Source organism: Papio anubis, chromosome 20 (assembly GCF_008728515.1).
Source record: "Papio anubis isolate 15944 chromosome 20, Panubis1.0, whole genome shotgun sequence".
In the NCBI taxonomy this organism is placed as follows: Eukaryota; Metazoa; Chordata; class Mammalia; order Primates; family Cercopithecidae; genus Papio; species Papio anubis.
Genome location: NC_044995.1, coordinates 34320347 through 34389668, shown reverse-complemented (window position 1 = coordinate 34389668; position 69322 = coordinate 34320347). Strand labels below are relative to the sequence as shown.

Below are 69322 nucleotides of genomic sequence, written 5' to 3'. Positions count from 1 at the left end.
GGCAGTGGCGCCATCTCGCTCACTGCAAGCTCTGTCTCCCCGGTTCACTTCATTCTCCTGCCGGCAGAGCGTCCGGACTAGCTGGGACTACAGGTGCCCGCACCTGGCTAATTTTTGTATGTTTTAGTAGACGGGTTTCACCGTGGTCTCGATCTCCTGACCTTGTGATCCGCCCGCCTTGGCCTCCCAAAGTGCTGGGATTACAGGCGCCTGCCACCACGCCCAGCTAATTTTTGTAGTTTTAGTAAGAGACAGGGTTTCACCATGTTGGCCAGGCTGGTCTGGAACTCCTGACCTCAAGTGATCTGCCTGCCTCAGCCTCCCAAAGTGCTGGGAGTACAGGCATGAGCCATGGCACCAGGCCTGATTTTTTACATTATTGTTCATAAAGGCTATTGTTCATAAAGGCTATTGAACTGGCATTTTCTTATAGAATTAAATATGTGTGCCTGGCTTTGGTATCAAGACAGTTCTGGTCTTACGAAATGAGTTAGGAAGTGTTCCTTCCTCTTTAGTTCCTTGGAAAAGTTTGAGAGAGGCTGATGTTAGTTCTCTAAATGTTTTCTCTAAAAACCCCAGGGCTTTTCTTTGTTGGGAGGTTGTAAGTTACTGATTCGTTCTCTTTGCTAGCTACAGGTATATGCTGATTTTCTATTTTTTTGTGATTGTGTCTTGGTAGTTTTTGCGTTTCTAGGAGTGTGTCCATTTCGTTTGAGGGTATGCATTTGTGGGTGTACAGACAGGGGTTAGTATTCTTACCCTCTGAGCTGGGCAGCAGCTGTGATTGTAAGATGCAGGGTCTGGCAGGCTTCTCGTGCCCAAGACCCGGCCGTATCCTTTGATTCTGTTGATCATTCACTTGCCCGGGGCTGGTGGCCTTGTTCCCTTTGGCCCTACGGTCAGGGTTTGGACAAGGCCCCCCGAGCTGTCTCATCCCCATCCAGCACCCGCACTGATCTTGGACCCGCCTTTCAAGGCTCTGTCCACCTACCCTGGCTCCCCATCACCCTTGGGGCGGGGATTCTGTCAGTCTGGGTCACAGCCCTGTTTCAGGGCCTGGTGCCCAGGAGGTTCTGTTAAATACCCCTTGAGCCAGTGAGCCAGACAGATGCTGCAGAAGCAGCAGAGTGGCCCAGGCACTGGCTGCTTTCAGGGCTCAAACTCTTAAACCCTCTTCCAGGAAGCTTCCCTGATTGCCACCCACTCGCCCCCTGACCCTGGGGATGTCTATGTCCAGGGACTGGCTGGGGATGAGTCAGGCTCTTGGCACAGAGGGGTGGCCGGTGGTGTTTGTAGAGTGAGTGAAGAGTCACTGGAGTCAAGGCGTGGTGACCTGCACCTGTAGTCCCAGTTACTTGGAAGGCTGAGGCAGGAGGATCACTTGAGCCCAGGAGTTTGAGACGAGCCTGGGCAGCATAGCAAGACCCCATTTCTTAAAATAAGATTCACTGGAGTCCGCGGTGGCTCAAGCCTGTAATCCCAGCACTTTGGGAGGCCGAGACGGGTGGATCACGAGGTCAGGAGATCGAGACCATCCTGGCTAACACGGTGAAACCCCGTCTCTACTAAGAAATACAAAAAACTAGCCGGGCGAGGTGGCCGGCGCCTGTAGTCCCAGCTACTCGGGAGGCTGAGGCCGGAGAATGGCGTGAACCCGGGAGGCGGAGCTTGCAGTGAGCTGAGATCCGGCCACTGCACTCCAGCCTGGGCGACACAGTGAGACTCCGTCTCAAAAAAAAAAAAAAAGATTCACTGGAGTCATGAGTGCACCAGGGCTCCCCAGAAAACTCTGAGATCAGGCCTCCTGCTGAGGAGGGAGCTGCTCTGAGTGGTGCAGGTCAAACTCGGAGCCTCGGCCCGTCTCCAACCCCAGGAACTCATCCCTTCTTCCCCATCCCCCTGCCCGCAGGGTCAGCCAGCAGCCGGACCGGGGCGTCGGCCACCCCACCCAAGTCCCCGGTCTACCTGGACCTGGCCTACCTGCCCAGTGGGAGCAGCGCCCACCTGGTGGATGAGGAGTTCTTCCAGCGCGTGCGCGCGCTCTGCTACGTCATCAGTGGCCAGGACCAACGCAAGGAGGAGGGCATGCGAGCCGTCCTGGACGCGCTGCTGGCCAGCAAGCAGCACTGGGACCGAGACCTGCAGGTGCGTGTCACCCCAGGGCCTCTAGTGGTGAGTGTAGTTAGCACAGGTGGGGAAAGCCACCCTCGACCCTCAGAGACTAAGCTGTGTCCCCCAGGCCACACGGGAATGGGGGCAAATATGGGAGTCTCACACATCTCAGCCCTTAGGGGTCTCTTTGGACTCTGATTCTGTCGTGTCACCGTCCTCATCGGCTGTGCTGGAAGCCTGGGGGAGGACGTAGGGCCTTGTGAAGCCTCGTGGTTCTATCCCTTCCCCAGACACCTTGTCACTTAACCATTGTTCCGCTGTGAGAATTAGTCAGGATGGAATAGGTGGGCTGGGTGGTATCTGTGCGGATGAGAACCCTCCCCCATGGCTGCATGAAGCTGAGAGACTGAAACCAAGCCCTGCAGGGCGAGGCGCGTGTGGGCAGAGGGAGGACCGCCTCACACCACGGCCCCTGCCCTCTCACAGCTGCTAGGCTGGCTTCAAAGGAGCATCCCTGTAGGGTGCATGACCCAGGCAAAGGCCCAGAGGTAGGAAAAAGGTTGGTGTGTTCAAGGAGCAGGGGGAGATCCAATGAGTAGAGGGGGTCTTAGGCCAAGGAAGGCCTTGCAGAGGAGGAGCTCCATCTCCTGTGTGCTGAGAAGGCTCTTTGGGTGCTGGTTGGGAGGAGCAGAGACCTCATAGACAGGCTGACCACCCATTGCAGACCTCAAGGTGGAGCACAGAAGATCAGGGAGAAGCCTGGAGGGGTCTCAAATGCCAGGAAAGGAAGGCGACTTGGGACCCAGGCCAGAAGGACAAGGGGCACCCCCCTTACTGGTAGTCCATCCTCCTCACACCCCCCCCCACCTGCAGGTGACCCTGATTCCCACCTTCGACTCAGTGGCCATGCATACGTGGTACGCAGAGACGCACGCCCGGCACCAGGCGCTGGGCATCACGGTGTTGGGCAGCAACAGCATGGTGTCCATGCAGGATGACGCCTTCCCGGCCTGTAAGGTGGAGTTCTAGCCTCATCGCCGACACGTTCCCCCACTCAGCCCAGCCCGCCCTTCCCTAGATTCAGCTGCGTCAGAAATAAACCATGACTGCACTTGGCTGTGGCCTCTCTTCTTTCTGTGATCGGAGACTTGGCATGTACCTCCTGGTCCTGCGGGTGGGGACAGCTTCCGTGGAATCCCCAGCGACCCTGCGGTCAGGCCCACTCTGACCTCCATGTCGCAGATGGAAGAAACACAGGCTTCGCAGGGCCTGGTTTGGGAAGGAAGTGCCTCTCAGAGTTAATGACCGCTGGCCGGTGGAGCTCCTGACTGCGGCCTCCACCCCGACCCAGCAACTGTGAGGGGCCCAAGCTATAGGCGCGAAGTAGCTACGTGACTACCTGTCACAAACCAGTTGGTGGCAGGGGGAGATTGAATACCCGTCTCTGCTCCGAGGCCATCAAACAAAAGCTATTCTGCTGTCCCTAGAGGAGATGGATGCTTGTTCCAGAAAGTTTTACTCTGCAGGAAGGATTTACAGAGGAATGTGAAACCCAGAGATGACAAAACATCCACTTCTGACTAATGCACTCTGACCCGTCTGCACAAATACAAGCACTTAGGTTTACTATTAGATACAATGTCATCTGTACTGGGTTGAATGGCAGCCAACCCCCAAAACACATTCAACTCCTGACCCCTGACACCTGTCAATGTGATGTTATTTTGAAAAAGGATCTTTGCAGATATAGTTTTTTTATTATTATTTTTTGAGATGGAGTCTTCCTCTGTTGCCCAGGCTGGAGTGCAGTGGGGTGATCTTGGCTCACTGCAACCCCTGCCTCCTGGATTCAAGCGATTCTTGTGCCTCAGACTCTCTAGTAGCTGGGATTACAGGTGCCCACCACCACACCCGGCTAATTTTTTTTTTTTTTTTTTGAGATGGAGTCTTGCTCTGTCCCTGAGGCTGGAGTGCAGTGGCGTGATCTCGGCTCACTGCAAGCTCCGCCTCCCAGGTTCACGCCATTCTCCTGCCTCAGCCTCCTGAGTAGCTGGGACTACAGGCGCCCGCCACCACACCCAGCTAATTTTTTTGTATTTTTAGTAGCGACGGGGTTTCACCATGTTAGCCAGGATGGTCTCGATCTCCTGACCTCGTGATCCTCCTGCCTCGGCCTCCCAAAGTGCTAGGATTATAGGCTTGAGCCACCGCACCTGGCCTAATTTTTGTATTTTTAGCAGAGGGTTTCACCATGTTGGCTAGGCTGGTCTTGAACTCCTGACCTCAAGCGATCCACGCACCTCGGCCTCCCAAAGTGCTGAAAATACAGGCATGAGCCACGGCACCCAGCCTTTGCTCAATGAAGAAGCTCAAGAGGTCACCCTGGATTGTCCAGACAGGCTCTGCATCCAGTGACATGGGATCCTCTAAGAGACAGAAGGTGCTGGGCACGGTGGCTCACACCTGGAATCCCAGCATTTTGGCAGGCCAAGGCAGGCAGATCACTTGAGCGCAGGAGTTCCAGACCAGCCTGGGAAACATAGCAAGACCCTATCTCTACTAAAAATTCAAAAATCACTGGGCATGGTGGCACACGCCTGTAGTCCCAGCTACTCCAGAGGCTGACGTGAGAAGATCACTTGAGCCTGGGAGACGGAGGTTGTAGTGAGCCAAGATCAAACCACTGCACTCCAGCCTGGGTAACAGTAATATGCTGTCTCAGAAAAAAACACAAGGCCATGTGAGGACAGAGGCAGAAATTGGAGTGATGTGGCCACAAGCCACTGTTAGAGACAAGCAAGCTTCCTCCCCTAAGCTACTGTGGAAGCATGGCTCTGCTGACCTGATTTTTGGACTTCGGACCCCCAGGGCAGTGAGGGAAGAAATTCCTGTTTGAAGGTTCTTGGCTGACTGCAACCTCCGCCTCCCGAGTTCAAGCAATTCTCCTGCCTCAGCCTCCCGAGTAGCTGGGATTACAGGCATGTGCCACCATGCCCGGCTAATTTTTGTATTTTTAGTAGAGACGGGGTTTCACCAGATTGGCCAGGCTGGGCTCAAACTCCTGACCTCAAATGATCCGCCCGCCTCGGCCTCCCAAAGTGCTGGAATTACAGGTGTGAGCCACTGCCCCTAGCCCTTCATGAGGTCTTATGGTCACAGGGTAGGGTGCCCCCTGGCTCACGAAATCCTGGTCACAGGGCAGGGTGCCCTGGCCCTTCACGAGGTCTTACGGTCACAGGGTAGGTGATCAGGAAGGCAGCTGGGAGAGGAGCCATGTCCCCGTGCCTCTTCGCCACCCTGTCCGGGATGCCTGCTGGCCGAGCAAGCACAGTCAAGGAGCGCTCAGCCAGCCACCTCCCACTCCCACCTACCCACCCTCCACACCTCCGCAGCGGAAGCTTACAGGGATGGCAATCCTCGGAGAAAGGCCCCAGCCAGGCAAGTTGACACAGCAGTGCAAAGCCAGCCCTGCCCAGTCCCCCATCAGCTAGGACTCAGGTTATGGCCTTTTCTCTGTTGCCAGGGTGAGGATGGACCTCTTCTGGGGTCACCATGTATACATGAGGATGACTCCCCCGGGTTTCTTGTTTTGGCCAAACTGTCTAGTGACCCCTGCTGCCTACTTGTTCTTACTTCAATTGTCCCATTACCAGGGAGGTTTCCTTCTATTTATGGGCTTTTTTTTTTTTTTTTTTTTAAAGACAGTTTCTCTCTCTTGCCCAGGCTGGAGTGCAATGGTGCAATCTCAGCTCACAGCAACCTCAGGCTCCCGGGTTCAAGCAATTCTCGGTGCCTCAGCCTCCCGAGTAGCTGGGATTATAGGCATGTTCCACCATGCCTGGCTAATTTTTGTATTTTTAGTAGAAATGGGTTTTTGCCATGTTGACTAAACTGGTCTCAAACTCCTGGCCTCAAATGATCCACCCACTTCGGCCTCCCACAGTACTGGGATTCCAGGCATGAGTCACCATGCCCAGCCCAGGCCTTTTTTCCTTCTTTCTTTTGAGACAGGGTCTTGCTCAGTCACCCAGACAACTGCAGTGGCTCAATGGTGGCTCACTGCAACCTCTGCCTCCTGGGGTTAAGCGTTCCTCCCACCTCAGCCTCCTGAGTAGCTGGGACTATAGGCGTGCACCATCAGGCCTGGCTAATTTTTTGTATTTTTGGTAGAGACAGGGTTTCTCCATATTGGCCAGGCTGGTCTCAAACTCCTAACCTCAGGTGATCCACCTGCCTTGGCCTCCCAAAGTGCTAGGATTACAGGCATGAACCACTGCGCCCAGCCCTTTTTTTTCTTTTCTTTTGAGACAGGGCCTCACTGCGTTGCCCAGGCTGGAGTGCAGTGGCATGATCATGGCTCACTGCAGCCTCGACCTCCCAGACTCAAGAGATCCTCCCACCTCGGCCTCCCCAGTAACTGGGACCACAGGTGTGTGTCACCACACCCAGCTAATTTCTTTTATTATTTGTAGAGATGAGATCTCTCTATGTTGCCCAGGCTGATCATGAACTCCTGGGCTCAAGCGATCGTCCTACCTTGGCCTCCCAAAGTGCTGGGATTTACAGGCATGAGCCACTGTGCCTGACTTATGGGCCTTTTTCTAATTAGCTGGTTTGATATTTTTCTCATTGGATATTTGTCTTTTTCTCATTCCTACACAATTTTCTTTTTTAAATTAGGGATAATAAACTTACGTGGTAAATGTTTTCCAAATGTACTTTTCCATTTTGTTTAGGCATGGTTTTGCTGTAAATATTTTTGTGTGGTGGGTTTTTTTTGTTTGTTTTTTTTTTTGTTTGTTTTGTTTTGTTTTTTGACAGTCTCTCTTTCCCAAGCTGGAGTGCAGTAGAGCAGTAGATGGGATCATAGTTGATTCACTGCAGCCTCGAACTTCTAGCCTCAAGTGATCCTCCCACCTCAACCTCCGAAAGTGCTGGGATTACAGGCATGAGCCACTGCACCTGGCCAAACTGCAATTTTTTTTTTTTCTGAGATGGAGTCTCGCTCTGTCAACCAGGCTGGAGTGCAGGGGCGCAATCTCAGCTCACTGCAAGCTCTGCCTCCCGGGTTCACTCCATTCTCCTGCCTCAGCCTCCTGAGTAGCTGGGACTACAGGCACCTGCCACCACGCCCAGCTAATTTTTTTTTTTCATATTTTTAGTAGAGACGGGGTTTCACTGTGTTAGCCAGGATCGTCTCCATCTCCTGACCTCGTGATCCGCCCGCCTTGGCCTCCCAAAGTGCTGGGATTATAGGCGTGAGCCACCACGCCCGGCCCAAACTGCAATTTTAAATGTCTCTCTTTTATGTTTGAGAGGTGTTTCCTGCTGTTGGTACAAATTCTCCTACATTTTTTTCTTTTTCATAATTTCAACTTTTATCCTAGGATTTACTTGGGATTGAAGAGAGGGATAGAAGTTGCTTCACCCCAAAGGCTCCTTGATTGTCCTATGCTGTATACGGATTTGAAATGCCTTGTCCTCCTTAAATAAGGTCCCCTGTGGGTCTGCACCTGTTTCCAAATCTGCTCTAATTCATCACCAACTTCTCTGGCCAAGTCCTTGTTGTTTTCCTTTTTTTTTTTTTTTGAGACAGAGTCTCGCTCTGTCGCCCGGGCTGGAGTGCAGTGGCACGATCTCGGCTCACTGCAGGCTCCGCCTCCCGGGTTTACGCCATTCTCCTGCCTCAGCCTCCCAAGTAGCTGAGACTACAGGTGCCCGCCACCACGCCCAGCTAATTTTTTTGTATTTTTAGTAGAGACGGGGTTTCACCGTGTTAGCCAGGATGGTCTCGACCTCTGGACCTCGTGATCCACCCGCCTCGGCCTCCCAGAGTGCTGGGATTACAGGCGTGAGCCACCGCGCCCGGCCTGTTTTCCTTTTTTCTTAGATGGAGTCTCACTCTGTCACCAGTCTGGAGTGCAGTGCAGTGGTATGATCTCGCCTCACTGCAGCCTCTGCCTTCCAGGTTCAAGTGATTCTTCTGCCTTAGTCTCCTCCTAAGTATGTAGGATTATAGGCATGCACCACCAAAATTGGCTAATTTTTGTATTTTTTTAGTAGAGTCAGAGTTTCACCATGTTAACCAGGCTGGTCTCGAACTCCTGACCTCAAGTGATCTGCCCACTTCGGCCTCCCAAAGTGCTGGGATTACAGGCATGAGCCACACTGTGTCCAGCCTAGCTTTGCGTATCTTTTTTTTTTGGGGGGGGGCGGGGGATGCAGTCTTGCTCTGTTGCCCAGGCTGGAGTGCAATGGCGCAATCTCAGCTCACTGCAACCTCCGCCTCCCGTGTTCAAGTGATTCTCCTGCCTCAGCCTCCCGAGTACCTGGGACTACAGGTGCGTGCCACCACACCTGGCTAATTTTTGTATTTTTAGTAGAGACGGGGTTTCACCACATTGGCCAGGGTGGTCTCAAACTCCCGACCTCGTGATCCGCCCCCCTCAGCCTCCCAAAGTGCTGGGATTACAGGCATGAGCCACCGGGCCCGGCTCTGTGTGTCTTAATATCTTGTCAGGCATGTCCTTTCTCTTTCCTTTTATTTATGAAAGAAGAACTTCATTTCCAGCTATTTCCACATCCCAGTTCCTCTTGGAGTTCTAGAATCTCCATGGAGAGGGCCCAAACCCACGGATGAAAAGTGCCATGAGCTTCAGCTTCTGACCACATGGTGGACCAGATTCTCAAGATGAAGAGTAACTAGAACTAAGAGAAACGAAGAACCTGGGCCAGGTGCTGTGACTCATGCCTGTAATCCCAGCACTTTGGGAGGCTGAGCCTGGCAGATCGCTTGAGCCCGGGAGCCATGATAGCACCACTGCACACTGCACTTCCGCCTGAGCAACAGACCAAGACTCTGTCTCAAAAAAAAAAAAAAAAAAAAAGAAGAAAAGAAAAAAGAGAATTGAAGTTAATGATTGAGATTTAAACCACTGGACAGATTTAATAGTAGATTTGAGAGAGTTGAAGAGAAAATTGGAGAACTGAAAGATGGGGCTGGATAAATTTCCCAAACATGGAACCAATTCAAACAACCAAAAATGCTGAGTTAAAACAAGTTAAACCTTTATTAATTTATCAGCAATGTAACCAGAAAATAAAGAACAATAAGGCCAAAATGTCATTGTAGCCCCAGGAGGGGACAGCTTAGGCATCAGACAGGGTAGGTTTGAGTCTGGTAAGGCCTCAAAGTGGTGCCCACTCAACATAAAAGTGAACTGGAAATCAAAATAAGTTCTTTAACACACATGTCCCAAGAACTGAAAGGAAACTTGTATCTCAGACTTTGCTGTTAGGAAGAGGGAGTGAAATCTTATCTGCGGATGCGTAACCTCACATGAATTTGCAACTCCAACCACATTATCTGGGTGTCTGAAAGTCCTCGAGTAGACAACATGGTTCAAAGCAGTCCAGGCTAGGCACAGTGGCTCGTCCCTGTAATCCCAACACTTTGGGAGGCTGAGGCAGGAGGATGGCTTGAAGTCGGGAATTCAAAACCAGCCTGGGCAACATTGCAAGACCTCCATCACCATGAAAATGAAAATAGGCCGGGCGCGGTGGCTCAAGCCTGTAATCCCAGCACTTTGGGAGGCCGAGACGGGCGGATCACAAGGTCAGGAGATCGAGACAATCCTGGCTAACACGGCGAAACCCCGTCTCTACTAAAAACACAAAAAATTAGCCGGGCGAGGTGGCGGCGCCTGTGGTCCCAGCTACTCGGGAGGCTGAGGCAGGAGAATAGCGGGAACCCTGGTGGCGGAGCTTGCAGTGAGCTGAGATCTGGCCACTGCACTCCAGCCTGGGCGACAGAGCAAGACTCCGTCTCAAAAAAAAAAAAAAAAAAAAAAGAAAATGAAAATAAATTTTATTTTTAAAAAATTTTATTTATTTATTTTTTTGAGACAGAGTTTCACTCTTGTCGTCCAGACTGGAGTGCAACGGCGCCATCTCGGCTCACTGCAACCTCTTCCTTGTGAGTTCAAGTGATTCTCCTGTCTCAGCCTCCAGAATAGCTGGGATTACAGGCATGCACCACCATACCCGGCTAATTTTGTATTTTTAGTAGAGAAGGGATTTCATCATGTTGGCCAGGCTAGCCTCAAACTCCTGGCCTCAGGTGATCTGCCTGCCTTGGCCTCCCAAAGTGCTGGGATTACAGGCGTGAGCCACTGCACCCAGCCAAAAATACATTTTTAAATTAGTCAAGTGTGGTGGCATGTACCTGTAGTCCCAGCTACACCGGAGGCTGATATGGGAGGATAGCTTGAACCCAGGAGTAGGAGGCTGTGGTGAGCTATGATCACACACCACTGTACTGCAGCCTGGGAAGCAAAGTGAGACCCTGTCTCTAAAATAAATAAATACATAAATTTGGAGGATGAGAATGAAATGAAGACAGCAGCTGAGAATTTATCTCCTGCAGATCCTCACTGAAGGAAATTCTGAGGAAGTTTTTCAGGCAGAAAGAAAGTGATCTAGGTACAGGGCTGACGTGCAGAAGGAATCGGCGAGCAGAAAAGTAGAAAATTTGTGGGTGTGCCGGGCGCGGTGGCTCAAGTTGGTAATCCCAGCACTTTGGGAGGCCGAGACGGGTGGATCACGAGGTCAGGAGATCGAGACCATCCTGGCTAACACGGTGAAACCCCGTCTCTAGTAAAAAAAATACAAAAAACTAGCCGGGCGAGGTGGTGAGTGACTGTAGTCCCAGCTACTTGGGAGGCTGAGGCAGGAGAATGGCGTAAACCCGGGAGGCGGAGCTTGCAGTGAGCTGAGATCCGGCCACTGCATTCCAGCCTGGGCGACAGAGCAAGACTCCGTCTCAACAAAAAAAAAAAAAAGAAAATTTGTGGGTGAATCAATAAAAAATAACCACCATTAAAAATAATTATAATGTCCAATGTGATAGGGTTAAAAACTAAACTTCAACAATGGCAAATAGGAAGATCTAAGTGGAGGAAGAAGGTCTTAAAATCTTTGTGGGGAGGTAACATATTACTTGGGTGAGCATAGGAGAAATAGTAAAGATTTTGCAGTAAATACTAGTAGAACAGAACTAGTCTATGACTTCCACATAGTAGAGGGGGTAAAATTAGAATGAAAAAGATATATTCCCACCTAAGGCTCATAGGGAAAGGGTACAAATAGAAAGCCCAAAATAAGATGAGGAAATTACATAAAACTTGCCAGTCATTTCAACAAATGTAAACGGACAAAAATCTCTAGTTAAAAGGCAAAAGGTGGCTGGGCACAGTGGCTCATGCCTGTAATCCCAGCACATTGGGAGGCTGAGGTGGGCAGATCACTTGAGGTTAGGAGTTCGAGACCCCTAACCTGGGCAATGTAGTGAAACCCCATCTCCACTAAAAACACAAAAGTTAGCCAGGCATGGTGGCACATGCCTGTAATCCCAGGTACTCGGGAGGAGGCTGAGGCAGGAGAATCACTTAAACCAGGGAGGAAGGACATTGCAGTGAAGCCATCGTGCCACTGCATTCCCGCCTGGGCAACAGAGCAAGACTCTGGAAAAAAAAAAAAAAAAGTCAAAGAGTAAACTTTGTTGGTATTTTAAGCCACATAGTCTGTCCAGACCACTGAATTCGCTGTTGTAGGCTGAACAGATTACAACAAATGGGTGTGGTATAAACATAGAACCAATCCAATCTGGTTCAGCTTTGTAAGTAACAAAATGTAACAAAATTATGAGTTGTTTTTCAGTGCAATGGACCCCCAGGGTGCAAGTCACATATGGCTGGAACATTAACAGATGAACAAAGCATGCCCAATGCATAACCCTTGAGTGGAATGAAAAACTCAACCACAGGTAGAACCCAAGTACTCAGATCAAGGAATGGGGACTATGCCGGGCATGGTGGCTCACACCTGTAATCCCAGCACTTTGGGAGGCCCAGGCAGACAGATCACCTGAGGTCAGGAGTTCGAGCCTGGCCAACGTGGTGAAACCCTGTCTCTACTAAAGATACAAAAGAAACTAACCGGGCCTGGTGGCACGCACCTGTAATCCAGCTACGTGGGAGGCTGAGGCAGGAGAATTGCTTGAACCCAGGAAGTGGAGATTGCAGTGAGCTGAGATGGCACCACCACACTCCAACCTGGGTGACAGAGTGAGACTTCATCTCAAAAAAAAAAAAAAAAAAAGGAATGGGGACAAAATTCAAAAGAGAAAGCTGGGTGTGCTGTCTCATGGCCAGGAGTTGGAGACTAGCCTGGGCAATATAGTGAGACCCTGTCTACAAAAAATACAAAAATTAGCTGGGTGTGGTGGCATATGCCTGTAGTCCTAGCTACTTGGGAGGCTGGGGTGGAAAGATCACTTAAATCCCCGGGGGTTGAGGCTACCGTTAGCTGTGATTTCGCCATTGCACTCCAGCCTGGGCAACAGAGCAAGACCCTGTCTCAAAAAATAAAAGGGGGAGGGCGGTGCCTTGTTTATTGCAGTGTGGACTTGAGCACCGAGAACGCATTATCACCCCTGCACATGATGCAATCATATCATCCCCATTGCATTTGCGTATCTCCCATGGTAATCCTCTGCCTATGAAACCTGCTCCCTTGGCTGGGCGCGGTGGCTCATGCCTTTAATCCCAGCACTTTGGGAGGCTGAGGTGGGCAGATCACTTCAGGTCAGGAGTTCGAGACCAATCTGGCTAACATGGTGAAACCCCATCTCTACCAAAAATACAAAAAATTAGCCGGGTGTGGTGGCAAGCACCTGTAATCCTAGTTACTCTGGAGGCTGAGGTGGGAGAATCGCTGGAACCCAGGAGGCGGAGGTTGCAGTGAGCTGAGATCGCGCCACTGTACTCCAGCCTGGGAAACAGAGACTCCATCTCAAAAAAAAAAAGAAACCTGCTCCCAAACTCCAGCTTGAAGAGACAGATTTGAAATTCGCCTACTGTCTCCTTGCCAGTTGACTCTCAAGAAAGGTTTTTAGGCCGGGTGCAGTGGCTCACACGTGTAATCCCAGCACTTTGGGAGGCCGAGGTGGGCACATCACTTGAGGTCAGGAGTTCAAGACCAGCCTGGCCAACATGGAGATACCCCATCTCTACTAAAAATACAAAAATTAGCCAGGTGTGCTGGTGCACATCTGTCATCCCAGCTACTCTGAGGCAGGAGAATTGCTTGAACCTGGGAGGCAGAGGTTGCAGTGAGCCGAGATCCAGCCTGGGCAACAGAGCAAGATTCCATCTCAAAACAAACAACATTAAAACAAAAACAAGAACCGTTGGAAGTTCCTCCCACGGGGCAAACAGTGTCAACTGGGCCAACGAAACACAAAGAAGTAACAGCCCATGGTGTGAGGTGTGGGGAGGTGGCACGCGCACCCCGAGGGCTCAGAGGAGGCCTGCAGCGCTGCTGCGTGGGGAGTTAAAGGAGGCTTCCCAAGGATGCAAAAGGGTGAGCCTTGCTAGGGAAGGGGAAGGGCGCTCCTGGAGGAGGCACCAGCAGAGGCAAAGGCCTGGTTTGCGGGAGGAACCGAGAGAAGGGTGACACTGAAGCCCCGGCAAAGGGGGAAGAGTGTGGGAGGCAGCTGCCTGGAGGCCTCACTGAGCAGCTGGGACCAAACCCCATGGGGCCTGGGGGAGGGGAGACGCAGGGGAAGCAGGCTTAAAGTGTGGACTTGGGAGAGGCCTGCCAGTGCGAGTGGGTGGAGGTGCCAGGTCCTGGTAGGGCGTGGCCAGAGCTAATTTCTGGGATGATGTCAGCTCTTCCCAGTGAGAGGCAGTGATGGAGCAGGGCGTAGTGGAGCCCTGCCTGCTATGGCACCTCCTCCAGGTAGCCCTCCTTGCTACCTCTTAGTCCACTGCCTGGACCCTTCCTGACCCCCTCTCTTAAAAGTGTCCTGGCCAGGCCTGGTGGCTCATGCCTGTCATCCCAGCACTTCGGGAAGCTGAGGCAGACGGATCACCTGAGGTCAGGAGTTCGAGAGCAGCCTGGCCAACATAGTGATACCCCATCTGTACTAAAAATACAAAAATTAGGGCCGGAAGCAGTGTCTCACGCCTGTCATCCTAGCACTTTGGAAGGTTGAGGCGGGTGGCTCACCTGAGGTCAGGAGTTTGAGACCAGCCTGGCCAACATGGTGAAACCCATCTCTACTAGAAATACAAAGAGAATTAGGCGAGTGGCTCAAGCCTGTAATCCCAGCGCTTTGGGAGGCGAGGCCCAGGCGAGGATCCACAAAGTCAGAGTCCAGAGACCACAGTGAAACCCGTCTCTACTAAAAATACAAAAAAAAAAGTGCTTGGTGGTGGTGGGCCTGTAGTCCCAGCTACTCAGGAGGCTGAGAGGCAGGAGAATGAAGCGTGAACCGGAGGCCAGACTTGCAGTGAGCAGTCCCAGCGCCACTGCACTCCAACCTGGGCGACAGCCCATGAGACTCGATCTCAAAAAAAAAAAAAAAAAAAAAAGAAAGTAAAAAATTAGCCAGGTGTGAGTAGCACATGCCTGTAATCAGCTACTCAGGAGACTGAGGCAGAAGAACCCAGGAGGCGGAGGTTGCAGTCACCTGAGATCACGTCACTGTGCTCCAGCCTGGGTGACAAAAGCAAAACTCCGTCTCAAAAAAAAAAAAAAAAAATTAGCCGGGCGTGGTGGTGGGTGCCTGTAATCCCAGTTACTCAGGAGGATAAGGCAGGAGAATTGCTGGAACCTGGGAGGCAAAGGTTGCAGTGAGTTGAGATGGCCTGGGCAACACAGTGAGACTGTCTCAAAATAAATAAATAAAGCCGGGCGTGGTGGCTCATCCCAGCACTTTGGGAGGCTAAGGTGGGTGGGTCACCTGAGGTCAGGAGTTTGAGACCAGCCTGGCCAACATGGTGAAATCCCATCTCTACTAAAAATACAAAAACTAGCCGGGCATGGTGGCGGGCACCTGTATTCCCACCTATTCGGGGGGCTGAGGCAGGAGAATCACTTGAACCCGGGAGGCAGAGGTTGCAGTGAGCCGAGATGGCGCCATTGTACTCCAGGCTGGGGTACAAGAGCAAGACTTCATCTCTAAATAAATAAATAAATAAAAATAAAAATTAAAAACTGTCATCCTGTCCACCAGCACATCTCCCTGTTGTATTTCTTTTTAGTCCGTAGCCCTAGCAGACTCTTACTTGTTTACATGTTTATATGTCAATGTGTCAATATGTTTCCATTGATTCCCCTCACTCTGAGCTGCACCCTCTCCATCTTGGTTGTTTCTGGGTCCCCGCTGCCCAGGACAGGACCCAGTACCTGCCCCCACACAGTAGGTTCTTGGGAAATGTTGGTTGTGCCCCAGCTTGGCAGCGCTGCTGGGTGACTTCGGGAATGTTATTTAACCTCTCTGGGCTTCTCCTCTTCCCCAATCTCAGAAATAAGAAAGTTGGCCTGAACCTCCAGGAGGAGTAGGGCTAGCCTTGGGCTGTTTTGGCAACTGGAACCCTGAGTTTTCTTCCCTGGTCTGTTCGGCCCCAGGCACCCCCAGACAGGCCTGCCCTATGTCATCCTGTCCTCCCCACCCCCTACAGCATCCTTTGGGATCTGGGCCCAGGGCAGGTGTGAGCTGTGGTACCAGCACACCCACGTCAAGTCCTGCCTCTGACGTGTGTTTGCTGTGTGACTTCCGAGAGTAGCTTGCTTTCTCTGAGCTCAGTTTCCCCTGGCCCAGGCTTGGGAGAGGAGTGTCTGGGGTAGCGTGGATGCAGTTCAGACCTCACCTGACAGGTGTGGATGGTACCAGGGCCCCTAAGAAGCTCCCAGGCTGGAGGGGGAGGGGGCAATGCCTAACTTAACATCCCAGTCCTGGGGGATCAGCACTGGCTTGGAAGGAAGGCCAGATGGGTTTTCAGGAGCCCGGGAAGCCAACTGGAGGGCTTTTTGAAGGAGGGGACCACATAGGAACTAAGAGCTAAAAGTGGGAAAGAAACCTGGGATGCCAGAAGGAGGACTTCCTGGAGGAGGGGACCACATAGGAACTAAGAGCTAAAGGTGGGACAGGAGCCTGGGAGGCCAGAAGGAGGGCTTCCTGGAGGAGGGGACCACAAGAGCTAAAGGTGGGAAAGGAGCCTGGGAGTCCAGATGGAGGGCCTCCTGGAGGAAGGGACCACAAGGGCTAAAGGTGGGAAAGGAGCCTGGGAGGCCAGATGGAGGGCTTCCTGGAGGAGGGGACCAAACGGGAACTAAGAGCTCAAGGTAGGAAAGTTACCAGTCAGATGGGCCCTGAGGTGGAACTGCTTTTGTGCCCCCTGCATTGAGGCGGGTAGAGAGAGATAAGGACAGGAACATAGGGAGGGCTGGACCCCATAAGCCTGATGGGCTGCTGAGATGGGTTTGCAGTTTTTACCAAGAGTGCGGGGGAGTCTGGGGAGTGTTTCAAGCTGGAGAAGAAGGTGATCAGTTTCTGTCTGAAACCCTGCTGTGGGTCCCGGTTCAACATTCTGGAATTGCTACACACGTGCACTGCAGTGGAACAGCTGAGCATGTGAAGGTGATGAGGAATGGCGAGCTTCAAAACTGGGGCTTAGCCTGGAAGGGTGCTTGGCTTCACCCAGGAAGGAATTCCAGGAAGTCAATTGTGTTAAATAGCAACTTTTCTTTTTCTTTTCTTCTCTTTTCTTTTCTTCTTTTTTTTCTTTCTTTTTTTTTTCTTTTTTTGATAGGGTCTCACTCTCATGCCCATGTTGGAATGCAGTGCCATGATCTTGGCTCATTGCAGCCTCCAGGAGTCCTCCCACCTCAGCCTCCTGAGAAGCTTGGACCTTGAGCACCGCCACCATGCCACCTGGTGGCTTTCTTTTTTTTTTTTTTTTTTTTTTTTTTTTTTTGAGACAGAGTCTGCGCTCTGTCGCCCAGGCTGGAGTGCAGTGGGCGGATCTCAGCTCACTGCAAGCTCCGCCTCGGGTTACACCATTCTCCTGCCTCAGCCTCGAGTAGCTGGGACTACAGAAGCGCCCGCCACCTGCAGCCCGGCTAGTTTTTTGTATTTTTAGTAGAGGCAGGGTTTCACGTGTTAGCCAGGATGGTCTCGATCTCCTGACCTCGTAATCCACCCGTCCTAGGCCTCCCAAAGTGCTGGGATTACTGGCTTGAGCCACCAGCGCCCAGCCAAATTATTTCTTTACTTATTTATTTTTTTGAGACGGAGTCTTGCTCTGTCACCCAGGCTGGAGTGCAGTGGCATGATCTCCGCTCACTGTTTCCTCCACCTCCTGGGCTCAAGGGATCCTCCCACCTCAGCCTCCCAAGTAGCTGGGTCTACAGGCAGGCACAAGCCATGGAGCCCAGCTAATTTTTTGTATTCTTGGCACAGGCAGGGTTTCACCATTTTGCCCAGGCTGGTCTCAAACTCCTGAGCGCATGTGATCCTCCCACCTGGGCCTCACAAAGTGCCGGGATTGCAGGTTTGAGCCACTGTGCCTGGAGTAATTTTCGTATTTTTTTTTTGTAGAGATGGGCTTCGGCAATGTTGCCCAGACTGGTAAACAGCAACTTTTTTTTTTCTTCTTCTTCTTCTTCTTTTTTTTTTTGAGATGGAGTTTAGCTCTTGGAGTGCAATGGTGTGATCTTGGCTCACTGCAACCTCTGCCTCAAGCGATTCTCCTGCCTCATTCTTCCAAGTAGCTGGGATTACAGGAGCCTGCCACCACACCCGGCTAATTTTTTTGTTTTTAGTAGAGACGGGGCTTCATCGTGTTAGCCAGGATGGTCTTGAACTCCTGACCTCAGGTGATCCACCCATCTCGACCTCCTAAAGTGCTGGGATTATAGGAGTGAGCCACCATGCCTGGTCTTTTTTCTCTCTCTCTCTCTTTTTTTTTTTTTTTTTGAGAGAGGTCTTGCTCTGTCACCCAGACTGAAGTGCAATGGCACCATCTCGGCTCATTATAACCTCCGCTTCCCAGTATCAAGTGAATCTCATGCCTCAGCCTCTCAAATAGCTGAGACTACAGGCGCCTGCCACTAGGCCTGGTTATTTTATTTTATTTTATTTTTTATTTTTTTTGAGACAGTCTCGCTGTTGCCCAGGCTAGAGTGCAGTGGTGTGATGATAGCTCACTGCAGCCTCCAGCTCTCTGGCTCAGGCAATCCTCCAGCCTCAGTCTCCCAAATGGCTGGGCTTATAGGCATGAGCCACCACGCCCGGCTATTTCTGTATTTTTAGTAGAGACAGGGTTTCGCCATGTTGGCCAGGCTGGTCTCGAACTCTTGACCTCAGGTGATCCACCCACCTCGGCCTCCCAAAGTGCTGGGATTACTGGCGTGAGCCACCGCGCCTGGCCCTAAACAGCAGCATTTGTTGACGTGGCTGTGTAGAGCAGCATCAGAGGTGCTGTTCCTTGCTGAGCAAGACTACTCTGCATAGACAGTGCACCCAGAATAGTAGTTCACAGGCACAGCTGCACTCATGTGTATACCCACTTTTAATTATACGCAAATGAAGGCCAGGCATGGTGGCTCACGCCTGTAATCCCAGCGCTTTGGGAGGCCAAAGTGGGCGGATCACCTGAGGTCAACAGTTCGAGACAAGCCTGGCCAACATGGTGAAACCCCGTCTCTACTAAAAATACAAACATTAGCCAGGCATGGTGGTGTGCACCTGTAATCCCAGCTACTCGGGAGGCTGAGACGGGAGAATCGCTTGAGTCCAGGAGGCAGAGGTTGCAGTGAACTGAGATTGCACCACTGCACTCCAGCCTGGGCAACAGAGCAAGATGCCATCTCAAAAAACCAAAATGTGTGTATATATATATATGCAAATTAAGGCAGTTTACGCAGAAACTTCCAGGAAAAGGGTGACAACTTCCGAGTCATCAGGGTTGTTGCTATGGAAAGGGGTGGTAACTTCTGCATGTTGCCATGGCAACGGTAAACTGACATGGCACACCGGCGGGCATATCTTAAAAAAAGCCCCTTCCCTGGGGGTCTGTTTTATAATAGCTAGTCCTCGATTTGGTCCAATGTCGCAGCCCCACCTCTGGAGTTGAGTCCTGCCTCCTACTTTGGAGGGCTGCGGTGGGAGCTAGGTTTCTCGGGGATAAAGTAGAAGATTACAGACAAGCAAGGGGAGGAGGCTGAGCTCATGTTCTACCCAATATAGATAGTTACAGCAAAATATGTATAGATATGTGTATATACATATATACACACATATGGCTCCCTGCTCTGTCTGCAGACAGGTCCTTCAAGACACAACACCCCAGTAACAACAAGTACACAGGCCGGGCGCGGTGGCTCAAGCCTGTAATCCTAGCACTTTGGGAGGCCAAGACGGGTGGATCACGAGGTCAGGAGATCGAGACCATCCTGGCTAACACGATGAAACCCCGTCTCTACTAAAAAATAGAAAAAACTAGCCGGGCGAGGTGGCGGGCGCCTGTAGTCCCAGCTACTCAGGAGGCTGAGGCAGAAGAATGGCGGGAACACGGGAGGCGGAGCTTGCAGTGAGCTGAGATCCGCCCACTGCACTCCAGCCTGGGCGACAGAGCGAGACTCTGTCTCAAAAAAAAAAAAAAACAACAACAACAAGTGCACATTAGCCAGGTGTGGTGGCTCATGCCTGTAATCCCAGCACACTGGGAGGCCCAGGCGGTGGATCATTTCAGGTCAGGAGTTCAAGACCAGCCTGGCCAACATGGTGAAACCCCGTCTGTACTAAAAATACAAAAACTAGCCGGGAATAGTGGCATGCTCCTGGAATCCCAGCACATTGGGAAGCACAGGCGGGTGGATCATTTGAGGTCAGGAGTTCAAGATCAGCCTTGCCAACATGGGGGAACCCCGTCTCTACTAAAAATACGAAAAAAGAAACCCCAAAAAAATTAGCTGGGCGTGGTGGTGCACATCTGTAGTCCCAGCTACTTGGGAGGTTGAGGCAGGAAAATCACTTGAACCTAGGAGACGGAGGTTGCAGTGAGCTGAGATCACACCACTGCACTCCAGCCTGGGCGACAGAGTGAGACTCCATCTCAAAAACAAGCAAACAAACAAACAAACAAAAAAGCACACCGACGACCCAGGTCTTGGTTTCTAACACCGTTCTCCACTCAAAGGTACCGGGGCTACTCCTTGGAGAAAAGGCTGATTCTAGAACCAGGACAGGAAATATACAAGAAGAGCCCAGAGCATCTTGCAGTGCCAGAAAATAAGGACATTCTGAAAGAAAAAACAGGCCAGGCACAGTGGCTCACGTCTGTAATCCCAGCACTTTGGGAGAGCAAGGCGGGAGGATAACCTGAGGTCATGAGTTCACGACCAGCCTGGTCAATATGGTGAAACCCTGTCTCTGCTAAAAATACAAAATGTAGCTGGGCATGGTCGCGGGCACCCGTAATCCCAGCTACTAAGGAGGCTGAGGCAGGAGAATCACTTGAATCTGGGAAGCGGATGTTGCAGTGAACCAAGATTGCGCCACTGCACTCCAGCCTGGGCAACAGAGCGAGACTCTGTCTCAAGAAAACAAAGAAGGCCGGGCGCGGTGGCTCAAGCCTGTAATCCCAGCACTTTGGGAGGCCGAGACGGGCGAATCACGAGGTCAGGAGATCGAGACCATCCTGGCTAACACGGTGAAACCCCGTCTCTACTAAAAAATACGAAAACTAGCCGGGCGAGGTGGCAGCGCCTGTAGTCCCAGCTACTCAGGAGGCTGAGGCCAGAGAATGGCGTAAACCCGGGAGGCGGAGCTTGCAGTGAGCTGAGATCCGGCCACTGCACTCCAGCCTGGATGACAGAGCCAGACTCCGTCTCAAAAAAAAAAAAAAAGAAGAAAACAAAGAAACAAAAACAAACAAACAAAACAAAAAACAATCCCCAAACCTGACAGATTCCATTACGGCCAGGAAATCAAGGTCAACACCAGCAGATTAAGGCATGTTGACAGTTTGTACCTTTGATATGATGTGATGAGATGGGCGCTTCACCTCTGTGGTCTTCCTTCCCCAAATCCATCACCCTCATTTAACGTGAGAAATACATCAGAAAAACCTCAGTGGAGGGACATTTTATAGAACACCTGACCGCCATGCCTCAAAACTGTCACCAAAAACAAGACAGTTTGACAAACCGTCACACCCCAGAACAGCCTAAGGAGACATGAGGAGTAAATGTCATGTAAGATTCTAGGACAGAAAAAAGACATTGCAACCAGTGGCCATACCAGTGGAAGGTGATAATCATGTGGGAGGCGGGCTGGGCACAGTGGCTCACTGTTGTAATCCCAGCACCTTGGAAGGCCGAGGCAGGCAGATCACCTGAGGTCAGGAGTTTGAGACCAGCCTGGCCAACATGACAAAACCCCATTTCTACTGAAAATACAAAAATGAGCTGGGTGTGGTGGTGGGTGCCTATAATCCCAGCTACTCGGGAGTCTGAGGCAGGAGAATCGCTTGAACCCGAGAGGCGGAGGTTTCAGTGAGCCGAGATGGCGCCACTGCACTCCAGCCTGGCCAAGAGAGTGAGACTCCGTCTCAAAAAAAAAGAAAAAGAAAAAGATAAAAGACATTGTAATAAATGGACATACCAATGGACGGTGTTAATCACGGGGGAAGCAGGCCAGGTACAGTGGCTCACGCCTACAATCCCAGCAGTTTGGGAGGATGAGGGGAGAGGATGGAGTGAGCTCAGGAGTTCAAGACCAGCCTAGGCAACATGGTGAAACTCCGTCTGTGCAAAAAAATACAAAAATTAGCTGGACGTGGTGGCGCGTGCCTTTAATCCCGGCTACTCAGGACTCTGAGGTGGGAGGATTGCTGGATCCTGGGAGGCAGAGGTTACAGTGAGCTGAGATGGCGCCACTGCACTTCAGCCTAGGCGACAAGAGCAAGACCCCGTCTCACCAAATGAATAAATTAATAATAATAATAATAATAATAATAGGCCGTGTGGGGTGTCATCCCAACACTTTGGGAAGCCAATGCGGGCAGATCACGAGGTCAGGAGATCGAGACCATCCTGGCTAACATGGTAAAACCCCGTCTCTACTAAAAACACAAAAAATTAGCCAGGTGTGGTGGCGGGCGCCTGTAGTCCTAGCTACTTGGGAGGCTGAGGCAGGAGAATGGCGTGTACCTGGGAGGCAGAGCTTGCACAGCGAGCTGAAATCCTGCCACTGCACTCCAGCCTGGGCGACAGAGAGAGACTCTGTCTCAAATAATAATGATAATAGGCCAGGCGCAGTGGCTTATGACTGTTAATCTCAGCACTTTGGGTGGCCGAGATGGGAGGATTGCTTTAGCCCAGGGGTTTGATACCAGCCTGGGCAACATGGGGACACCCTGTCTCTATTAAAAAAAAAAATTAAAGAAAAAAATAATAGGAGAAAGCTGAGTGTGGGGTATACAGGAACACTCTGTATTATCTTCACAATAATTCTATAAATCTAAAACTGCTCTAAAATAAAAGGTTTATTTGGAAATAAAATGAACTGGCCAGTTTCAGTGCTTCATGACTGTTGTCTCAGCATTTTGGAAGCTGAGGCAGGAGGATTACTTAAGCCTGAGAGTTTGAGGCTGCAGTGAGCTATGATCATGCCACTGCACTCCAGCCTGGGCAACTGAGCAAGACCTCGTCTCTAAACAACGAAAGAAAGAAAAGAAAGAACATCTGTAGCTGCCTTGGAGAACAGGGATTGTGTAGGGCTGGGATGGAGGGAACAAGAAACACAAATAGGAAACTGAGGCAGCATCCAGGCTGAAGATAATTGGGTCTTCGCCGGGACCACTGTGGGGTGTAGGAAAACGGACAATTTGGAACTGTTTCAGAGACACTGAATCCACAGGATGAAATGCTGGTGATGAAAGGAAGAGAAGATCCTTAGGGTCTCCCAAGCTTCTGGTCTGTGCTCCTGGGCTGCCCTGACTGAGCCTGGGAGGCTGGTGGAGAGAGGCAAGAGCAATCAGCCGGGTGCCCTGTCCCTAAGCAGAGGGTAGAACGGGGGACTGGCAGGTGTTGTGTAAGTTTATTTTTTCTTTTTCTTCGTTTTCTTTTGTTTGTTTTTTAAGACGAAGTCTCACTCTTGTCACCCAGGCTGAAGTGCAGTGGTGTGATCTCGGCTCACTGCAACCTCTACCTCTCGGGTTCAAGTGATTCTCCTGCCTCAGCCTCCTGAGTAGCTGGGGTTACAGGCAGCTGCCACCACGCCCGGCTAATTTTTGTATTTTTAGTAGAGACGGGGTTTCACCATGTTGGCCAGGCTGGTCTCGGACTCCTAACCTCAAGCAATCGAGTTCGACCTCCAAAACAGAACTGTCATATGTCCTATGAGGGGATGACCTCCCGTGCAAGGGGCCGAATCCCGGGGCTGCCCTAGGCCGGCTGCAGACTTGCTGTGTGGCCTCCAAACAAGACCTTGCCCTCTCTGAGCCTCAGATTTCCCACTTGTAAAATAAAGACCAGTAACGTTCCGGTTACAGGCTTGTGGGGGGTCATCAAATGAGCCCTGCCTGGGCGATCAATAAACGTTGGTCGCTCCTTACCCTTTACCACTGCATCTCAGGGGGAAAGAGTGGCGCCTGTCTCTTTAAATTATGCAAATAGACTGCCGGTGGCGTAAAGGGGGGACTATTAAAAAGATCCTGGTCTTAGGCTGGACCAATCAGCGCGCTGGGCTGGCGGAGACGGCCGCCTAAATGGCCCAATGGGGGACTGCGCGGGATCAGAGCCCGCCCTGCCTCCTGGCGCCGTCGCGGGGGTGGGGACTTTGTAGGCCACGCCCCGGGGGCGGAGCCAGTCGGCAGCCGCGCCGCAGCCGCGGAGGGAGGGGCGGGGCGGGCTCGGGTGTCAGCGACCGAGCCGCAGGTGGCGGCGAGCGCGGGGCTCGGCCGGAGCTCAGGAGGTGAGTGTTGCCCCCCGGAACCCCCTGGGACACCCTGGCCCGCGCAGCCTCCCACGCGCACCGTGCCCTGCAGCCCCGGCGGCTGCGGAGGGCAAAGGCGCGGCGGGACGCGAGGGATGGAGAGCAGGGGTTGGGGGCTAAGCGGTGGGCGCCCCGGCTTCTTCCCCAAGTGGTAATCGGGGGTCCGCAGGCGGAAACGGGGACCGCTCCCCAAATCCACCGTCTCCTAGCCTAGAACCGAGAGTGCACGGGGGCGGTGACGACGCGAGACCCCTCCCCAAATCCTTTTATTCTAAGCCTAGGTCTGGGTTCTGGGGCTGCAAAGATGGGGGCGCCGCTCCCCTTCCAGCCTGGAACCCTGGGCGGTGGCCGAGATGGGGACCACCCGCAAATTCCCTCTTCCCAGCTCCGGCCTGCAGACCACCGGGGACCGAGGATGAGGTACCCGCTTCCCTTTTCCTCCACTGTGAACCCCTCTCCAGGCCTGATGGCTGGAGGAGCTGGAGGGTCACCTGGCCCCTCCTCTAATCTGCCCCATCCCAGTCCCCCACCTCAAGGATGGGGTGGGAGGCGTTTCACTGGCATCTTCTGTGCGGACCCCAAGGTTGGAATTTTGGGGAGGAGGTCAGTGTGGGGTCCCCTGCCTGGCACGGTTTATCCAGGCCAGGCCTTGAAGGGCCTGGAGCCTGGACTTGGGGGGGTCCCTCTCTTACTGAGGGGCGGGGTGTACAGCTAGCATCTGTTCCTGGGGATTAAAATAAATCGAGGTAAATTAGGATCTTGCCAGAGGCTGGCTGTGAGTGGGGTGCGGAGGAGGTTTGGGTGGTGGGGGGCCCCTCCATCTGCCTTGGATCCCCCGAGTCACCTGCCCCAGCCGCAATGGGGACCAGGAGGCAGAGTCGAATGGACCTGCTTCACTAGTGACCTTGGGCAGGTGACAGCGCCTTCCCAAACCTCGGTTTCCTCTTTTGAAAATTGAGGTTGGGAGCTTCGGACCCTGCATTTTACAGATTCTGAACTCACCCAGCCCACATTTTGTCTGATGGTGATTCACTCTTTTGCTTAACATGTGGGTGGTTTGGGGTCAAGAGAGTATTGGGTTTGGAGACCCTCCCACAGTGCCTTGCTATCCTCTGAGCCTCAGTTTACTGCACTGCAAAATAGGTTGATGATGACACTCTGATATTGGGGCTGGGGGCATGGGGGCAGGGAGTAAAACATAGGACCAAGCTGCAATCGTTGGGACGGCGCATCACCACCCTGGTCTCACCAGTGGGGCCACCTAGGGCACACCCTGACCCACATACCATCACCCACACCAGGGGCGAACCTGTTCTCAGGCGAGGTCCTGGGCAGGAGGAGGTGGGAGTTGCCAGGCCAGCTCATGCCCTGTCCCTTGGAGTGCCCTCCCAGTGGTGGGCACAGGGCTGGGAGTCTGACACCCCCAGGTTTGAATTTGCCCCTACCTGTGTGTGTTTTCACTTGGTCCCTTGGTTTGTTCTTCTGTGAAATGGGCTGAATTCCTCTGGGAGGATGAGAGGAGTCTGTGGGAGGAGGAAGCTCTGTAAATACAGACATGATCATTATGATATTAATGACAGCATTAGTGCTCTTTAAATCGGGTCACAGCTGACCAGGAGGAGGGAGGGGAAGGGGGAGTCTACCAAGGGCATTGCCTGAGGAGACTCTAGCACCTGGGAAAGTTAGGCATACAGTAGGCATTCGATAGATGTTTGCCAAATGAAGTGAGGAAGAGGGAGGAGACCCATGGGGAGAACAGAAAATTCCTGAGAATCCCTGGCTCAGATTCCCACTTGGTGGCCTGAGTCACTGTGTGACCTGGGGCACGTGCCTCAGTTTCCCCATCGTGGTGCTGGTCGAGATAAGACCCTGCCTTGAGGTGCGGTGGTGAGAATCAAGCCAGATTGTATAAGTGATTGCAGCCCAGGTGGCTAAGCCAAGAGGGGAGACATGACATAGTGGGTCATTGAAACAGCATGGTACCTGCCTGAACCAAGTGACCGGTCTGTGGGAAGGATGAGGAAACCGCTGCTACTTGCCCTACTGTACATTCACTGGGGTCCGAGAGAGAGAGGGAAATGGCAGATCCTGCTTCCCAGGATCCTGGAAGCCAGATCCTGGAAGGTCAGGAGTGGCCCAAGGTCACCAGGCAAGATATCAGCAGCTCTGGACACCCAGCCAGTCACCACTCAATTCCCAGAATGGGAGCTCGGGTCTTGCCTTTGTTGCTGATGTGGTTCCTGCTTTGTTTTAACTGTTCTAGGACTGCTCACATGTCTCAGCCCCAGGTTTGCAAGACTTGGTGCCAGGAAGGCAGGATGGGGGCCTCTGAGTCAGCTGGCAGTGTGCTGTGTGACCTTGGGCAAGTCTCTGGCTGTCTCTGGGCTTTGTGCTGACGCTGTACAGGCTGGGAGACTTGGGTTCTAGCAGGGCTGACTTCTCCATCAGACCCAACAAGCCCGATGTCTCAGGCTCACAGTGCTTTTAGGGGTCCGTAGGTTGATGTTTTCACTTCTTTTAAAATCCGAAGGGAAAAAAAAATGAACTTTTGGGTTGAAGGAAACATTTTTGCATGTAATATTAATATATTCATGTTTATGCCAATGTAATTGGCAAATATAGTTTCGTTTTGTTTTCAAGACAGAGTCTCTCTCTGTCGCCCAGGCTAGAGTGCAGTGGCTCGATCGCAGCTCACTGCAACCTCCATCTCCCGGGTTCAAGCGATTCTCCCGTCTCTCTCTCTCTCTCTCTCTCTCTCTCTCTCTCTCTCTCTCTCTCTCCCCTGGCCCAAGTAGCTGGGACTACAGGCACGTGCCACCACGCCCAGCTAATTTTTGTATTTTTAGCGGAGACGGGGTTTCACTGTGTTGGCCAGGATAGGTTTGATCTCTTGATCTCATGATCTCCCCGCCTCGGCCACCCAAAGTGTTGGGATTACAGGCGTGAGCCACCGCGCCTGACCATGTCTTCCCCTTTCTGAGTGCATTTCCCTCTCTGAGCCTCAGTTTGCCCCCTCTGTGAAGCGGGTATCGGCCTACCTCGGGATGGCAAGATGTTGAATGCCTAGGCTAGGGTTGGTGCTCACTTATTTCCCAATTGTTGTCATGATTAATATTTGTTCGGTAAGAACAGCTCCAGGTTCAGGCTGGGGGGGGCTCCAGGTTCAGGTGCCTCTTGTTTACTCACCCATGGCCTATGTGGTTCCAGGGAGGTCCCACGGGTGCTGATTGGGTGGGGGAGGTAAGGTGGCGGTTGGATGGTAGGCGGGGCGGGGTGAGCTTCCTGTCCCCCCCCATGCACACAAGCCTCTAACTTGGTGCTGACGGAAGTGGCCTCGTGGCTGTCTCCTGGCGCCTGCCCCATCAGACAGGGGCCCCATCCCACTCGCTACCCTATCCGGTGAGTATGAGCCCTGGCCAGTAGATACCCATCATCTCTCCTTAGCCCCCATCAGGAACAGAGGGGAGGCCCCCCCTGCCCGGAACCTGGGTTTCAGGAGAAGTAGCAGGTGTCACTTCCTGGGCTGGCCAAAGCCTGATGGGGCCACCCGTTGCCCTGCCCCCCATCCTCCATTCCAGCTGTGAGTGGTGGTTTGGGTTGGGGGGGCGACAGAGGGGTCTTGGAAACCCAGAGAGCCACGCGTGATGGTTTCAAACAGGAGGTCATTGGCAGACAGACCAGGGGCAAAGTCACAGTCAGCCGGGACCCATGACTGATCGCTCTGTGCCTCAGTTTCCCTCATAAAGTTGGGGTTGCATCTGAGGGCATGGCATGAAGCTTGGATGAGCAGAGGCATGTGAATAGTTAGGTACAGGGTCGCACACATACTGGTGCTCCGTGTGTATCTGTTTTCCAGAGGTGGGGTGAGGCAATCTAATTGAAACTGCAAAAACAGTAGTGAGATTCTTGGTTTCTGGGGAACTTGGGCTCCTTGGTTCCTGGGATCTTCTAGAACAATGTTGGCGGCAGGGCTTTCTCATCTGTGTCATCCATTACAGCAGCCACCAGCCCCATGTAGCTACTGAGCCTTGGAAGAGAGGCTGGCACAGCCGAGGAGTTGGGTATATAATTTTATTTGTTTATTTATTTAATTAATTAATTTATTATTTTTAAGACAGAGTCTCACTCTTTCACCCAGGCTGGAGTGCAGTGGTGCGATCTCGGCTCACTGCAACCTCCGCCTCCCAGGTTCAAGCGATTCTCGTGCCTCAGCCTCCCAAGTAGCTGGGACTACAGGTGTGTGCCACCACGCCCTGCTGATTTTTATATTTTTTTGGTAGAGATGGGGTTTTGCCATGTTGGCCAGGCTGGTCCCGAACTCCTGACCTCAAGTGATCCACCCACCTCAGCCTCCCCAAGTGCTGGGATTACAGGCGTGAGCCACTGCGCCCAGCCAATTGTATTTAATTTTCCTTGGTTTAACATTAATACAAAAATCAAGGCCGCAGTGATGGCTCATGGCTGCAATCCCAGCACTTTGGGAGTTCCAGGCAGGAGGATGGCTTGAGCTCAGGAGTTCGAGACTAACCTGGGCAACACTAGTGAGACCTAGTCTCTACAAAAAAAAAAAAAAAATTAAATTAGTTGGGCATATAGTCCCAGCTACTCAGGTGGCTGAGACGGGAGGATCACTTGAGCCTGGGAAGTCAAGGCTGCAGTGAGCTGTGATCGTGCAACCGTACACTCCAGCCTAGGTGACAGGGCAAGACCCTGTCTCCAAAAAAAATTAAAAAATTAAAAAAAAAATACAAAAATTCAGGTGTGAGCCTGTAGTCTCAGCTACTCAGGAGGCTGCTATTCAAGACTCCCTTGAACCTGGGAGGTCGAGGCTGCAGTGAGCTATGATCGCACCATTGCACTCCAGCCTGGGCAACAGTGCGTGACCCTGTCTCCGAAAAAAAAAAAAGAAAAATTAAGTCACCACATGGGGCTAGTGGTTCCCACGCCAGTCAGCAGAGCGCTAAGAGATTTGGAGATGCTTAGGGTCCTGGTCATGGACAGAAGCTAAGAAATGATATGGAAATTTAGGGCTTTTCCCCTAGGGATGTCAGTGTAGCATGGTCACCACCCTACCCCCGCCACCAAACTAGGTTTCCTAAGGGGCTGCAGAGGGGACTGAAGGTTTTCAGGGGCCCTGTCATTAACCAGTGCAGGGTTGGGAATGTTTGTTGAAACAAATAATTCCTTGCCCAGTGAACTCCTATTCATGCTTTAAAACCCCAACTCCCATGAGCCCTCCTTTAGTCTAGGCTCTTTTGGACCTTGTCCCTCCATCTGGCCCAGCCCTGACCATGCAGGACGGGGGGATCTGTGTCCAGCTCTGTCTCTCTAGACTGGGGACTCCTGCAGGGCCAGGCCCAGGGCTGAATCAACTCAGGGACCCTGACATTGTCCTAGTCTGGGTGAGCAAATGGGAGCTCTTGGGTGACTCACAGAAGTCCCGGGATTGGAGGCTCAATGATAATGGGTCCAATTAAACTAACTTTCTTCTCTTCTCCTCTCCTCTCTTCTCTTCTCTTCTTTCTCTCTTTCTTTTCTTTTCTTTACTTTTCTTTTTTTTTTTTTTTTTGAGACAGGGTCTTACTCTGTCGCCCAGGCTGGAGTGCAGTGGCGCCATCTCAGCTCACTGCAACCTCCGCCTCCCAGGTTCAAGCAATTCTCCTCTCAGCCTCTCAAGTAGCTGGAATTACAGGTGCCCACCACCACACGCGGCTAATTTTTGTATTTTTAGTAGAGACAGGGTTTTACCACTTTGGCCAGGCTGGTCTCGAACTCCTGACCTCAGTGATCCACCTGCCTCAGTCCCCCATAGTGCTGGGATTACAGGTGTGAGCCACTACTCCTAGCTTAAACTAACTTTCAAGATTAGGTAAACTGAGGCACAGCGAGGGGCAGCCTTGCCCAAGGTCTTGCTCAGTCCTTTCCTGGGAAGGCCCCGGGAGCTTCCTCATCCTGTGGTCGTGGGTCCCTGTCACTCCTGCCGCTGTGCCTCCCAGGCTCCCAGCTGCTACCGAGCTGCCTGTGGGGTCATGAATTATGGATGAGGCCTGCAGGCTCCAGTGACAAGCCTGGCCTCTAGAACATGCCAAGGACACTGCCTGTGCATCCCCTGCCAGGCAGCCTGACCCAGCCTTTTGTGCAGAAACACCTGGGTTTCCCCAGCAAGATCCCTTCTAAGCATTCCTTCTTATTTTGCAGATGGGGAAACTGAGGCACGGAGCTGGACAGTGACTCAGACACCAGGTGAACACTGGCTTTCGAGGGCAGGGTTGGGACTCATGGGGGCAGCAGTGCCAGCTGGGTCGTCACAGTGAGGAGTGAGCTCTGACTCCCAGGAGGGTGCATAAGGTGGGGACTGTCCTAGAGGAATTCAGAAGACCCCAAGGGACCCTCAGGGACACTTCAGGGACCCCAAGCCCTATGTGGCTGATGACAGCCCCTGCATCTATTTCTCTTCAAACCTTTTCCTGCAGGAGCCGCCTGGAGTGGAGTCGAGAGCTCAGGTCTGGGCTCAGCCAGTCCAGAGTGCAAATCTACTGTCCCTTCCTAGCTGTGTGATCTTGGCAAGTGGCTGCCCCTCTGGGGGCGGGGAGGGCTCAGTTTTCCCATCTGTGAAGTGGATCAGAGTTTTCCTGCCAAGGTTAGGGGTCATCCAGCACTGCTCCTACCCACTGCTATGAACTCTTACACGTACCTAAAAACCCCACATTCCATGCCCCCTCCTCCAATCTAGACTCCCTCAGCTCTTGTCCCTCCACCTAGTCTAGTCCTGACTCTGTGGAATTGGGAGCATCTATGTCTTGTTCTGACCCCCTCTGCTGGAGCTACTTGGGACCAGCACTGGGGCTGAATTATCTCAGGGGTCCTGGCATGCTCTTAGCATTGGAGCTTTCAGTTCCTCCTTCGTCCTTTCTCTCCTTCCTCTACAGGGAGGGACTTTCCCCCCATCAAGCCCACACTGGCAATGACTCTGTAGCTCAAACTTGCCTCTCTCTTCAGACAGGCACTGGACGGGGCCTGCAGGGGTCTCCACAGAGACCATCAGGATGTCGTATTTTGGGGAGCATTTTTGGGTAAGACCGACTCTTATTTTGGCGGGGGATGCTGGCAGGGCTGCAGGGACTTTTATGGAGATGGGGGGACTGGGTGAGTTGTGGGTAGAGTGTTGGACAGGTAGATGGTCTGCAAGGGATGGAAGTTAAAGTGGGAAGAGTCAGGCTGGGTTTGAATTCACACTGATCCCAGACCTCACAGGCCTTACGACCTTGGGCAAGTCATAGCTTGTGTCATAGGGAGACCAAGGCCCAGAATGGGAACGTCTAGGCAACCTGAAGTTGCCCCATGAAAAAGTGCAGAGTCAGTGCTCAAACCCAGGGCCAAACTGAACTTCTAGGACCCAGGGTCATTCCAGCCAGGGAATTTCCACCCCCTTCCCACCCTGGAGAATTAGGGGGTTTTCCTGACCTGGCCTCTCATGGCCTGTGCACCCCTCCACTGTTCAGGCTGGAGATCACCTACTGTAGCCCAAGGGATGCTGAGTGAGACAGATTTGTTTTCATTCATTCATTTCCTCTCTCCCTGCCACTGTGACCTTATCCCCAGCCAGCCCTAGGAGATGCTGGGGCCTCCGAGAGAATCCATCCCAGCCCCAGCCCCAAGGGAGGAGTCCCCAGTCTAGGGGACCCAGAGCCAACTTAGACACCTTCAGAGCCAGCTTAGGTGGGGGTCCTACAGTGGGAACCAGGACACGGAATCGTGTTTGCTGTGGGACAGCCTGGGCAAAAGACCAGAGGTGTGACCTTGAGTGGCAAGTTCGGGGAACAGGGACTTCTCCTGCAGAGCCAGGCTAATGGGGTGCCACAGAGGATGGGTAAACAGGGGAGGGCCCAGGAGTCAGGGAAGGACCAGGTCAGAAAGCCCCTTCCCCAGTTGCAAGCCCTGAGCTTGCAGCGAGGAAGCCTGTTGCTAGGTGACTGGTTGCCCCTGGCAACAAGCCCCACTCCTGCCCTTGCTCCCTCCCCAGCTGGGGCTCCTCTTACTGGCACTTGCTTTCTTAAAGGGGCCGCACTCCCTTGCCACCTGCAGGGGTGTGACCTCTGCCCTCTCTCCAAAGGTCAGACTCCTCGATTTGCCCCTGAAGGGCTGTGTGACCCCAGCAAGGGGCTACCCCTCTCTGAGCTCCTGTTAGTACTGCTGTGTAATGGAGGTGACCATTTGAGGATCAGAAGTCACCCTCATTTTGGAACCCTGACAATGGCACCTACATTTATTTTAAATCCCTTTTAATTGTGTGAGGCGTGCAGGCTCGCTGCAGAAAATTCAGATCAGCAAAGAGAAAATAGAAACCGCCCCCGACTTCCCCACCCCACCCAAAGATATCCTGGTAGAGAATGGTTAAGAGCTTTGAGTTCAGGATTCGAACTGGGCTCTGCTGGAAGCCCTGGAGCAAATGGCTTTGTCTGCCTGAACCTCCGTTTCCCCATCTGGGAAAAAGGGATGAAATTCCTGCACCGCCACTCCCACCCCATGCACCCCATGCACCCCATGCACCCCCAGACTCAGGGAGGCCTTCTGTCACTGGCAAGGTTTCATTTTATCAGTTGCTGGTATTGAAGCCGCCACAGCAGCCTGTTTCTTTGCTGGGTGATGCCGGGGCCCTGATGGCTCAAAGGAGGTTCTCATCAGGGGAGAGTAAACCAGACAGGGATGCCCCAGTCTCATCGCGCCAGGGCAGGGCTGAAGCATAAAGTGTACTAGGGAGTCATGGGGGAAGGGTGAGCAGGGGAAGGACATAAATAAGCTCTGTTACAAAGACCACACTCTTGGCTGGGCGCAGTGGCTCATGCCTGTCATCCCAGCATTTTGGGAGGCCGAGGGGGGCGGATCACCTGAGGTCAGGAGTTGGAGACCAGCCTGGTCAACATGGCAAAACCCCATCTCTACTAAAAATACAAAACTTAGCTGGGCGTAGTGGCATGAGCCTGTAGTCCCAGCTACTTGGGAGGCTAAGGCAGGAGAATCGCTTGAACCTGAGAAGTGGAAGTTGCAGTGAGATTGTACTACTGTACTCCAGTCTGGGCGATGGAGTGAGACTCTGTCTCAAAACAAAACAAAACAAAACAAAACAAAAAACCCTTTGGCTGGCACTGAAGCAAGTCTGAAGTCTTGAAGTTCTGGTGGGAGAGACAGATCTGAGACAGCCCCTCCTAGGACCCTCGGCTGCCAGCCCAGTACAAGGGAGGCAGACGCCGCTGGGGGTTTGCCAGGTCTGGGAAACGGGCCAGTAGTTGGCTCTGAGTCAGACCCAGATGCTGGCCTGGGCGGTGGTGCCTGGTGCAGCCTCACCCGAGGATCTCCTGGGGCCAGCACTGTGCCAGCCTCAGCCCAGCAAGACCCTTGGGAATTGGGTGCTGTTGTTGTCCCCACTTGTCACACAAGGAAGGAAACTGAGGCCAGAGAGACGAAGTCACCAACCCAAAGTGACCCTGTGCGTATAAGGCGATTGGACACTTGAACTTTGAAAGTACAATTCTAAACACAAGAAGAGAGAAAATATAGGTGGCGCAAGGTAGCTCACGTCTGTAATCCAAACACTTTGGGAGGCTGAGATGGTGGATTGCCTGAGCCGAGGAGTTTGAGACGAGCCTGGGCAACATAGCAAGACCCTGTCTCTACTAAAAAGACAAAAACTTAGCTGGGCGTGGTGGCGTGCACCTGTGGTCCCAACTACTTGGGAGGCTGAGGTGGGAGGATCGCTTGAGCCTGGGAGGTGGAGGTTGCAATGAGCCAAGATATCACTGGACTCCAGCCTGGGTGACAGAGTGAGACCCTGTCTAAAAAAAATATAAAATAAAATATATTCCTGGAGAGCTGGAGGGAGCAACAGTGAAGTGGGGAGGGGGTTGAGCAGAGTTAGGGAAATTTCTAGAGCAGGTGGCAATGACCCTTGAGAAGTGGAAGGATGTGGATGGGTGGAAGGAGATGGAGACTGGAGAGCTGATGGTGGGAATAGCCTGGACAAAGGTGTGGTGGTGGAAGGGCACTGCCTGTCTTTGCTATTTGCTGTTTTGTGGGTGAGGCTAAGAAGAAGCTAGGAAATGAGGCTGGAGTGGCAATTCCAGGCCATGGACTTGAACTTCAGCGTCTGGTGGGCAATCGGGACCCATCGATGATTCTAGAATGAAGTGCGACCATTGGGAGATTTGGGCTTGAGGCTGACCTGGGTCTGCCCCAATCTTGGCTTCAGTTTCTCCATTGATGCAGCAGGAAACGCTATCTAGCAGTGACTTCTGGCTTTAACCTTCAAGCTTCTGGCCAAGTGTGGTGGCTCACGCCTATAATCCCAGCACTTTCGGAGGCTGAGATAGGAGAATTGCTTGAGTCCAGGAGTTCGAGATCAACCTTGGCAACATAGTAAGGCCCTGTCTGTACTAAAAATCAAAAAAATTAGCCGGATATGGTGGCATGTGCCTGTGGTCCCAGCTACTTGGGAGGCTGTGGTGGGACGATTTCTTGAGCCCAGGAATTTGAGGCTGCAGTGAGCCATGATTGTGCCGCTGCACTCCAACTGGGGAGACAGAGCGAGACCCTGTCTCAAACATAGAAAAATATATATAACATTCAAGCTTCCAGGTACCTGGGAGGGTGAATGGCAGGTTGGAGGAGGGCACAGGAAACTACCATTTATGGAAAACCGGCCAAATGCTGCCAGAGGGATGACTTCACTGATGTGTGTTGGGACTTAAATGGCATCAGATCCCTCCACAAGCCTTCTCTTCCAGTATTCTTACAAGACCTGATTTGATGCAAAAATGTCCCCAATTCCATCAGACCCCAAGACCCCAGCTGATTACCTTTTTTTTGGGGCGGGGGGGGTGGGACAGAGTCTCACTGTTGGCCAGGCTGGAACGCAGTGGTGGGATCTCAGCTCACTGCAACCTCTGCCTCCCTGCTTCAAGCAATTCTCCTGCCTCGTCCTCCCGAGTATTTGGGACTACAGGTGCCCACCACCACGCCTGGCTAATTTTTGTATTTTTAGTAGAGACAGGGTTTCACCATGTTGGCCAGTCAGGTCTTGAACTCTTGACCTCAAGTGATCTGCCCGCTTCAGCCTCCTGAAGTGCTGGGATTGGACGTGAGACGCCACACCCATCTAGTCATTGGTTTTAAAGTTGTAATGGTGAGTTTTAAATCCAAATCTAAAAGTGTCCAATCCCAACAGCGGGCACAGAGGACCAGGTCTGCAAGGGGTGGAGAGAAGTGGGATCAGAAGGTGTGTATGAGGCCAGGTGTGGTGGCTCACACCTGTAATCCCAGCACTTTGGGAGGCCGAGGCAGGCAGATCACTTGAGGTCAGGAGTTCGAGACCAGCTTGACCAACATGGTGAAACCCTGCCTCTACTAAAAATACAAAAATCAGCCAGGCATAGTGGTGGCATGCGCCTGTTAAAGAAAAAAAAAATCCCCATGTTTAATCTATATTGGTCTTGCTTTTATCCTTTTCCTCAGTTCTATTAATTTTGTTTATTCTTTTTTGTTTTCTGTAGTCAGTCATATAATGTGGTCTCAATCCTTTTTCTTATCTTACTGCATTGGCCAGCACCTCCACATCAGCATTAAATATTAGCCATGATTTGAGGCATTCCTGCTTCATCCTGAAATATGTTGTGTCTCCTGTTTTACCACCCCCCTTTTTTTTTTTTTTTTTTTTTTGCAACGGGGGACAGAGTCTTGCTATGTCATCCAGGTTGGAGTGCAATCGCACAATCTCAACTCACTACAACCTCTGCCTCCCAGGTTCAAGAGATTCTCCTGCCTCAGCCTCCGAATAGCTGGGGTTATAGTCATGTGCCACCACTCCTGGCTAATTTTTGTATTTTTAGTAGAGATGGGGTTTCACCATGTTGGCCAGTCTGGTCTCGAACTCTTGACCTCAGATAATCTGCCTGCCTCGGCCTCCCAAAGTGCTGGGACTACAGGCGTGAGCCACCTCGCCCAGCCTGATTACCATTTTTAATGGACAGCTTAGTAGTGTTCAGGCATAATGCCCGTCCTCAGGCCTCCCAGAAGCTGGCTGGGATTACAGGCTTGAGCCACCGCGCCCGGCCTCTCCTAGTCTTTTCATGCGGCAAAGGGTCCCAATTTTCCATCGAGAGTGGCAGAAAAAGTTGCCCTTTTACATAAATGTCTTTGGGGAAGAAACATAAGCAAATTTAAAACAAATGCTAACTATTAATAACTAATGTTACAAATTAGCAAAAGCTAGAGTTGCCTTTGGGGCTTTGGGGAGCATTGACATGGATTATGTTGCTGCTTGTATCATCCCCATGTAAGAGGCGGGTGTCTCCCAGGCTGTAGTGTAGTGATATGATTTTGGCTCATTGCAATCTCCGCCTCCCGGGTTCAAGCGATTCTCCTGCCTCAGCCTCCTGAGTAGCTGGGATTACAGGCACCTGCCACTGTGCTTGACTACTTTTGCATTTTTAGTAGAGACAGGGTTTCACCATATTGACCAGGCTGGTCTCAAGCTCAAGACCTCAAGTGATCTGCCTGCGTCAGCCTCCCAAAGTGCTGGGATTACAGGCGTGAGCCACCGCGCCCAGCCTCCCTGCCCCATCTTAATGAGGAGCTGCTAAAAGCTCAGAGAGAGGCAGTGACTTGCCTGCGTCACACAGTGCAGCCCTAGCCTCCTCCACCATGACAACCCCAGAAATTGGAGTAAAGAGATTTTGTGCAAGGCATTCTCAGGCACCAGGGTAGAAATGCTCAGTTCCCACTGGCACTAGCAGGTAACAGCAGAATCATTTGTTCATTTTTTCGACAAACTCAAATGCCCTTTCTGTCTCTCATTCTGTGCTGGGTTTTGCTGGGTCCTGGGAGAGAACTCAAACCTGGACCCTACTTTGGGTTCTCATAGAGGGAGTTTCCATGTTGACAAGAACAGAAAACACAACTACAGTGAGTTAAGCAATGGGGACTATATTGGCTTTTAAGATCGAATGATTATGGGGGAATGTGGCTTTCAGGGTTGGTTTGATCCAGCAACTTGATTCAACACACCTTTTTTTTTTTGTAGCTATTGTAAATGCGATCACTTTCTTGATTTCTTTTCAGCTATTTTATTAATGGTGTATAGAAACGCTACTGATTTTCATATGTTGATATTTGTATTTTGCAACTTAACTGAATTTGTTCATCAGTTCTAGGAGCTTTTTGGTGGAGTGTTTAGGCTTTCCTATACATAAGATCATGTCACAAAGAGAGACAATTTGACTTTTTCTTTTCGTGTGTGTGTGTGTGTGTGTGTGTATATATATTTGTTGTTTTGTTGTTGTTGTTGTTGTTTTTCTTCCCAAGATGGAGTCTTGCTTTGTTGCCCAGAGCTGGAGTGCAGTGGCATGATCTTGGTTCACTGCAACCTTTGCCTCCTGGGTTCAAGCAATTCTCCTGCTTCTGCCTCCCATGTAGCTGGGATTACAGGGGTGCGCTACCATGCCTGGCTAATTTTTGTATTTTTAGTAGAGACAGGGTTTCACCATGTTGGCCAGGCTGGTCTCAAACTCCTGACCTCGTGATCTGCCTGCCTCAGCCTCCCAAAGTGCTGGGACTACAAGCGTGACACACTCCAATTTATTTTTATTTTTATTTCATTCATTCATTCATTCATTCATTCATTCATTCGAGACAGTCTTGCTCTGATACCCAGGCTGGAGTGCAGTGGTGGGCTCAAGCAATCCTCCTGCCTCAGTCTCCCAAGTAGCTGGGATTACAGGCACGCGCCACCACGCCCGGCTAATTTTTGTATTTTTAGTAGAGACGGGGTGAGCCACCGCGCCCAGCTGAACACACATTTTTTTTTTTTTTTAATACAAAAGCCCTCTGGTTCAGCTTCTTTCTAAGGTTCGCGGTTTCCATTTGACTTACAATATCCCCTGTGGCCATATAATTCCTCATTTATGGAAAGACAGAGAAAAGGGGAGGAGACTGAGACAGAAAATGGCAGAGAGACTCAGAAAAACAGAAAGAGACACAAAGACAGAAGGAGACAAAGACACAGAACAAATGAGATTCCTCCCCAGCAACTACGGGACAAAAAGAAAATCCCAGGCTTCTCTCTGATTGGACAAATTTAAGGTCCATAGACAATCCTATGGCCCAGGGGAAATACAGCAAGCTGATTCGCTCAAGTCTGAACGAGTCCCTACAGCCAAGGGGATGGACTTCTGCTCCTTGGCCACGCCCCCGTTGCTAAGCAACTATGATGCCCTCTCCATTCTTTCTCAGTGTCTACTCCCATCCACTACAGGGCGAGAAAAATCATGGCTTTGAGGTCCTGTACCACAGCGTGAAGCAGGGGCCCATCTCCACCAAGGAGCTGGCGGACTTCATCCGGGAGAGGTGAGGTCCCCAAGCCCCATCCACCAGGGGCCACGCCCACCACCCTGTAGTCACGCCCACCTCATGGTTACGCCCTGGATGGTCGGGGCTAGATCCCTGGGGATTCCAGAAACCAGAGTGGCTAGAAGACCCTGGAAAGGACCGATTCTCAACCCTGTCAGCCCCATATCTCCTTTTAAACAACAATCACCTGATTTCGAAAGCTCCTCTCCTCAAAAGAGGATGATATAACCTGCTCACAGTGGGAATTTTTTTTTTTTTTTGGAGACAAGATCTCGCTTTGCTGCCCAGGCTAGAATGCAGTAACCCGATCATAGCTCACTGCAGCCTCGAACTCCTGAGTTCAAGGGATCCTCCTACCTCAGCTTTCCGAGTAACTGCGACTATAGGCATGTACCACCACATCTGGCTTTTTTTTTTTTTTTTTTAAACAGAGGTTTGCTCTGTTGCCCATGCACAGTCTCGGCTCACTGCAGTGGCGCAGTCTCGGCTCACTGCAACCTCTGCCTCCCAGGTTCCAGCGATTCTCCTGCCTCAGTCTCCCAAGTAACTGAGACTACAGGTGCCTGCCACCACGTCTGGCTAATTTTTATATTTTTAGTAGAGACGGGGTTTCACTGTGTTGGCCAGGTGGGTCTCAAACTCCTGACCTCAGGTGATCTGCCCGCCTCAGCCTCCAAAAGTGCTGGAATTACAGGCGTAAGCCATTGCACCCTGCCTTTTTTTGTTTGTTTGTTTGTTTGTTTGTTTTTTAGAGACAGAGTCTCACTTTGTTGCCCAGCAACATAGCTGGGCATAGCTCACTGCAACCTCGACCTACCAGGCCCAAGCGATCCTCCCACCTCAGGCTCCTGAGTAGCTGGGACTACAGGCGTGCACCACCATACCTATCTAAGTTTTAAAAAATTTTTTTGTAGAGAAGGAGTCTCCTTATATTGCCCAGGGTGGTCTCGAATCCCTGGGTTCCAGTGGTTCTCCTGCCTCGGCCTCCCAAAGTGCTGGGATTACAGGCATGAGTCACCATGCCTGGCCTACTACTGTTGTTAATAAAATGTATTACGTAAGAAAAAATCTTCTATGAATTTTCAAAACATCCTTCAGAGGGTTGTGTCATCGCCCCATCATGGAAAGCCACGGTTCAGGTGTTTAAGATGGGGAAACTGAGGCCCAGAGGAGCAGCGCCTGTCTCAAGGGTGTCTGAAAGCTTCTTCATCTTTTTTTTTTTTGAGATGGAGTCTTGCACTGTCACCCAGGTTGGAGTGCAGTGGCACGATCTCAGCTCGCTGCAACCTCCACCTCCTAGGTTCAAGCGATTCTCGTGCCTTAATTTCCCGAGTAGCTGGGAATTACAGGCATGCACCACCACACCTGGCTTATTTTTGTATTTTTAGTAGAGACGGGGTTTCACCAAGTTGGCCAGGCTGGTCTTGAATTGCTGACCTCAGGTGATCCGCCTGCCTCTGCCTCCCAAAGTGCTGGGATTACAGGCGTGAGCCACTGTGCCCGGGCAGTTTCTCCATCTTTACCTCATTCTCCTACCCAGGGCAACCATCGAGGAGACCTACTCCAAGGCAATGGCGAAACTCTCCAAGCTGGCCAGCAATGGGACCCCCATGGGGTGAGTGGGGTAGGGGTCACCAACGTGGGGACATTGGGAGCCTCCTCCTTGGTGGACATCTCTTCACACTCGGGGCATGTAGAATAGAGTGTCATCCATCTCAATTATGGGGCTAATTGGATAGAGGAATATATATCATTCATTTACACACTAGCTTATTCATTCCACAAATATTTATTGAGTGCCTCCTGTGTGCCAAGCACCAGCAGCAACCCAGACAGATAAAACCCCTGTCACCTTCATGCAATGTACATCTGGGTTGCATGACGAGACAGATGTTAAACACACACACAAAAACATTTTTTTTTCTGGGGTGAAAAGTGCTGGGAAGGGGGCCAGGCACAGTGGCTCACGCCTGTACTCCCAGCACTTTGGGAGGCTGAAGTGGGCAGATCACCCGAGGCCAGGAGTTCAAGACCAGCCTGGGCAACATGGCAAAACCCCATCTCTACTAAAAATACAAAATTAGTCGAGTGTAGTGGCGGGCGCCCGGAATCACAGCTACTCAGGAGGGTGAGGCAGGAGAATCGCTTGAACACGGGAGGCGGAGGTTGCGGTAAGCTGAGATTGTGCCGCTGCACTCCAGCCTGGGCAACAAGAGCGAAAACTCTGTCTCAAAAAAAAAAAAAGGTGCTGGGGAGGGAATGAAATAGGACTATGAGAGGTTGGGCACTTTCTCAGGGGTGGGCCCGGCCTCCCTGAGCTGAGACCTTAATAGAAAGGGGCTGGTAGGCTGGGTATGGTGGCTCACGCCTGTAATCCCAGCACTTTGGGAGGCTGAGGCGGGTGGATCACAAGGTCGGGAGATTGAGACCATCCTGGCTAACACTGTGAAACCCCGTCTCCACTAAAAAATACAAAAAAAAATTAGCCGGGCGAGGTGGCGCAGCCTGTAGTCCCAGCTACTTGGGAGGCTGCGGCAGGAGAATGGCGTGAACCTGGGAGGCAGAGTTTGCAGTGAGCCGAGATCGCGCAACTGCACTCCAGCCTGGGCAACAGAGCGAGACTCCGTCTCAAAAAAAAAAAAGAAAGAAAGAAAGAAAAGGGCTGGCCATGGGGATGTCTGAGGGACAGAGACCAAGGCAAGTGGCTCAGCCAGTGCAAAGGCCCTGAGTTGACAGGCGTGGCATGTTTAAGGAAGAGTGAGGAGGTTGGCGTGGCTGTAGGGGTTGGGCAATGAGGAAAGGAAGTAGGAAGGGAGATGGCAGGGCGAGGCCTCAGGGGCCTGACACACTAATGACTCTATATGAACCTTGTGCCTGGGTGCGGTGGCTCACGCCTATAATCCCAGGATTTTGGGAAGCTGAGGTGGGAGGATCACTTGAGGCCAAGAGTTCAAGACCAGCCTGGGCAGCATGGAGAAACCTCTGTCTCTACTAAAAATGCAAAAATTAGCCGGGCATGGTGGCATATGCCTATAGTCTCAGCTACTCAGGAGGCTGAGGTGGGAGGATGGCTTGAGTCCAGGAGATTGAGGCTGCATTGAACCATGATTGTACCACTGCACTTCAGCCTGGGTGACAGAGCCAGACCCTGCCTCAAGAAAACAAAAACAAAACACATAATGTGGTCCCGATGGCATTTGTAATTTTCTTTGTGGCTGCTATGAGGCAAAAAGTTCTGTGGGGAGGGCAGGAGTGGAGGCAGCAGGAGAAGGCAGGGGGAAGGCTGGACAGGGCTTCTGCTGAGTGGGGCAGGCCAAATTGACTTGATTGGGGCATATGGTGTCTTAGCCACTCTTTTTTTTTTTTGAGACAGAGTCTCCGTCTGTTGCCCAGGCTGGAGTGCAGTGGTGTGATCTCGGTTCACTGCAAGCTCCGCCTCCCGGGTTCACGCCATTCTCCTGCCTCAGCCCCCTGAGTAGCTGGGATTACAGGCTCCCTCCACCACACACAGATAATTTTTGTATTTTAAGTAGAGATGGGGGTTTCACCATGTTGCTCAGGCTGGTCTCGAACTCCTGACCTCAAGTGATCCGCTCGCCTCGGCCTCCCAAAGTGCTGGGATTACCAGGGCCTGAGTTTAAATTCCAGCCCTGATGTTCATTTGTTGAGGGGCCTTGGGATGACCTATAGAGCTCCCTATGCCTCAGTTACCCCATCTGTCACAGGCCCGCCTCTTACGGCTGCAATGGAGATTAAATGAATTAGTATGCATTCATGTTTAGCAGGGATCAGCGCACAGCACATACCTGAGCCAGTGCCAGCGCTGTCCCGGGGTGGGGTGAGCCTGATAAACCCTGGGTGTGACCTTGCCTGCCCCCAGGACCTTCGCCCCGCTCTGGGAGGTCTTCCGCGTCTCCTCTGACAAGCTGGCGCTGTGCCATCTGGAACTCACACGGAAGTTACAGGATCTCATCAAGGACGTTCTCCGCTACGGCGAGGAACAGCTCAAGACGCACAAGAAGGTGTGTGTCGTGGGCGCCGCCCAGTGGCTGGGTGGGTGTGGAACACCAGCAGCTCACAGGACCCCAGATCTTCTGGGGCCTTAAAACCTACGGATGTGCGCCTCGGGTAATTCTGTTAATTCCACAACGTCAAGCCCAGGGTCTTACGGACCTGAGTATTGTTGAATTTCAAACTTGCAAAATTCCAGACCAGGAGTTAGCACACTGTGGCCTGCGGGCCAAATCCAGCCCACCTCCCACCACCAGTGTTTGTACAGCTAAGAAGGGTTTTTTTTTTGTTTGCTTGTTTTTGAGAGACATGGTCTTGCTCTGTCACCCACGTGCAGTGGCATCATCAGAGCTACTTGCAGCCTCAAACACTTGGGCTCAAGCGAACCTCCTTCCTCAGCCCCCACAGAATAACTGGGACTACAGGTGCACGCCACCATGCCTGGCTAATTTTTAAAAAATGTTTGGGCCCAGTGCAATGACTCATGCCTATAATCCCAGCACTTTGGGAGGCTGAGGCGGCAGGATGGCTGGAGCCCAGGATCCTCCAGGAGTTTGAGACCAGGCTGGGCAACATAGGGAGACCCTGTCTTTACCAAAAAAAAAAAAAAAAAAAACTACCCAGGAATGGTGGCACATGCCAGTAGTCCCAGCTACTCAGGAGGCTGAGGTGGGAGGATCACGAGCATGGGAGGTCGAGGCTGCAGTGCGCCATGATCGCGCCACTGCACTCCAGCCTGGGCAACAGAGAAAGAACCCGTCTCAAAAAAAAAAAAAAAAAAGAAAAAGAAAGAAAAGAAAAAAGAAATGGGTTATCACTAGTTTTTACATTTTTAAAGGTTTAGAAAAAAATCTAAAGAAAAATAAAATTTCAACACGTGTGAAAATTATATGACAGTCACACATCAGTGCCAGTAAATAAAATTTTATTGGCACACAGCCACGCCCATTGATGTGCCTGTCATTTGTGGCTGTTTGCACTGCAGTGACAGAGTCAAGTGTTTATAATAAGCCAAACACATTTGCTATATGTCCCTTTACAGAAAACATTTGCCAACAGCTGTTCTAAAGCATTGGAAGATACAGATATTCATTTTTACTATTTTTACAGTCTTATAAACCTAGAATCTTGGAAGAACCGTCTTAGACTCTTAGAATTCCACAATATTCAAAACTTATAATTGTAGAATCATAGCTGCATTGCCTTTACAGAGTTCTGAAATCCACATATTTTTAACTCCTGTTTAAAAAGGGAGTTGGTAATACTTTGTTTTTGTTGTGTTTTGTTTTTTTGAGATGGAGACTCGCTCTGTTGACCAGGCTGGAGTGCACAATCTCAGCTTACTGCAACCTCCGTCTCCTGGATTCAAGAAATTCTCCTGGCCGGGCGCGGTGGCTCAAGCCTGTAATCCCAGCACTTTGGGAGGCCGAGACGGGCGGATCACGAGGTCAGGAGATCGAGACCATCCTGGCTAACACGGTGAAACCCCGTCTCTACTAAAAATATAAAAAACTAGCCAGGTGAGGTGGCGGGCACCTGTAGTCCCAGCTACTAGGGAGGCTGAGGCAGGAGAATGGCGTAAACCCAGGAGGCGGAGCTTGCAGTGAGCTGAGATCCGGCCACTGTACTCCAGCCTGGGCGGCAGAGCGAGACTCTGTCTCAAAAAACAAAAAAACAAAACAAAACAAAAAGAAATTCTCCTGCCTCAGCCTCCCAGGTAGTTGGGATTACAGGCGTACACCAGCATGCCTGGCTAATTTTTTGCATTTTTAATAGAGACAGGGTTTCACCATGTTGACCAGGCTGGTCTTGAACTCCAGACCTCAGGTGATCCACCGACCTCGGCCTCCCAAAGTGTGGGATTACAGGCGTGAGCCACCGCACCCGGCCTTGCTAATTTTTAAATTTTTTGTAGAGAAGGGGTCTTGCTAGCCAGGAGCGATGGCTCACACCTGTAATCCCAGCACTTTGGGAAGTTGAGACAGGCATATCACTTGAGGTCAGGAGTTCCAGACCAGCCTGGCCAACATGGTGAAACCCTGTCTATACTAAAAATACAAAAATTAGCCAGACGTGGTGGCATGCACCTGTAATCCCAGCTACTCAGGAGGCTGAGACAGGAGAATGACTTGAGCCTGGGAGGTGGAAGTTGCAGTGAGTTGAGATCGCGACACCGCACTCCAGCTTGGGCGACAGAGTGAGACTCCGTCTCAAAAAAAAAAAACAAAGCACGCACACACACACACACACACACACACAAAAGGGTGAGTTAAGCAACACAGTCTGCCACCGTTTGTCATAAAACATGGGTTAGAACAAGCATCTTTATCCATATGCAGATTATTTCTAGAGACGTATCACAGTAATAATTGGGGACTTCTAGGCTAGAGGGCCCATATATGGGAGGCATTTTCCTGGCTTAACCCCTTACAACTTTCAGAAATATGAACCATGTGTAAATAGTACTTTTTAAAAAAGTGAAAAATGTTTTGAAACAAAAAACATACAGGCCGGGCATGGTGGCTCACGCCTGTAATCCCAACACTTTGGGAGGCTAAGGCAGGTGGATTGCTTGAGTCTAGGAGTTCGAGACCAGCCTGGGCAATGTAGCAAGACCCCATTGCTATTAAAAACACACACACAGGCCAGGCACAGTGGCTCACACCTGTAATCCCAGCACTTTGGGAGGCTGAGGTGGGCAGATCACCTGAGGTCAGGAGTTCGAGACCAGCCTGGCCAACATGGTGAAAGCCCGTCTCTACTAAAAATACAAAAATTAGCCGGGTGTGATGGTGGGCGCCTGTAATCTCAGCTACTTGGGAGGCTGAGGCAGGAGAATCGCTTGAACCCGGGAGGCAGAGATTGCAGTGAGCTGAGATTGTGCCACTCCACTCCAGCCTGAACAACAAGAGCGAAACTCCATCTAAAAAAAAAAAGAAACAAAACACACACACGCATAGAAAAAGACTAGCGCTGGCATGAAGTATTTGGGAGGTCAGGAATTTCACAGTCTACCCACGATCTCCTCTCCTATCCCTGCAGTGCAAGGAGGAAGTGGTGGGCACCTTGGATGCTGTGCAGGTACTCTCGGGCGTCAGCCAGCTCCTGCCCAAGTCCCGCGAGAACTACCTGAACCGTTGCATGGACCAGGAGCGGCTGCGGAGGGAGAGTACCAGCCAGAAGGAGATGGACAAGGTGGGCTCACAGCAGGGGGTTCTGAGGAATTTGCCCCGGGGCAGAAGGGCTGCCTGATCAGAGAGTGGAAACACGTCCCAGAGCGACGGTCCTGGAACCTGTGGGTGATGACACCCTGGGTACCCCGAGGAGTCCACTTGCCAGGTGATGGGGCCTGGGGGAAGCCCCCTGAGTGTCCCCCTTCCATCCCCATTTCCTCCCTGGGCTTTGTAGGCAGAGACTAAAACCAAGAAGGCGGCAGAGAGCCTGCGGCGCTCAGTGGAAAAATACAACACAGCCCGAGCTGACTTTGAGCAGAAGATGCTGGACTCGGCCCTGGTAAGAACCAGGCATCTATACCTTTAAGACCCACACATGCCTTTGCCCTGGAGGTTATGGGCCGCAGAAATCCCAGGCAGGGTGTGGTGGCTCACACCTGTAATCCCAGCACTTTGGAAGGCCGAGGTGGACGGATCACCTGAGGTCAGGAGTTTGAGACCAGCCTGGCCAACATGGCGAAACCCCGTCTCTACTAAAAATACAAAATTAGCCAGGTGTAGTGGCAGATGCCTGTAATCTCAGCTACTCAGGAGGCTGAGGCGGGAGAATCACTTGAACTGGAAGGCAGAGATTGCAGTGAGCCAAGATTGAGCCACTGTACTCCAGGTTAGGTGATAGAGTGGAACCCTGTCTCGAAAAAATAAAATAAATAAATAAAAGCAGATTGGAATCTCAGGATTAGGAATCAGAACTTATTTCAAGCTACAAGTGATAGAAACTTTCATTCAAACTGACAAGGTGTATATAAAGAGAAAGAACAAGGCTAGGCACGGTGGTGGCTCACACCTGTAATCCCAGCACTTTGGGAGGCCGAGGTGGGCGGATCACGAGGTCAGGAGATAGAGACCATCCTGGCTAACACAGTGAAACTCCGTCTCTACTAAAAACACAAAAAATTAGCCGGGCGTGGTGGCGGGCGCCTATAGTCCCAGCTACTCAGGAGGCTGAGGCAAGAGAATGACGTGAACCTGGGAGGCGGAGCTTGCAGTGAGCTGAGATTGCACCACTGCACTCCAGCCTGGATGACAGAGCAAGACTCTGTCTCAGAGAAAAAAAAAAAAAAAGAACAAACCAAAATAAAATTTTAGAAAACTGACATGCTCAGGGAACTGAAAAGTTTTATTTTTGAGTTGTGGAGGTTTCAGCTGAATCCAGGTGCTCAAATAGTGCTGGCAGGAAGTTGTGCATTTCTGCTTTTTTTTTTTTTTTTTGAGATGGAGTCTCTCTGTCACCCAGGCTAGAGTGCAGTGCCACAGTCTCGGCTCGCTACAACCTCTGCCTCCTGGGCTCAAGTGATTCTCCTGCCTCTGCCTCCCTAGTAGTAGTTGGGATTACAGGCACGTGCCACCACGCCCAGCCAATTTTTGTATTTTTAGTAGAGACAGGGTTTCACCATGTTGCCCAGACTAGTCTTGAACTCCTGACCTCAGATGATCCGCCCACCTTGGTCTCCCAAAGTGCTGGGATTACAGGCGTAAAACACCACACCCGACCACCATTTCTGCTTCTTAAGTCTATTTTCCTCTATGGGGACATCACTCCCAGGCAGATGTGCCCGTGTGTGTGTGTGTGTGTGTGTGTGTGTGTGTATGCATGCACATGTGTGCATCACAGTGGGCCCCAACAACCCCCACTTACATCCTATCCACTCATTAGTTCAGAAATGGAAGTGTCTTTTTCTGTTGATTCAGAGAAAGTCCTAGGGCAGACTATCATTGGCCCTTCCCCAAATCAATCAGTGAGCCAAGGGCTTAGGGTGTTCTGATTGGTCAGGCTGAGTCACATGGCCACTCCTTCTTGGCCCTGACCTTCTTTCCACCTGCCTCTCCCGTCCTGCTTCAGCGCTTCCAAGCCATGGAGGAGGCACACCTGAGGCACATGAAGGCGTTGCTGGGCTCCTATGCTCACTCCGTGGAGGACACGCACGTGCAGATCGGGCAGGTGAGTTGGGCAGGTGTGAGGAATGAGGCTGGGGTCACTGTTGGGCAAAGGGGCCTTGACCAGTTTCACACCCCACCCACCTGGCACAGGTGCATGAGGAATTTAAGCAGAACATCGAGAACGTCAGCGTGGAGATGCTACTCAGGAAGTTTGCAGAGAGTAAGGGCACAGGCCAGGAGAAGCCAGGTGAGTCAGGGCAGCCATCAGGGGTCGGGCTTTAGTGCCACAGCTGCAGGTGATGGGCAGGACTCCAGAGGCAGGAGACTGAACCTCCCTGGGGCTTGGTTTCTTTCTTTCTCTCTCTTTTTTTTTTTTGAGATGGCGTCTCCCTCTGCCTCTGTCGCCCAGGCTGCAGTGCAGTGGTGCGATCTTGGCTCACTGCAACTGCTGCTTCGGGGTTCAAGCTATTCTCCTGCCTCAGCCTCCCGGAGTAGCTGGGACTACAGGCACGTGCCACCACGCCCAGCTAATTTTTTTGTGTGTATTTTTAATAGAGATGAGGGTTCACCATGTTGGCCAGGCTGGTCTTGAACTCTTGACCTCAGGTGATCCGCCTGCCTCGGCCTCCCAAAGTGCTGGAATGACAGGCGTGAGCCACTGCTCATGGCCAGGCCTTGGTTTCTTCGTGGGAAAAATGGGATGCTGACGAGTCCAGCTCTCCAGCTTGATCTTACGTGTAAATCTCTTTGAACCAGATCCCACAGGAGCCTTGAGTGCCAGGCTCAGCTGTTCAGACTTCACCCCCAGGGCCTAAGGGAGCCATTGAGGGTTGCTGAGCAAAAGAACAATTTGCAAATGCTCAGATACAGGACTGGGGAGGAGTTAAGAGCAAAAGTTTTAGAGTCAGACCTGGGCTTGAGTCTTTTCTTCATCACTTGCTGTGTGACTTAGGACCTGTGCTTTGACTTCTCTGAGCCTCAGTTTCCTCATCTGTAAAGTGAGGATGTTAATAATGTTGTAACGTTCAGTGATTTAATTCAGGTAAAGGGCAAAGGGTGTGCCAGGCACACAGTAGGCACTCACTAAATGCTGGTATATAGTTATGTCTTCAAGTCTTGTTAACCAGCAAAACCTGTTCTTTCTCCCTCCTGTCTCTCTGGCTCGGCCCTGGCTCAGGTCACCCCTCCCTGCATGGGGCCCCACTCTTGCCTTTCACAGGCCCCAGATCTGTTGTGTCCTCCTCCTGCTCACACACCTTCCATGGCTCCCCATTGTTCTTGGGAGAGAGTTCCCACGCCTCATCCTGTCACTCAAAGCCCAGCCCACTGCACACACGCATGGTTCATCCCCCAACCCAACCCAAGTTCCAGCCACAAATGCTGGAAGTACGTGGAAGTAGCTCATGTCACCCCCGACGGTGGCACTAACCAGCTGGAACCAGACCAGCCCCTTGATCCATCCCACTCCTGATGATCTGGGGCTGGTTCTTGTCTGGGAACCTGATGGACCTTGAGTTCAGATCCAGGTGCCATTTTGTGGCCAAAAGTGTTCTACTCTTTCGAAGCCCAGTCTCCCCACCCTCAGTTTAGTTTCTCTCTCTCTCTCTCTCTTTTTTTTTTTTTTTTAATTTTTTTGAGGCAGAGTTTGCTCTGTCACCCAGGCTGGAGTGCAGTGGTGCAATCTCGGCTCACTGCAACCTCCGCCTCCTAGGTTCAAGCGATTCTCCCACCTCAGCCTCCCGAGTAGCTGGGATTACAGGCACCTGCCACCAGGTCCGGCTAATTTTTTTGTAATTTTAGCAGAGACAGGGTTTCACCATGTCGGCCAGGCTCGTCTCGAACTCTTGACCTCAGGTGATCCACCCGCCTCAGCCTCCCAAAGTGCTGAGAATACAGGCCCGGGCCACTGTGCCCAGCCCCGCAATTGAGTTTCTGTCTCCCGTCTCAGGACCTCTGGACTTCGAGGCATACAGCGCGGCTGCCCTGCAGGAAGGCAAGTACGTCTGGGCCTGGATGCCCAGGCTGGACCGTGGGGGTGAGGGAGGCTGATCTGAATGTGAAAGAAGGCACCTCCCAGTGCTCAGCTGCCCCCCAATCTATCCTCAGCGATGAAACGTTTGCGGGGAGCCAAGACCTTTCGCCTTCCGGGATTAAGCCGGCGGGAGCGGGAGCCAGAGCCACCTGCAGCTGTGTGAGAAAGTGCCCCTGCCCGGTCTGGCCCAGGCTAGCCCGGGATCCCTTCCCCTGCCCAGGCTATCCCGGAAGTCCCCTCCTAGGATAGCCCAGGAGTATCCATATTCCAGGCTGGACCAGGATTCCCTCCACCCAAGCTAGACCAGGAGTGCCTCTGCCCCAGGCTAGCTCAATATTACCGCTACCCAAGCTAGTCTAGAATTCTTCCTTTTGCCAGGTTAGGCCAGGAACTGCCTGTCGCAGAGTAAGCTAGCATTTCCCCTGTCCGAGCTGGCCCAGGATTGTTCTGTTTGCCAAGGCTAGCCCCGACTTTCCCTACCTTCCCAAGGCAGCCCTTCAAATGAGTTCCAGGATTCCTTCCCTCCCAGGCTGTTTGAGAACACTCTACTCAGCTAACTTCAGATTCAACCCCCTCCCCAAGCAAGCCTCAGGGTCCCACCGCCTCCAGGGCTAGCTCAGGGCAATATCACAGCCGGGGAGCTACCCCAGCTTCCATGTCCAGTGTTGGGGGCTGACAGGGGGCACCAGATGGGCTGCGGAAGCTGATACCAACATCTCTTCCTCCATCCCCAGCGATTTCCTGGAGCCCGATTCAGGGGTGAGTGATGTGGGAGGGGTCAGGCTGAGCTACAAGTGGAAGGAGTTTGATCCCACTCTTGGCTCCTAGAGACCGGATCCCTACTGGAAACTAAAGAGCCGAGATTGAGGGGCGGGCTGGAGCCTGGGGCTGAGTTCATATCCCACCTCAGCGGCAAAGTCCCGTGGACTACGTGGGTGTGAATAATGTCCCTGCCGAAGCTCAGTTTGTCCCAGGAACCTGCCCACACACCCAGGGAAGACAGTCGTTGCCATCAGGGTTGTTTTGAGGTCTGAGTCAAGGCCTGGGGGCGGGGCAGGGGGTGGTTGGCAGGGTGAGATGGAAGGTTCGATAGTGGGGAGCCTGACTCACCGCTGTCCCCCAACTCCCCTAGACATGTCCAGAGGTGGATGAAGAAGGTTTCACTGTCCGGCCTGATGTGACCCAGAACAATATCCTTCTGGCACCCCCCAGGAGCAGTTGTTGGCACAGCAAGGTCAAAACTGTCCACAATAACCAGTCCACCTTCAGCATGCCTCTCTGGGTACATCCTGGAGAGAGTCTCCCTTGTGGATGAAGCCAACCTAAATGTAAACACCCACTCTATGGAGTCAGCACTGGGCAAGAGGGAGAGAGAAAAGGAAAGCCAGCAAGGCTTCCTGGAGGAGGGGGCACCGGTGTTGGGGTTTTGCAGCTGAATAGGAGTTTGCCAGTTAGGTCTGCACATGCTTGTGCAAAGGCTTGGCTGGGGGGTGGGAGTGCTGGTGGGACATGGTGTCAGGACTGAAGGTGGCACATGGCGAGCGATGGGATTGGGCAGGACCTCGAAGGGTTTGAGCAGGGAGGGACAAGGTTGGATTGGAGAGCTGACTGGGGAGAAGCTTGTGTTGGGATTGGCTTGGACCTTGACTGCAGCCCACGCACGGCCGAGCCCTCCCGTTTCTCGTCCAGCGACTCCGACTTCGATGACGAAGAGCCCCGCAAGTTCTACGTGCACATCAAGCCCGCCCCGGCCCGGGCTCCAGGCTGCAGCCCCGAGGCAGCAGCGGCACAGCTCAGGGCCACTGCGGGCAGCCTCATCCTTCCTCCTGGCCCAGGGGTGAGGCATGGGAGGGGTGCCCTGGGTGGTGCTGGCAAGGCTGGCTGGATGTGCTCATGTTGATGCTGCCCACTTTGTCCACAGGGCACCATGAAACGCCATTCTTCACGTGAGTAGCCTTTGGTCTTCAGAGTAGGGACGATCCTAAGGAGGGGAGGCTATGGGTGTGGGCTTGAATCAAAGCTCTGTTTTGTAACTTGGGGCAGGCTGCTTAACCACACTGACCTTCAGTCTCCTTTTCTGTAAAATGAGGTCATTATGAAATTAAGTGAGAGCTGAAAGGGGCAGCTGGGGCCAGGAGGAGCCAGCATCTGGAGACGGGCTCGCTCAGGCTTGAATCTGTGTCTGCCTGATTTGCTGATCACCTTGGGCAACTGGCTGGACACCCCCCAAGCCTCGGTCCCTTGGTCCGTGAAGTGGGGAGCATTGCAGGCAGGGTGACAAGAAAGCTCAAGGAGGTACATCTCTTGTAGGGGACGCTGCTGGGAAACCCCAGAGACCTCGGTCTGCCCCCAGAACTGGCAGGTGGGTTCCACACTAGTGGGCAGGTGGGGGCTGTCCCCACCTCCGCCTCCCCATGTCTCCACCTGGTGTTCTCTTGTCTCGGCTGGGAGTTGATGTCATGCTGGGGTTTTTTTTGTTTTTGTTTTTGTTTTGAGACAGAGTCTCACTCTGTCGCCCAGACCGGAGTGCAGTGGCGCGATCCCGGCTCACAGCAGCCTCCACCTCCTGGGTTCAAGCAATTTTCATGCCTCAGCCTCCCAAGTAGCTGGGACTACAGGCACACACCACCACACCCAGCTAACTTTTGTATTTTTAGTAGAGACAGGGTTTCACCATGTTGGCCCGGCTGGTCTCGAACTCCTGACCTCAAGTGATCTGCCCGCCTCGGCCTCCCAAAGTGCTGGGATTACAGGCATGAGCCATTGCGCCTGGCCCATGTTGGCTTTTGAGGGACCATTTAGTCATTCATTTGATGAACATTTATTGAGTGCCTGCTATGTACTTGTGCTGTTCTAGGACCTGGGTTCTGAGACAGGCGTCCCTTCTCAGAATCACATTCTAGTGACTCAGATTTTAAGAATAGCAAATAAGGTCAGGTGTGGTGGCTCACACCTGTAATCCCAGCACTTTGGGAGGCCAAGGCGGGCAGATCACCTGAGGTTGAAAGTTCGAGACCAGCCTGACCAACATAGAGAAACCCCATCTCTACTAAAAATACAGCATTAGCTGGGCATGGTGGTGCATGCCTGTAATCCTAGCTATTCGGGAGGCTGAGGCAGGAGAATCGCTTGAACCTGGGAGGCGGAGCTTACAATGAGCTGCTGTTGCGCCATTGCACTCCAGCCTGGGTAACAGGAGGAAACTCTGTCTCAAAAAAAAAAAAAAAAAAAAAGCACATAAGTTAGAGCATATTCAATATTTCTTTTTTTTTTTTTTTTTTTTTTTTTTTTTTTTTTTTTTTTTTTTTTTTTTTTTTTTTTGAGACGGAGTCTGGCTCTGTCGCCCAGGCTGGAGTGCAGTGGCCAGATCTCCGCTCACTGCAAGCTCCGCCTCCCAGGTTTGCGCAATTCTCCTGCCTCAGCCTCCAGAGCAGCTGGGACTACAGGCGCCCGCCACCTCGCCTGGCTTATTTTTTTTTTCTATTTTTAGTAGAGCTGGGGTTTCACCATGTTAGCCAGGATGGTCTCGATCTCCTGACCTCGTGATCCGCCCGTCTCGGCCTCCCAAAGTGCTGGGATTACAGGCTTGAGCCACCGCGCCCGGCCGCATATTCAATATTTCTAAGTGCTACGAAGAAATGAAAGCCGATGATGCAAAGACAGAAGGAGGTGACTTCCCTTGAGGTGTGGATGGGAACCTCCTCGAGGGGGTGACTTGGAGCTAAGCCCCAAAGAGGAGCCAGGAGGTGGCTATGAAGAGAGCTGGGGAAATGGAACTCCAGACTGGGAACAGGCTGAGCACCGTGGCTCACACCTGTAATCCCAGCACTTTGGGAGACCAAAGCGGGCAGATCACTTGAGGTCAGGAGTTTGAGATCAGCCTGGCCAGCATGGTGAAACCCTGTCTCTGCTAAAAGTACAAAAATTAGCCGAGCATGGTGGCAGGTGCCTGTAATCCCAGCTACTCTGGTGGCTGAGGCAGGAGAATTGCTTGAACCCAGGAAGCGGAGGTTGCAGCAAGCTGAGATTGTGCCGCACTGCAGCCTGGCCGAACGGCGAGACTCCGTCTAAAAAAAAAAAAAAAAAAAGACCGGGAACAGCATGTGCAAAGGCCCTGGGGTGGGATGAGGCTTGGGAAAAATAGAAGCAGTCCTCTTGGCCTCACCCTCTCTAGCTGTGCAGAGAGATTGCAGTCAGAGGAGCAGGTGTCCAAGAACCTCTTTGGGCCGCCCCTGGAGTCAGCCTTTGACCACGAAGATTTTACAGGTGATGGGGATAAGGGATTGGAGGTCATGGGTGTGGCCGGAGGGAGGATGGGTGGGGCCATTGCAAAGTTAGGCCAATCGAGTACCTTGGAGGCCAGGCTGGAGGGAGGACTAGTCCGTGTAAGGGTGGGCGGGGCGAGAGTACAGGTGGGAGGGGCCATAGATAGGATGGGGCCTTGGCCAGTGGGCGGTGACTGAGTGGATGGGCCGGACTTTTGGGGAGAGGGAAGTCACCAGAAGGCATAGCCTTGGGGGCGTGCACAAGGACTTTGAATGGGGGCCCCCCTGACCTTCCCTCGACGTGGCCGTGGCCTGCAGGAGGATGGGCAGGGACTCCAAGTGGGCGAGGGTCGGAGCTGACCGCCCGCTTCCCTCCCCAAGGCTCTAGCAGCCTGGGCTTCACATCCAGCCCCTCCCCTTTCTCCTCCTCGTCGCCCGAAAACGTGGAGGATTCCGGCCTGGACTCTCCGTCCCACGCGGCACCTGGCCCCTCCCCAGATTCCTGGGTCCCCCGCCCAGGCACCCCGCAGAGCCCGCCCAGCTGTAGGGCGCCACCCCCAGAGGCCAGGGGTATCCGAGCACCGCCTCTGACAGACTCGCCGCAGCCCCTCGCCCCGTCTCCAGGTCCCTGGGGGCTGGAGGCCTTGGCCGGAGGAGGTGAGTCCAGTGGGTCTGGGCCTCAGAGTTGCTGGAACCCTGGGCGGGTGATTGAGCGCCCGCTGTGGGCAGGGCCTGATCGGGCTGCTGGAGACACAGCTAGGACCAGGCAGGCAGAACCTCCCACCGTTGCAGGGACAACAATGAGATGGACATTTAGCAAGGCAGGCGGGCCAGGTGGGGGCCCTCCCTGAGGAAAGGACATCTGAGCTGAGATTTGAGGGAGGTGAGGACAGAACCACGTGGACACGAGGGGAAAGACGTGCTGGGCAGAGGGCACAGCCCCTGCAAGGGCCCTGGGGCAGGAGCGTGCTAGGCCTGTCTGAAGAACAGCAAGGAGGTCTGCCTGCTGGAACAGGGTGATGAGGGGAGGAGGAGGAAGAGAAGGGGGGTGTGGGCAGGGCCTGATGGGCACAGGGAGGGCTTGTGAGTGTTACCCTGAATAACGCTGAGGGCCATGAGCAGGGGAGGGGTGGATGGACATCGAGGCTGGGCCTGTAGGTGTCAGGTGCACAGTGGACCCTGAGTTTGGGAAAGGTCAGGTCAGAGCACCTTCTCGACAGAACATCCCCTCCTTGAAGACGTCATCAAAACAGGAGGAGCAGCCGCCCAGAGAGACTAGAGGAGAGGACAGAGCCGGGGACCCTGGAGGGGTTGGAGACAGCAGGACAGCAGGTTGGGGGAGAGTGGCGGGGTGGGCTCCTAGGGGCTACCTGAGGAGAATGGGAAGCCCCTGAGTCAGAGCGACTGTGGGCTGTGACCACCTCGAGGTCCCTAGCAGTGCCAACAAGGGCGCTTGGCGCCCTCCATAGGAAAGGGCCTGGCTGGAGCCTGTTCAAGGGAAAGCTGAGTGGGTGGAGACCACAGACTGGGGGCAGAAGTTGTTTGTTTTTTTTTTTTGAGAGGGAGTTTTGCTCTTGTTGCCCAGGCTGGAGTGCAGTGGTGCGATCTTGGCTTACTGCAACCTCTGCCTCCCAAGTTCAAGCAATTCTCTGCCTCAGCCTCCCAAGTAGCTGGGACTACAGGTGCACACCGCCACACCTGGCTAATTTTTGTTTTGTTTTGTTTTTTTTGTTTTTGAGACAGAGTCTTGCTCTGTCACCCAGGCTGGAGTGCAGTGGCACCATCTTGGCTCACTGCAAGCTCCGCCTCCCAGGTTCACACCATTCTCCGGCCTCAGCCTCCCTAGTAGCTGGGACTACAGGCGCCCACCACCATGCCCGGCTAATTTTTTGTGTTTTTAGTAGAGATGAGGTTTCACCATGTTGGCCAGACTGGTCTTGAACTCCTGACCTCAGGTGATCTGCCTGCCTCGGCCTCCCGAAGTGTTGGGATTACAGGTGTGAGCCCCCACATCCGGCCTGAGCAGAGGCTCTTATCCAACCCGGCAAATTCTGTCCCCCAGGGGACATTGTCAGTGTCTAGAGACATTTTTGGTTGTCACCACCAGGCAGGAGTGGTGCTCCTGGCATTCAGTGGGTGGAGGCCTCGGTTGCTGCTCAGCACCCTACAGTGCACAGGGCAGCCACCACCCACAAGAATGGTTCAGCCCCCAAATGTCTGCGGTGCTGAGGCTGAGAAAGTCAGGTAGATGGGGGAGCACAGCCTGGGGTGCAGGTGAGAGGGGAGGTAGGTGGGAGGGGAGGTAGGTGGGAGGGGAGGTAGGTGGGAGGGGAGGTAGGTGAGCAAGTGAGCACGTTCATAGATGGAACACAGCCACAACCCTGAAGAAGCAGGAGAGGGAGGGGAGCTTGGGTGTTAAAGGCATGAGACTCAGACACAGGCCACAGTAGGTGGCTGCAGTCAGGTTCCCGAAGAGGGTAGAGGTCACAGAATGGCTGAATGTTGGCTAAAAACCCTATGCTGAATCCCCCCCTACGGTATACCTGCGTCTTAAGCCTTCAGTGCTTGCTTGCATATCCCCAGTAATGGGGAGCTCACCCCTTATTGGGCCACCATTCTGGCGTCTGGGAGGGTGAGGGGTGTGGACGGTATCCGCAGTCCTGTCTGGCACCTTTTCTGCAACCCCAGGACTTCAGACCCATTGGGGGTCTCCACGGAAAAGCCCACCTCCTATATTTTGGCTGAGTGTGTGCCCCTGGGGAGGCCCCAGAGGCCCTGGGCAGCATCTCAGCAGCGCCTCTTTGTACTTGTTCCCAGACCTGATGCCTGCACCTGCTGACGCCACAGCCAGGGAGGGCCTGGCAGCCCCACCCAGGAGACTCCGCTCTAGGAAGGTGTCCTGCCCTCTCACACGTAGCAACGGGGACCTGGTAGGTGAGGGGGTGTGGCAGGAGCTGGGCTGGGGGTCGTCTCCGGGATCAGCTTTTGGGCGCTGGTCCTGGGGCACTCATAGCCCAGACTGTCTCTTTCCCTTCCAGTCTCGTTCCCTGAGCCCCTCCCCGCTGGGCTCTTTAGCCCCCAGCACTGCCTTGGAACGGCCCAGCTTCTCATCCCAGACAGGACATGGTACGTGAGAGCAGTCCTGGGCTCAGCTTTGGGCCTCAGTGTCCCCTTCTCTGGTCTGGGTGGGTGGCTTCTCTGTTGGCAGAGGTGTGGTTGGGCGGGGGGTCTCGAGCCTGGAGCCTGTGTTCATGCTGTCTATCCGTTGTTCCCCATTCCCTCCCCACCACCCCCAGGAGTCTCCCGGGGTCCGAGCCCTGTGGTCCTGGGCTCCCAGGATGCCCTGCCCGTAGCCACAGCCTTCACGGAGTACGTCCATGCCTACTTCCGTGGCCACAGCCCCAGGTACCCGGTGATGGGCAGACAAGGGCCCGTGGGGGGGTCTGTGTTGGGGAGGGTCCAGCAGGGACAGCTTTCAGATGTGCTTCATGGTCTATCTTATGGTGAAAGGGCCTTGAACACTGAGCCAAGTGATCAGGCCCCTGTCCTGAGGGCAGTGGAGCCATAGGAGGGCCTTTTTTTTTTTTTTTTTTAAACTGAGACGGAGTTTCACTCTTGTTGCCCAGGCTGGAGTGCAGAGGTTCAATCTCAGCTCCCTGCAACCTCTGCCTCCCGGGTTCAAGCCATTCTTCTGCCTCAGCCTCCCGAGTAGCTGGAACTACAGGTGCATGCCACTGCACCTGACTAAATTATTGTATTTTTTGTTTGTTTGTTTTGAGACAGGGTCTCACTCTGTTGCCCAGGCTGGAGTGTAGTGGTGTGATCTTGGCTCACTGCAAACTCTGCCTCCTGGGTTCAAGAAATTCTCCTGCCTCAGCCTCCCAAGTAATTATGGGATTACAGGCGCACATCACCACACCTGGCTGATTTTGTGTTTTTAGTCGAGACAGGGTTTCACCATGTTGGCCAGGCTGGTCTCCAACTCTTGGCCTCAAGTGATCCACCTGCCTCGGCCTCCCAAGGTGCTGGGATTATAGACATGAGCCACCGTGCCCGGCCATAGGAGAGCATTTGAGCAGGGCTAGGCATTGCTGTAGACTTCAAGGCTGCCGTGGGCATTGAGATGAAGGGAGTGACACTAGAAGTTAGGCCCAGTAAGGGGGTAAGGGGATGGGTTAAGGACGAGTGGAGGGCAGGGGTATATATTGGGGTGGCCTTCAGCAGAAAAGATCTAAAAGTCAAACCATGAAGAAGAGGAGAGTGTCAGATCAAAAACCCAAGCAAAGGACAGCTAGAAAAACTGAACATTTTAATTTGAGCTCCCTGGTGGCCTAGGAGAAAAGAGAACTAGGGAAGATGTTCCTGCCTCCTTCAGCCCAGGGTGGATTCTTCCTGTCCAGGCAGTAATGAAAGAGGAGGAGGTTGGGGGAAAGAATATGGGGGATCATCAGGGCCATCCTAGATCTGAGGTGTCTGGGGAGCCACAGGCATCAGTGGAACCAGGAGAAGGGGGAGGATGAGACACCAGGCAGAGCCCTAAGCCAACACCCAGTCCCCTCATCCTCCCCAGCTGCCTGGCTCGAGTAACTGGGGAGCTGACCATGACCTTCCCTGCTGGCATCGTGCGTGTGTTCAGCGGGACCCCACCCCCACCTGTCCTCAGCTTCCGGCTTGTACACACAGCCCCTATTGAGCACTTCCAGCCCAACGCCGATCTGCTCTTCAGGTACTATGGATGGGCAGTGGGAGAGGGCCTTGGAGGCTGCTGGGGGTCAGGGGCTTCCGGGCTCTGAATTCCCTCTCTGCTTCCTGGGAATTTTTTTTTTTTTTTTTTTTTTGTAGAGATAGAGTCTTGCTCTGTCACCCAGGCTGGAGTGCAATGGCGTGATCTTGGCTCACTGCAACTCCGCTTCCCGGGTTCAAGCAATTCTCCTGCCTCAGCTTCCCGAGTAGCTGGGATTACAGGCCACTACACTCAGCTAATTTCTTTTGTATTTTAGTAAAGACAGGGTTTCACCTTGTTGCCCAGGCTGGTCTCGAACTCCTGAGCTCAGGCAATCCGTCTGCCTTGGCCTCCCAAAGTGCTAGGATTACAGGCGTGAGCCACCACACCCGGCTTGATTTTTTTTTTTTTTAAATTATTATTATTATTGTTTTGAGATGCAGTTTTGCTATCGTTGCCCAGGCTGGGGTGCAGTGATGCGATCTCGGCTCACTGCAACCTCTGCCTCTTGGGTTCAAGTGATTCTCCTGCCTCAGCCTCCTGAGTAGCTGGGATTACAGGCATGTGCCACCATGCCTGGCTGATTTTTGTATTTTTAGTAGAAATGGGGTTTCACCACGATGGTCAGGCTGGTCTTAAACTCCTGACCTCAGGTGATCCACCCATCTCAGCCTCCCAAAGTGCCGGGATTACAAGCATGAGCTACCGCACCCAGCCGCCTCCTGGGATTTGCTGTGTGGCCTGGGGCAAGTAACTTGCCCTCTCTGACCCTTGTTTTCCATCCCTCCTTTACTGCCACCACCACTACCATCCAGGTAGGGCTTTGCTGGGCCCAGGGTGGACCAGGAAATTACATCTTTAGGAAGGGGTAGATTGAATGCTGGGAGCCCTGGGAGGGCATGTCCCGAGGATTGCGGTGATCAGTCCGGGTTTCTGCAGTGACCCCTCCCAGAGTGACCCTGAGACCAAAGACTTCTGGCTCAACATGGCAGCTCTGACCGAGGCTCTGCAGCGCCAGGCAGAGCAGAACCCCACCGCCTCCTACTACAACGTGGTGCTGCTGCGATACCAGGTGTGCCACCCGCATGAGTCCGGGAGGAGGTGGTGGAGTGGGGGACACGGTGAGCTGGCAGCAGACCTGGAGACGCCTGCATGTTGGTCAGGCTGGTCTCGAACTCCTGACCTCAAGAGATCCAACCCGTGAGAGCTGATGAGCTGGAGGGAGTAGGCAGGGTGGGTGGGGAATGAAGGGTGGAGGAGTAGGCAGTGTGGGAGAGCATGCATCCCCTGTTGCAGATAGCATCTTTATATGCACTAGAAGCAGCCTAGCCCTGGAATCTTTCACTTGAACTTCCCTGGGAGAGTTTGTTAGAATGAGGCGCTCTCCTGCCCCCTGCTGGAAACCTGGTGTAATACAGCCTCTCATCCATCAAATCTCCCTGTGATTGGGCCCCCTTGGGGCGGTGTGTGCATCGCGGGGTCAAGTGGTTGAATAGCACATGATGTGGCAAGACGGGATGGCCCAAGCTGTGTCCTCTCTCCCATTCTCATTCTTCCTAGTTCTCCCGCCCGGGTCCCCAGTCTGTGCCTCTGCAGCTCAGTGCCCACTGGCAGTGTGGGGCCACCCTCACCCAGGTCTCAGTGGAGTACGGCTACCGGCCCGGTGCCACAGCTGTGCCCACGCCACTCACGAACGTCCAGATCCTGCTGCCTGTGGGGGAACCTGTGACCAACGTCCGCCTGCAGCCGGCCGCCACCTGGTGAGGGCGTGCAGGAGGCCAAGGAGAACTTAGCAGTTTCCCCCATAACCCCAGACTTTCTCCTTGATGCAACAATTAAAGGGTGCACCCTAGGCCTGACCGTTAACTGTGAGCCCACCTTCCTTAGCACTGAGGGTGATATTATGAGGGCCAGGCGCTGTGGCTCATGCCTGTAATTGCAGTGCTTTGGGAGGCTGAGGTGGGAGGATCACTTGAGGCCAAGAGTTTGAGACCAGCCTGGGCAATATAGTGAGACCTCATCTCTACAAAAAAATATTTTGTTTATTTATTTATTTTATTTATTTTGAGATGAAGTCTCACTCTGTCGTGCAGGTTGGAGCGCAGTGGCACGATCTCAGCTCACTGCAACCTCCGCCTCCCGGGTTCAAGCGATTTTTCTCTGCCTCAGCCTCCCGAGTAGCTGGGATTACGAGGGCCTGCTACACGCCCAGCTGATTTTTGTATTTTTTTAGTAGACGTGGGGTTTCACCATGTTGGCCAGGCTTGTCTCGAACTCCTGACCTCAGGTGATCCACCCGTCTTGGCCTCCCAAAGTACCGGGATTATAGGCATGAGCCACTGTCCAGCCTTGCAAAAAAAATATTTTAAAAAGTAGTCAATCATGGTAGTGTGCTCTTGTAGTCCCAGCTACTCAGCAGGCTGAGACAGAAGTATCGCTTGAACCCAGGAGTTGAGGCTTCAGGGAGTTACCCTGGGTGACAACTGTCTCTTAAAAAACAAAAATTGTCACACCTGTAATCCCAGCACTTTGGGAGGCTGAGGCAGGCGGATCACGAGGTCAGGAGATTGAGACCATCCTGGCTAACACGGTGAAACACCGTCTCTACTAAACAAAATAGAAAAAATTAGCCAGGCATGGTGGCGGGCGCCTGTAGTCCCAGCTACTTGGGAGGCTGAGGCCGGAGAATGGTGTGAACCCAGGAGGCGGAGCTTACAGTGAGCCGAGATCGTGCCACTGCACTCCAGCCTGGGCGACAGAAAGAGACTCCATCTCAAAAAAAGAAAAAACAAAAATTAAATTAAAAAAAAAAAAGTCTGCTGTGAAAAAGCCAGACTTATAGGACAGAATGCATCATCTAAAAGTGCTACAAGGAAGCCGGACATGGTGGCTTATGCCGGTAATCCCAGCACTTTGGAAGACCCAGGCAGGTGGATCACCTGAGGTCAGGAGTTCGAGACCAGCCTGGCCAATATGGTGAAACCCTGTCTCTACTAAAAATACAAAAAGTAGCCAGGCATGGTGGCGGGCGTCTGTAATCCCAGCTACTCAGGAGGCTGAGGGAGGAGAATCGCTTGAACCTGGGAGGCATAGGCTGCAGTGAGCAGAGATCACGCCAATGCACACCAGCCAGGGCGACAGAGCAAGGCACCACCTCAAAACACACACACACACACACACACACACACACACACATAAAAGTGCTGCAAGGCTGTGTGGCTTCTCGGCTGTTCCATATCTCACCCCCATTTCACAGATGGGGAAATTGAGGTAAAGTTGGGGAGAAAGTTTGCTGGGGTCACACAGCCAGGAGGCAGCTGAGGCGGGACCCTAGGCTCTCAGCATCCTCTGTGGGGAAGCCCTGATCAAGATTCTCTCACGGCCAGGAACCTGGAGGAGAAGCGGCTCACGTGGAGGCTTCCAGATGTGTCTGAGGCAGGGGGTGAGCTGTGGTTGTGCATGAGGGCTGGGTGGGAGGGACTGGGGTCAGCTGGGAGGCCCTTATTTATGTTGGGGAAGAATTAGGGACATACTGAGGGCGGGCAAGTATGGGCATTGAGGAAGGCTTTAAAAAGCTGCAGGAGGGCCGGGCTGGGTGGCATAGTCTGTAATCCCAGTGGTTTGGGAGGCCCAGGCTGCAGGATCACATGAGTCCAGCAGTTGGAGGCTGCAGTGACCTATGATCGCACCACTGCACTCTAGCCTGGGCAATAGAGCCAGACCCTGTCTCTAAAAAACAAACAAAAAAGGCCAGGTGCAGTGGCTCATGCCTGTAATCCCAGCACTTTGGGAGGCCAAGGCGGGTGGATCACTTGAGGTCAGGAGTTCAAGACCAGCCTGGCCAGCATGGTGAAACCCCGTCTCTACTAAAAATATAAAAATTAGCCAGGCGTGGTGGCATGCATCTGTGATCCCAGCTACTCGGGAGGCTGAGGCAGGAGAATCGCTTGAACCCAGTAGGCGGAGGTTTTAGCGAGCTGAGATCATGCCACCGCATTCTGGCCAGGGTGACAGAGTGAGACTGTCTCAAAAAAAAAAAAAAAGCTGGAGGAGGGCCGAGCACAGTGGCATAGGTCTGTAATCCCAGTGCTTTGGGAGGCCCAGGTGGGAGGATCACTTGAGCCCAGGAGTTGGAGGCTGCAGTGACCTATGACTGTACCACTACACTCCAGCCTGGGCAACAGAGCCAGACCCTGTCTCTAAAAAAAAAAAAGCTGGAGGAGAGGGCGTCCCAGGGCCAGATGGCCAGACACAGCAGGTGCAAAGGCCCTGAGGCAGGACTCCCTTGCCAGCCACACAAAGCCCAGGGATGCCAGGAGAGACGGATGCAGGGGATTGAAGGGAGGTCTGATGGGGCACATGAAGGCCACAGAACAAAGGGCTTCAGGTGTGGGCCAAAGAGGAGCCTGTTTCACAGCTGGGATGCGGCTGGTGCCAGGGCACAGCTGACTGCAGGTCTCCCCAGGCTCTGGCCGCCTCTCTGCCAGCTGGGAGCCGCTCTCAGGGCCCAGCACACCTAGCCCCGTGGCCGCACAGTTCACCAGCGAGGGGGCCACTCTGTCGGGCGTGGACTTGGAACTGGTGGGCAGCGGTTACCGCATGTCACTGGTGAAGAGGAGGTTTGCCACAGGTACTCCCCAGCCCTGCTCTGGGTGACCTCAGGAGCCGGGACCTTGCTGGGGGCAAGCCCTGGGATGTGGGGAGGGATTGGGGCGTGGGGATCCTTGGGAAGGATAGGTGGGTGTTGGGGCCAGGAGACCCCAGATGGGGGGCACAGGTGGGCAAGGAGTCAGGGCCCCATGTGTCTGGGGCTGGCCCCTGGAGGACATCCTTGAAAGGACCCAAACCAGGGAGCCCGAAGTCCCCCCTGCCATCCCCTCCTCCAGCCCCACCCTGTTCTCCTGCCCCCAACAAGGGGCTCCTGGGGCCCAGTGGCAGCAAGGACTATGAGATACAGGGGTGTTTTGAAGAGGACGAGGATGAAGCATCCCAGAGTCAGAGCTGGGGAACCCCTCCTGTACCCCTTCTCCCCACCGCTCCCCCTCACAGCTGCGCCCCCACAGGGATGTACCTAGTGAGCTGCTGAACCCGTAAATGCTGCCGCCCCAGCTCTACACTGCGCCCTGGTGCTGGCTGACCGCTCCCTACCCTCCTGCTGGACCCTGGGGCCTCCCGCCCCAGTCTCCCTGAGGCCCAGACTCCACGGAGAGGAGCCCCATGCCCAGCCGGCTGAGCCCGAGATTCGCTCCTCCCCCTCATGCCAACCCCACACAGGTCCTGGCCTTTTAATGTTCTTTGAATAAACACTTTATTTTCTAATAAAATAAAAAAGGAAACCTTTTCCTGCTCCAGGAAGCATCCTTTGCATTGCCAGAGAGGGGAGGAAGAGAAGGCGGATGAATGTGAGAGAACTAATGCACCTCCCTCCCTGCACTGCGTTCAACCTGTACAGGGCCATTCTGGGAGAGAAGGAACCAGACACCGCAGCCCCATGGGCTCAGAGGTGGGCTAGAGGGAGGGAGGAGGACTAGAGAAGCCCAGAAAGGGGTGCCAGGAGTCTTCCCAAGCAGTCAGGAAAACTTTCTAAGGAGGGGGCATTATAAATGGGGTTTTGAGGTATGAGTAGGAGTTTGCAAGCTAGGAATGGGCATCCCAAGCAAAGTGATGGAAGGTTGTTAGTTCAGTGAGGAAGCAATTAGTCAACCTACAAACATTAATTGAGTATCTACTGTATACCATGTAGCGGGGAGAGAGCTGTGAGCGGGACAAAGTTCTTGGAAGCCAGGAAGTGGAGATAGGAAGCCTGAGTGAAGAACCTGCTTGGCTGCCACTGGCTGTGTGATTTTGAGCGTGGGACTTGAGCCTCAGTTAGCGCATCTGCAACTCACCTCACTGGGTATCTGTGGGAGGTCACACACTTAGAAGAGTGCCAACTATAGGGCAAAACCCCCAGTAGTACCAGGCAGCTTTGGGAGCCCTAGGAGGAGGGTCGGCATTGGTGCAGGTGTGCAAGAGTGGCCTGCTGGGGAGGGCAGGACGGAAGCAGTAACAGAGACTGCAGTGGGGAGCAGGTCTGAGCCCAGTGGACAGTCTTAGGTCCTGATGGACATTCAGGGAACCAGGTCCCATGTTCCTGACCGTGAGGCTGTATAGACCCCAGAGAGCAAGCCCAGACTGGACGAAGCTCAAAAGGAAGGAAGGAGGAGGCGGGATTTGGCCTGAGACCTGCTGTGCGCTTTCTCAGATCCTCCCACCCTGTCCTCGAAAGAGAGAGTGCCTCTGGCTGTGCCTTGGTTTCCTTGTCTGTAAGGTGGGAGGAATCCTGTAGTTGGGAGAGGTTCAGGGAGCATTCCTGGCGCAAAGCAAGTGCATAATTAACATTGGCTGAGAGTTGGGCACCGTGGCTCACACCTGTAATCCCAATGCTTTGGGAGGCTGAGGCAGGAGGATCACTTGAGACCAGGAGTTCAAGACCAGCCTGGGAAAATAGCAAGACCCCCTGTTTCTTTTTTTTTTTTTTTTTTTTGAGACGGAGTCTCGCTCTGTCGCCCAGACTGGAGTGCAGTGGCCGGATCTCAGCTCACTGCAAGCTCCGCCTCCCGGGTTCCCGCCATTCTCCTGCCTCAGCCTCCCGAGTAGCTGGGACTACAGGCGCCCGCCACCTCGCCCGGCTAGTTTTTTGTATTTTTTAGTAGAGACGGGGTTTCACCATGTTAGCCAGGATGGTCTCGATCTCCTGACCTCGTGATCCGCCCGTCTCGGCCTCCCAAAGTGCTGGGATTACAGGCTTGAGCCACCGCGCCCGGCCAAGACCCCCTGTTTCTACAAAAATAGGAAAATTGACCAAGCATGGTGGCACACGCCTATGGTCCGAGCTACTCGGGAGGCTGAGGCAGGAGGATCAATTGAGCCCAGGAGATTGAGGCTACAGTGAGCTAAGATCACACTGGTGCTCTCCAACCTAGGCAGCCACAGAGTGAGACACTGTCTCTTAAAACAAAATAGGCTGGGTAGGGTGGCTCATGCCTATAATCCCAGCACTTTGGGAGGCCGAGGCAGATGGACCATTTGAGGTCAGGAGTTCAAGACCAGCCTGGCCAACATGGTGAAACCCCGTCTCCCCTAAAAATACAAAAATTGGCCAGGTGATAGTGGTGTGTACCTGTACTCCCAGCTACCTAGGAGGCTGAGGCAGGAGAATTGCTTGAGCCTGGGAAGCAGAGGTAGCGATGAGCCCAGATTGCACCACTGCGCTCCAGTCTGGGCGACAGAGTGAGACCCTGTATCAAAACAAAACAAAATAAAAACAACAAAAAAAAAGTCAACTGTAGGAAGGAATGATGATTATAGGAGTTGGGGCATCAAATGGGGGCAGAGGTGGCTGCAGCACCTGCCCTGTCTGGCTACAAACAGCCCAGGGACTTCCAAGCCTTCATGTCTTCTCCCTTGCAGGTCTTAGCATCTAGGCTGTAAATTCAGAGACCACACCTGCGCAGCGGGGCCCTGGGTGTCGGAGAGAGCTGCAGCTTTATAGAGGTGACAAAATCAAAATCTGTTTGCCATCGCCTCCTCATAATGTAGCCTGATCTGGGTGTGGGTTCTTTCCTGTCTCATAAGTGGCAGGGACATGGCACCTCCAAGTAGTTTTAATTGGCCTTCCTTGGGACACACATGAGGCTGGGCACCTTTGAAAATGAAGAAGTCATCTGGGATGGTGACTCATGCCTGTAAGTCCAGCACTCTGGGAGGCCAAGGCAGGCAGATCACTTGAGGTCAGGAATTCAAGACCAGCCTGGCCAACATGGTAAAACCCCATCTCTACTAAAAATATAAAAATAAGCCAGGTGTGGTGGTGGGCGCCTGTAATCCCAGCTATTCGGGAGGTTGAGGCAGGAGAATCGCTGGAGCCCAGGAGGAGGAGGAGGTTGCAGTGAGCTGAGAACACGCCACTGCATTCCAGCCTGGGAGACAGAGTGAGACTCCATCTCAAAAAAAAAAACACCAAACAAACAGGGCTGGGTGTGTTGGCTCACGCCTGTAATCCCAGCACTTTGGGAGGCCCAGGCAGGTGGATCACTTGAGGCCAGGAGTTCGAGACCAGCCTGGCCAACATGGTGAAACCCCATCTCTACTAAGAATACAAAAGTTAGCTGGGCGTGGTGGCAGGTGCCTGTAATCTCAGCTACTGGGGAGGCTGAGGCAGGAGAATTGCTTGAATCCGGCAGGTGGAGGTTACAGTGAGACGAGATGGCGCCACTGCACTCCAGCCTGGGTGACAGAGCAAGACTGCATCTCAAACAAACAAAAACAACACAAAAAACACAAGCAAACAATAAAGCGCAGAAGGCATTTTTCCCAGGTGTGGTCTCCTAACTGCCCGACCTTCCAGAGCAGGTGTGACATAACCTGTCTTAGAAGAGTGAATTCCAGGCCGGGCGCGGTGGCTCAAGCCTGTAATCCCAGCACTTTGGGAGGCCGAGATGGGCGGATCACGAGGTCAGGAGATCGAGACCATGCTGGCTAATACGGTGAAACCCCGTCTCTACTAAAAAATACAAAAAATTAGCCGGGCGAGGTGGCGGGCGCCTGTGTTCCCAGCTACTCGGGAGGCTGAGGCGGGAGAATGGCATGAACCCAGGAGGCGGAGCTTGCAGTGAGCTGAGATCCGGCCACTGCACTCCAGCCTGGGCGACAGAGCGAGACTCCGTCTCAAAAAAAAAAAAAAAAAAAAAAGAAGAGTGAATTCCAAAAGAGAGGGCGTGGAACCCGTTAAACCTGCCAACCCCGGGCAGGCGTGATTCCATTATTCAGTTTACATGCCCTGGTCTCTTCCACCCGGGTGGCCTTAAAACCTCAGCTGTGACACAGAGTGATCCGTTGGCACTGCGCCATCAACTGGGTCACGTGTCAGAGGCCACCCCCAGCTGGTAAGTGACCTAACTGGATTTTCTTTTGAGCTGAAATTCACAAAACAAAAAATGAACCACTATAAGGTGAACAATTCAGTGAGTTTCAGTATATTCATAATACTGTACAGCCACACCCTTTATCTAATTTCAGCACATCTTCATCCCCTCCGAAAGGAAACCCCGTCCCCTTCAGCAGTCATGCCCCATTTCCCCTCCCACAGCCCCTGGCAACCACTCATCCGCTTCCTGTCTCTGTGGATTTGCCTGTTCTGGGCATTTCATATAAATGGAATCATACAACACGTGGCCTTTTGTGTCTGGCTTCTTTCACTCAGCATCGTGTTTTTGAGTTTCATCCCCGTTGTAGCATGGATCAGGACTTCAATATCTTAACAGGACTTCAGTCTCTCACTCTGTCACCCAGGCTGGAGTGCAGTGGCATGATCTCGGCTCACTGCAACCTCCATCTTCTGGATTTGAGCAGTTCTCCTGCTTCAGCTCCCCAAGTAGCTGGCATTACAAGCATGCACCACTATGCCCAGCTAATTTTTGTATTTTTAGTAGAGACGGGATTTTGCCATGTTGGCCAAGCTGGTCTCGAACTCCTGACCTCAAGTGATCTGCCTGTTTCAGCCTCCCAAAGTGCTGGGATTACAGGCATGAGCTACCGCGCCTGGCCAGGACTTTAGTATTTCTGATGGCTGAATAAAACTCCAGGCAGGGCACAGTGGCTCACACCTGTAACCCCAGCACTTTGGGAGGCCAAGGCAGGTGGATTGCTTGAGGTCAGGGGTTCAAGACCAGCCCGGGCAACATGGTGAAACCCCCGTCTTTACTAAAAATACACAAAGTAGCTGGGCATGGTGTCAGGTGTCTGTAATCCCAGCTATTTGGGAAACTGAGGCAGGAGAATCACTTGAACCTGGGAGGTAGAGGTTGCAGTGAGCCAAGATCCTGCCACTGCACTCCAGCCTGGGTGACAGAGTGAGACTCCGTCTCAAAAAAAAAAAAAAAAAAGACTCAAGACTCCACTGATGGACCACATATTGTTTATCCATTCATCCACTGGACATTTGGGTGGGTTAGCTCCACCCAAACAGCTGAAAAGAGCATTGTGAATCATGCTATGAACTTGCCTATGCAAGCATTTGTTTGAACACCTGTTTTCAGTTCCTTTGGGTAGATACCTAAGAGGGCAATGGCGGGATCATAGGGTCATTCTAGTCTGTATTTGAACCCAGGCCCTTCACCACCAGAATTCACTCTATTGCATCCAGTGAACCCCAGAATCACCCGGTTTAAAAGGACTGGGGGCTCAGGTGTCTGCATGTCTTACACATGGGAAAAGGGTGGGAGCGTTCAGTTTCCTAGGTGAGTGGGGCGGGGCTAGAGCTCACATCCTTCCAGCACCCTCAATTATGGAGAGCCAGCACCTGGTGGAGGAGGGGATGGGCGGGGACCCTGTCACAGGATGGTACTTTTTTTTTTTTTTTTTTTTTTTGAGATGGAGTCTCACTCTGTCGCGCAGGCTGGAGTGTAGTGGTGCTATCTCTGCTCACTGCAACCTCCGCCTCCCAGGTTCAAGCGATTCTCCTGCCTCAGCCTCCTGAGCAGCTGGGATTACAGGCGCCTGCCACCACACCTGGCTAGTTTTTTTGTCTTTTTGTTTTTTATGAGACGGAGTCTCACTCTATCTCCCAGACTGGAGTGTAGTGGCATGATCTCTGCTCACTGCAACCTCTACCTCCCAGGTTCAAGTGATTCTCCTGCCTCAGCCTCCCCAGTAGCTAGGATTACAGGTGCCCACCAGTATGCCTGGCTAATTTTTGTATGTTTTAGTAGAGAAAGGGTTTCGTCATGTTGGCCAGGCTGGTCTCAAACTCCTGACCTCAGGTGACCTACCCACTTT

General features: G+C 52.7%; 2 protein-coding genes across 20 annotated transcripts in view; both read left to right on the top strand.

Annotated features, from left to right (window-relative positions):
• Positions 1-3228, top strand: part of MAP1S (microtubule associated protein 1S) — a 16213-nt gene extending 12985 nt beyond the window's left edge. The window contains exons 6-7 of one of the 2 annotated variants that reach the window (XM_003915145.4): positions 1910-2145; positions 2986-3228. In XM_003915145.4, the coding sequence (XP_003915194.2) occupies positions 1910-2145; positions 2986-3141 (392 nt within the window). In that variant the 3' untranslated portion in view covers positions 3142-3228. The remainder of the gene's footprint in view (positions 1-1909; positions 2146-2985) is intronic. The other variant, XM_031659769.1, reaches the window with a different exon arrangement.
• A 20613-nt stretch (positions 3229-23841) lies between these two features.
• On the top strand, positions 23842-63844 carry FCHO1 (FCH and mu domain containing endocytic adaptor 1). Of its 18 annotated transcripts, XM_021930872.2 has the most exons (30): positions 27259-27358; positions 27958-28020; positions 30158-30202; positions 30433-30599; positions 30959-31032; positions 38265-38356; positions 39900-39974; positions 42240-42381; positions 45413-45565; positions 45779-45883; positions 47447-47545; positions 47635-47731; positions 49433-49477; positions 49591-49675; positions 50251-50275; positions 50649-50706; positions 51175-51353; positions 51438-51462; positions 51827-51878; positions 53691-53782; positions 54163-54438; positions 56599-56711; positions 56820-56907; positions 57078-57186; positions 58352-58507; positions 59444-59576; positions 60065-60264; positions 61891-61946; positions 62970-63134; positions 63554-63844. In XM_021930872.2, the coding sequence occupies exons 5-30, from the start codon at positions 31006-31008 to the stop codon at positions 63577-63579; spliced, it is 2673 nt and encodes an 890-aa protein (XP_021786564.2). In that variant the 5' UTR covers positions 27259-27358; positions 27958-28020; positions 30158-30202; positions 30433-30599; positions 30959-31005; the 3' UTR covers positions 63580-63844. The 18 variants fall into 18 exon arrangements, 17 of the variants coding, with proteins under 17 accessions (XP_031515625.1, XP_021786568.2, XP_021786561.2 ...); XM_031659765.1 differs by lacking the exons at positions 27259-27358; positions 27958-28020 and adding an exon at positions 23842-23938 and having other exon boundaries at positions 30433-30522; XM_021930876.2 differs by lacking the exons at positions 27259-27358; positions 27958-28020 and adding an exon at positions 23857-23938 and having other exon boundaries at positions 30433-30462.
• The last annotated feature ends 5478 nt before the right edge of the window (positions 63845-69322 follow it).

Excerpts from the sequence above, each read along its gene's own strand:
- FCHO1 (XM_031659765.1), top strand. The coding sequence starts at position 31,006 with ATGTCGTATTTTGGGGAGCATTTTTGG. Across the intron at positions 47,732-49,432 it reads CACAGGCCAGGAGAAGCCAG|GACCTCTGGACTTCGAGGCA; the intron begins GTGAGTCAGGGC and ends CTCCCGTCTCAG. Across the intron at positions 63,135-63,553 it reads GAAGAGGAGGTTTGCCACAG|CTGCGCCCCCACAGGGATGT; the intron begins GTACTCCCCAGC and ends TCCCCCTCACAG.